The sequence below is a fragment of the Sciurus carolinensis genome, chromosome 9 (genome assembly GCF_902686445.1).
Source record: "Sciurus carolinensis chromosome 9, mSciCar1.2, whole genome shotgun sequence".
Taxonomy (NCBI): domain Eukaryota; kingdom Metazoa; phylum Chordata; class Mammalia; order Rodentia; family Sciuridae; genus Sciurus; species Sciurus carolinensis.
The window spans coordinates 125503502-125575590 of NC_062221.1; positions in this window are offsets into that span (position 1 = coordinate 125503502).

Below are 72089 nucleotides of genomic sequence, written 5' to 3' on the forward strand. Positions count from 1 at the left end.
CAAAAACATTTCTGTGGCGCCATTGTTGTTTTAAAGGACAAATAGTTAGAGTCAAGAAGAGTGAGGTCATTCTTCCAAAAGGACTTGGAAGAAACATTCTCATGTGCAGTTTTATGAAAAAGAAAAATCCAAAAACTAGAATCCACATTTTGTGAGCACGATTGCTGTCCTGAGAAAAAGAACCTAAGAGAAAGTGTACGTTTGTTAATTAGAAATAATAACCCAGATGATTAGGGTTTTACATTGCTGAGCACCTTCCAAGCAGTAGTGTGTCTCATTTGGCGTAGACAAGCAGTGTTTTGGTGGAGTCTACAAATGAGACCACACAGAATGTTCCATGACACCGTTGGAATGAAGAGTTTTGGGATCTTTAATTTCCCATGTACCAATCTTCTATCAGTTACTCTGCATTCCAAAGGTAATTTCAAGGCTGGAAGTGAACACATATCCATGGAAATCTTCACATAGTCTATGTTTAAAAGGATTTTGTGTGTGCTTTTGAGAATTAAGCAAGCGCAAAATAGGAAGGAACATATTGTTTCAAATAACAATAAGAATGGAAATTGATTTGCTTATCATTTCCTGAATATTCTTGAATCCATCTTTATCTTTGTTGTCTGACTCATTTCCTTGCCTAAATTAGAATGAACCTCAAAATTCATTTATAGTCTTATTCAGCTAAAATTAAACATGTAGAAAGGTTAGAATACCTATGTTACCGCTTGCTTGCTTTCTTTTGATTAAGCTGCTATACTTATATTTCCCATCAGGGATGTTAGACAAATTGGCTTATCATGTTTTTCTCTGAGGAAAAATTTGATATGTTTAAAAGAAAAAAAAAAACTTAGGAATATTTAAAAGGAAATAGTAAATTTAAGTCGCAGAGTCAGAAATGTTATTAATAAATACATAAATTTAAAATGTAAAGCCACATCCAAACAGCTTGATTATAAAACTGTCAAATCATACATTCCAAAGCAAAGACTTCTCTTTGAAACTCCTTATGTTAATATTCAAAAGAGACCTGAATGTTTTTCTGTTCAGTAGTGGTAGAGAGAGAACACTTATTGAATTTTTCAGATAAAAAATGTCCTGGGATCTAAAAATCATTATGATCTCATTATTGTCACATTGCAAAAAGTGTAAGGAGTTTTTGCTACTAAAGCCACTTATTCCTGAATTATTAAATTAAAAAACAGCAAAATGATTATGGATTAACTGGGTCAGGTATTGAACTTGGAGTGTTTTTTAGGTTGCCTTGGCAAGTTTCATCTCCTGAATTGAGAAGTTAATCTGTCATGTATGAGATTACTTGGGAATATGTGCTAAGCAGCACCCCCATCCTATTTGCCACACACATTCAAAAATGCCATGATTTTATATATAATGAGAGTTTGAAATGATCCATGAATTTTGGATTGATTCCAACACCTAGTGAGCTTGGCCTGAAATTCAAGGAACACTGGGTCTGAAAAGAACATCAGAATTTCAGCTGAAAGTCATCTTGGCTTCTTTGCAACAGGCACTACTTCTTAGACTATGCCAAATAAATAAAAATGAAACAAGTAACATATTAGTTCTGAATATATAATTTTAGCCATAATGTCCACATTCATTATGGAGTGAAGAGGGTATGGCGTTGACATCTGCAATGTAGGACATTGTTAGAAGGTGGAGAGGGAAAAGGAATAGGTAAGATAAGATACTAGAGTAATAGTGGTGATGTCATCAAAACTGGTAAAATTTGTAGTGGTGAATGGTTTGGAATAGAAATATAATTTTATCCAATTTGAACTTAGTGATGCCAAGGCCATAAAGAGAAATTTTAGTAGAATACTCTATAGGTAACTGGAAATATGAAACTATAGTTCTGTGAGTTTGGAGGCAGAGGTATAATTTCAAATCTTCACCATGTATGTCTTTAGGGGGTGGAAAGTAAATGAATCCAAGACAAGCCAATTCTTTGGAAGCAAAGGACTATGAGATCACAGATGGACCTAACACAAAACTGGAGAAGAGTAGGAGTTGAATAAGCACAGTATGATTTCATAGACTCAAAGCAAATCATGAGTAAGAAATTCTTTAACTACATCTACAGAGTTGGAAGTAGGTTTAAGACTATCGAATTTGAAAATAAATCATACTTTATCCTTTTTTACATTCTTTTACCTGCATATGCCATGATTTCATTCTTCTTTAAGGTTGAGTAATATTTCATTGTATAGTTGGGCACAGTGGTTTAAAAGCAGGGAGGCAGCAGGGCCCATGCCTGTATCCCAGTGGCTCAGAAGGTGGAGGCAGGAGGATTAAGAGTTCAAAGCTAGCCTCAGCAAAAGTGAGGTGCTTCTAAGCAACTCAGTGAGACCCTGTCTCTAAATAAAATACAAAATAGGGCTTGGATGTGGCTAAGTGGTTGTGTGCCCCTGGGTTCAATCCTCAATATCAAAAAAAAAAAAAAAAATCATCATTGTCTATATATACCACCGTTTCTTTATCCATACATCTATTGAAGGGCACCTAGTTTGATTCCATAGTTTAGCTATTGTTGAGCTGCTATAAACATTGATGTGGTTACAGTATGCTGAATTTAAGTCCTTTGAGATAAAACTAGGAGTGAGATGAATGGGTCAAATGGTGGTTCCATTCCAAGTTTTCTGAGGACTCTCCATACAGCTTTCAATAGTGGTTGCACCAATTTGGAGTCCCACCAGCAATGCATAAGTGTACCTATTTCCCAACATCCTCACCAGCACTTATTTTACTTGTATTCTTGGTGATTTTCATTCTGACTGGAGTAAGAGGAAATCTTCATTTTGATTTGCATTTCTCTAATTGCCAGAGAGGTTGAACATTTTTTCATGTATTTGTTGATTGATTGTATTTCTTCTTCTATGAAGTGTCTATTTAATTCCTTTGTCCATTTGTCAGTTTGGCTGGTTGTTTTTTTGGTGTTAAGTTTTTTGAGTTCTTTATGTATCCTGGAGATTAATGCTTAATCAGAGGTGTGTGTAGTAAAGATTTTTTCACATTCTGTAGAATATCTCTTCGTGTTATTAATTGTTTCCTTTGCTGTGAAGAAGTTTTGTAGTTTGATTCCATCTCATTAATTGATTCTTGGTTTTACTTCTTGTACTTTATGAGACTTGTTAAAGAAGTCAGTTCCTAAACTGACATGTTAGTGATTTGGGCCTCCTTTTTTGTCTATTAGACTCAGGGTCTCTGTTCTAGTGCTTAAGTCTTTGATCCATGTTGAGTTGATTTTTGTGCAAGGTGAGAGATAGAGGTTTAATTTCATTTTGTGGCATATGGATTTCCAGTTTTCTCAGTACCATTTGTTGAAAAGGCTATCTTTTCTCCAATGTGTATTTTGGTGGCTTTGTCTAGTATGACATAACTGTATTTATGTGGGTTTGTCTCTGGGTCATCTATTCTATACCATTGGTCTACTTTTCTGTTTTGGTACCATGCAGTGTTTGTTATTGTGGCTCTGTAGTATAAAGTTTGATATTGTGATGCCTCCTGCTTCATTTTCTTGCTAAGGATTGCATTGGGTATTCTGGTCTCTTATTTTTCCAAAAGAATTTTGTGATTGCTTTTTCTGGTTCCATGAATAATGTCATTGGGATTTTCATACGAATTGCATTAAATCTGTATAATTCTTTTGGTATTATGGCCATTTTGACTCTGTTAATTCTGCCTATCCAAGAACATGGGAGATTTTTCTATCTTTTAAAGCCTCGTTCAATTTATTTCTTTAGTTTTCTGTTGTTTTCATTATAGAGGTCTTTCACTTCTTTAGTTATCTTCATTCCCAAATATATATATTTTTGAGGCTATTGTGAGTGGGATAATTTTCTTAATTTCTCTGTCAGTGGATTCATTGTTGATGTATAGGTATGCATTTGATTTATGGGTGTTAACTTTGTATTCTGTTACTTTGCTGAATTTATTTATTAATTCTAGAATGTTTCTGGTGGAAGTTTTTGGATTTTCTAAATGTAGAATCATGTCATCAGCAAACAGTGACAGTTTGAGTTTTTATTTTCCTATTTGTATCCCTTTAAATTCTTTGTTCTATCTAATTGCTCTGGCTAGAGTTTCAAAGATGATGTTAATTAAAAGTGGTGAAAGAGAACATCCTTGTCTTCTTCTAGTTCTTAGAAGGAATGCTTTCAAATTTTCTCCATTTAGAATGATGTTGGCCTTGGACTGAGCATAGACAGCTTTTACAATGTTGAGGTAAGTTCCTTCTATCCCAGTTTTTCTAGTGTTTTGAACATGAAGGGATGCTGCATTTTGTAAAATACTTCCTCCACATCTATTCAGATGATCACTTGATTCTTGTCTTTAAGTCTATTGAAGTGATGAATTATGTTTACTGATTTCCTTATGTTGACCCAACTGTGCATCCCTGGGATGAAAAGTTTATCCTGGTGCACTATCTTTTAATATGTTTTTGTATGCAATTTGCCAGAATTTTATTGAGAATTTTTGCATCTATGTTCATCAGGAATATTGATGTGAAATTTTCTTTCCTTGATGTGTCTTTGTTTGGAAGCCTGTATCAATGTGATACAGTCTTCATAGAATGAATTTGGAAGGGTTCCCTCCTTTTCTATTTCATGGTATAATGTGAGAAGTATTGGGGTTAATTATTCTTTGAAGGTCTTTTAGAACTCCACTGAGAATCCGTCTGGTGCTGGGTTTTTCTTAGTTGATAGACTTTTGATGATGTCTTATTTCATTGCTTGAGATTGATCTGTTCAAATTGTGTATATCCTCCTGGTTCAATTTGTATAGGTATTATGTCTCTAGAAACTTGTTGATGTCTTAAAGTTTTTCTATTTTATTGGACCATACATTTTCAAAATAGTTTCTAATTATCTATCAAATCATTATTTTTCAGTAAAGTCAGTAGTGATATTTCCTTTTTCATCATGCCTAAGAGTTTATCAGTTTTATGTATTGTTTCGGAGAACCAACTTTTTGTTTTGTCAATTATTTGAATTGTTTCTTTTGTTTTAATTTTATTGATTTCAGCTCTGATTTTAATTATTTTCTATTTTCTACTGGTTTTGGTGTAGATTTGTTCTTTGAACTGTAATGTTAGGTCTTTTATTCCTTGACTTTCTATTCTTTTAATGAATGAGCTCAATGCAATGAACTTTCTTCTTAGCACTGTCTTCATCTTGTTCCAGATAATTTGGTATGTGGTATCACTATTCTCATTTACCTCTAAGTGTTTTTTATTTCATCTCTGATTTCTTCTGCTATCCATTTGTCTTTAAAAGCATATTATTTAGTGTCCAAATTTTAGAGTACCTTTGTTTTATCCTATTGTTGGTTTCTAATTTCATTCCATTATGATCAGACAGGATGAGGGTATTATCTCTATTTTTTTGTATTTGCTAAGAGTTGCTTTATGGTGTGTGATATGGTCTGTTTTAAAAAGGATCCATGAGCTGCTGAGAAGAAAGTGTATTTGCTCACTTTCTGGATGGATGAAATATTCTATATATGTCTGTTAAGTCCAAATTATTGATTATATTATTTAGTTCTATATTTTCTTTGTTCAGTTTTTGTTTGGAAGAGCTATCCAATAGTGAGAGTGATGTGTAAGTTACCCATTATTATTGTGTTGCATTCTATTTGATTCTTGAAGTTGAGAAGGGTTGGTTGGTGTACCCAGCTGCTCCATTATTTGCGACATAAATACTTATGATTGTTATGTCTTGTTGATGTATGATATCCTTAAGTAATATGAAGTTTCCTTCCTTGTCCCTGTTGATTGACTTTGGCTTGAAGTCCACTTTATTTGATATGAGAATAGAAATCCCTGCTTGCTTTCATGACCCTTGTGAGTGATATGTATTTTCCCATTCTTTCACCTTCAGTCTATGTCTTTACCTATGAGGTGAGTCTTATGGAGACAGCATATTGAGATATGATTTGTGTTCCCAGTCATTTTAGTTTATTTCTATTTTTTAATTTGAATTAGGTTGTCCTTTGATTGACTATTCCTTTAGTGTAATTCCTCCCTTCACTGGTTTTCAGTGTTCTTGTTTTTTTTTTTTTTTTCTCATTTCTCCTTCATGGAATATTTTGTTGAGGCTATTCTAAAGTTCAGGCTTTCTGGTTGAGAATTCTTTTAATTTTTGTTTGTCATGGAAGATTTTTATTTCATCTTCCAACCTAAAAATTAATTTTGGTAGATAAAAGATTCTTGGTTGGCCTCTATTTTCCTTCAGAGCTTTGTATGTTATTCTAGGACCTCCTAGTTTTGAGGGTCTGGTTTGAGAAATTAGCTGAGACCTGGATTGATTTCCCCCTATATATAATCTGATATTTTTCTCTTGCAGTCTTTCAAATTCTATCCTTTTTCTGTATACTAGGCTTTTTCATTATGATGTGTCTTGATGTTGGTCTGTTGTAATTTTGCACATCTGGGGTCATGTAAGCCTCCTGTATTTGATTTCCCATTTAATTCTTTAGATGTGGAAAAATTTCTGGTATTATTTCATTGAAAATATTGTGTATTCCTTTGGTTTGTAACTCTGTGCCATCATGTGTACTGATAAATCTTAAATTTGATCTTTTCATGTTATTCCATAATTCTTGAAAATTCTATTCATGGTTTCTTAGCATCTTCTCTCTGTGGCAAACTCTATTTTCAAGATTGTGTATATATATGTATATGTGTGTGTGTATTTTTTCTTCGTTACCTGAGGTCTGTCTTCCAAGAGGTCTAGTCTATTAGTGATATTTTCTATTGATTTTTATTTGGTTTATTGTTTCCTTTATTTCAAGGATTTCTCTTTGGCTTCTTTTCAGAATCTCTATCTCATTATTAAAGTGATCTTTTGCGATCTGTATTTGCTCTTTTACATCAGCCTTTACTTACAGATCAATTTAACTATGTACATTCTAAACTCCTTTGACATTTTTATTTTTTCCACTGTAGTGTTGATGGATTCTGTTATTGGAGTATCTTAGTTTCCTTGGGGAGATCTGTTCCTTTGCTTTTTTCATGTTGTTTGTGTGTCTACCCACCTAACCATATAGATGCTAGGCAGTAGAGTTTCTACCCTGTGGACTTATAGTGTCCCTGAAGGTTTCCAGTGCCTCACTGTTTAGGCAGAGACAAACAATAACTACCAAATGCAAATAATTACAGCATTACACCTAACACTTCCCACTATGATGTTTACAATGTTAATTATCAAAATAATCAGAAATGATATGATCAGTTGTGCCTATAATAAAAACAGCAACTTTGCAGGAGGGTTTACATTTTCAAAGGGTAGATAGGGAGAGAACAGAAGTGATACAGGCTGTGATGATTATGAGGGAGGAGGAGAAAATACAGAAGTAAAAGATTATAGGAAGAGTGAAAGAGAGAACAAAAGAGATTGGCTGTTAGCAGAAGAAAAGTAGGAAGCAAGCAAAAGAGATAGGAGAAAAAATATACGTAAAGCAAAAAGTTAAAAAATGCAAAACAAAAATAAACTATACTAATCAAACATTTAATCCACACAAAAATCCACATCAAATAACTGGCTTAAAAATGCTAGAGAGGAGAAGGAAAACAAACAAAACAAAACTATACAAATGTCCATGTACCATTAGGGTCACAATTAAACAATGTAAAAGAATTTAGAAAAGAAAAAAATCTTGAGGAAAAGTTGAAGAATTCTTTCCATTGGAGTTCACAATATTCTCAACTTCTCTGCTCAGCAGTTTTAGGCAGGGCTTCTGGAGTGTGATGCTCTACCCTCTGGGTTGCTGGAGTGAGAGGTAATCAATCCCACAAGCAGAGTTCCTGCATGTAGGGTTTAGGCTTAGGTGGGCTCCAGACCCTTTGCTGAATGCTAATTTGTCTGGAGATTTTAAACCCTTACACCTCCAGTGCCTAGAACTAGCTGGTCCATGCTAGAAGACTTTACCCCAGGGCTCTCCCCTGGGTTCCACTTATGTGGTGGGGAAGCCAATTCTTGGTCCCATATGTCACCTGCAGACCCCACATTTCCCGGTTTCAGGTTTAGTCTCCAAACAATTTCTCCTGCCCCTGTCCTTCCAAGTTCCTGGTCAGATGTGTTTCTCTAAGCTGGTCCTAATAGCAGTCGGATTGGAGGAAGCAGGATAGAGTCGGGTGGGTTTCCAAGACTACTTGTCCCATCTATAAACCTCTCTCCACATTTCATTTTTTTTTGGTCACTTAAGCACACTCTATATTGTATAGTGTGTGTTTACTGGGACTGTATTTTGGGGCGAACTCAGGTTTTCTAGGAGTCAGCTTCCTCAGTTACCAGTCCTTGTGCTGCAGCTGCAAAATGGTCCCTTCTTTTTTCCTCTACATGCTTCCTGGAGAGATGGCAGCTTCTTTCCCCACACATGAATATCTTTCAGGGTTGTTGGGCAATGTCCATGGTCTCTAAATTCTCTGTATCCAGATACTCTTCTGGCCTCCCCAGAATACAGATTCCTTTTTTTTTTTTTTTTTTGTATACAAATGGGATACATGTTGTTTCTCTATTTGTACATAGAGTCAAGGCATACCATTTGTGTAATCATACGTTTACATAGGGCAATGATGTTTGGTTATTTTTTTTTCCCTTCCCCCCCACCCCTCCCACCCCACTTTTCCCTCTATACAGTCCTTCTTTCCTTCATTCTTACCACACTCCTTATCCCTAACCCTAAACCTAACCCTAAACCTAATGCTAACCCCTCCCACTCCCCATTATATGTCCTCATCTGCTTATCAGCGAGATCATTCATCCTTTAGTTTTTTGAGATTGGCTTATCTCACTTAGCATGATATTCTCCAATTTCATCCATTTGCCTGCAAATGCCATAATTTTTTCATTCTTCATTGCGGAGTAATATTCCATTGTATATATATGCCACAGTTTCTTTATCCATTCATCAACTGAAGGGCATCTAGGTTGGTTCCACAATCTGGCTATGGTGAATTGAGCAGCAATGAACATTGATGTGGCTGTATCTCTGTAGTATGCTGATTGTAAGTCCTTTGGGTATAGGCCAAGGAGTGGGATAGCTGGGTCAAATGGTGTTTCCATTCCAAGCTTTCTGAGGAATCTCCACACTGCTTTCCAGAGTAGCTGCACTAATTTGCAACCCCACCAGCAATGTATGAGTGTTCCTTTTTCACCACATCCTCACCAACACCTATTGTTGCTTGTGTTCTTGATAATAGCCATTCTAATTGGTGTGAGATGAAATCTTAGGGTAGTTTTGATTTGCATTTCCCTTATTACTAGGGATGTGGAACATTTTTTCATATGTTTGTTGATTGCTTGTAGATCTTCTTCTGTGAAGTGTTTGTTCATTTCCTTAGCCCATTTGTTGATTGGATTATTTGTATTCTTCGTGTAGAATTTTTTGAGTTCAACTCAAAATGGATCAAGGACCTCGGAATCAGACCAGAGACCCTGCATCTTATAGAAGAAAAAGTAGGTCCAAATCTTCAACTTGTTGGCTTAGGATCAGACTTCCTTAACAGGACTCCCATAGCACAAGAAATAAAAGTAAGAATCAACAACTGGGATAGATTCAAACTAAAAAGCTTTCTCTCAGCAAAGGAAACTATCAGAAATGTGAAGAGAGAGCCTACAGAGTGGGAGAACATCTTTGCCAACCATACTTCAGATAGAGCGCTAATTTCCAGAATCTATAAAGAACTCAAAAAACTCTACATATTCCTTTAATTCCCTCATCCCTCTATTATAGTTATGGAGGGACCTCTCTGACTGGAGCTTCCGGCCTGACTTGGCAGTAGGTGCTATGCTGCTGGGGATTTCTTCCTTATTTTATTACGTCCAAACTCCTGTATCCCCAGTCTACTTTGAATGTCCAGTTTTAGGTTCCAGTAAAGTCCCCCTGACTTTGTTTTGTCATCCACCTTGCAGAGTGGCTGCCTGTCTACTACCTGGAACAGCCAGGAACACGACCTCCTCTTTTCCTCCAATCTCAGGTCCCTCCCATATTTCATTCTTATTAGTGTGATTTCCAAAAGATGTTGTGTGTGGGAACCGGATTTCAAGGGGTTAAAGAGGGAATAAATTTTCCCAAAATAGCTGTAGTAGAAATAAACTACTAATGTGAGATATTTTTTTAAGAAAGAAAGTAGGATAGTACAATGGAAGAGTACTTAGGGCAAAGAATTAGATGTTATATATTCTATATATCATATAAGTAATATAAATATATACATATATATGTATAATCTTTAATTGGAAATAAAATATGTCAACAGCAAGAACATACAATAAGTATTAATATTCAATATTAATAGTTAAATTTCATGAAATATTAGATGAAATATCTGTCATAATTCTGTCATGTTCAAAAGAATAAAGAAAAAATTACTTGTGTTGGGAATATTATTCATACATTAAGTAACTAGACAATTGCATATCTTGCATATTTTTATGAATTGAAACCCTAGGAAATTTGCTGTTAGGGCAAAAAAAATTGGTCATGTTTCATGAAAAATGACTGATTATGTTTTCCACAGTGTGTTGCTTTCTTCATTAATCTCTCTGTAGGGCTGAATTATTTGCTAGTAGTTTATGATGTGTTAACATTTAAACCTAATATTTTGCCCTTTAAGCAAGTTATGACTTATAAATCTTTGCAACCAAGAATTCAGTCAAATGATAGCTATCTTTTAGAAGCATGATAAATTTTAAAAACAATAAATGATGTCTTCTAGTTCTTTTTAAATATTCTATTGGCATTAATATATTATCTATGCTCTTTAAATACAAAAGGTAATTTCTTCAAAACTTATCTTGGGAGTATTTCATAAAGAATTTAATTTACACACAATATAAAGTTTAAAGTTGAATTTACTAATATATAGCAGCATATTTTAAAGATTCCTATTGATGTGTTTATTTATTTATTTTGTGTGTGGTGCTGAGCTCAATCCATATACTAAGCAAGCACTCTACCACTGAGCTATACCCTCAGTTCAGATTTTATTTATTTTTATTTTAGCTAATAATATAAATCAACTCATATCACTACCAGGTATGAAATACCCCATTGGCTTTTCATAAGACTCCAAATATCATCTGAAGTTCTCACCCTGGCCTACAAATCTGCAGTGCATTAGTCCTAGGCTATTGCTGGGAGCTCATGTGGTCCCCACTCAACTCTATCCCCTGCTCTCACTTGAAGCCCTGTTTAGGAAATTTATCCTCTGAATTGGCATCATCTAGCTTCCTCTCTTCCTTCAGGACTCTACCTAAATATGAACACTGAACTGACCTTTGCTGATACTTTTTCAAAAATTGTATCCCGTTCTCTCTATCCTCTGATATTATAATTGCTCATTGGTAACTGGCAGTATTGTTTCTCAGTCTCTCAAATCTCTCAAATGCAACACACACACACACACACACACACACACACACACACACACAATCTTGAAAATCTGACTCATACAAATCAGGGCACTAACTGTCCGGTGACGAAAACCAAACACACCAGTCAGTATGGTCTTCTCAGCATCACTCTACAATGTTGACCACTCTGGGGATCTTTCTTTTGTTGTTTTCTCTGAGACTCTGTCTGCCCTAAACTTCTTTTACAATTCGTACACGTCTTCTTCCAAATATGGCATTTTCTCGGCTCTCTCCATCAGATACTATGGATCTAATTTCCAAATCAGGTCTGAATCTGATGACATCAACCATTTCTCTGCTACCACCTTGGTACAAACCACCATAATCTCCTTAGCGAATTCTACTCTTTTAAGTATTCTCCCTCTCCAATCCTTTTTCTTCTACAATCTTTTCTCAATAAAACAGGCAAAGGCAACTTCTGTCAACTCATCAGCATGTGGCTGGACATGGCTATACTCCCTCTTGGATCACATCTGTTTTTCTCCACCTTCCTCTCCCCACTGTGGACACAACCTCTCCAGGTTTCTTTGGATACTCACATTGTCAGATACCATAGCTAGTTCCAATCTTTTCTCAAATGCTGCCCTTCAGTCAGGGTTTCCCTGACACATATTTTAACATTATTGTTTCTCCCCTACCCTTGAAACTGCCTATACTATTCCCTTTCCCTATTTTCTTCCATAAGCTTACCACCTTATAACACATATAGTATTTTATCTTTTTATAAATTGTAAGCCTCATAAAGGCAAAGAATTTTTGTCTTCTTTATTTACAGCTCTAGTCTCTAGGGCTCAAAACAGTGTCTGGAATATAATAGGGGCTCAATAAATAATTTTTGAATAAATAAATGAACAAATTAATACCAAGAAGCAAGGGAATTACAGACAAGATAGAAAAAGTCTATTCAACACATCATACATTTATGAGGGGACAAGCTGATTGTTTCATGATTGCTAACTCTAATAGCATGTGTATTATAAATACAATTTTGTTTGAAATATAGACTCTAAATCATGCTAAGGTAAGATAGATTATACATGAATTATTTATTAGAACATGAAATTAATTACTAAGGGCATGATTTTAGTCTGGAATCAAGGCTAGAATATTTTAAATTATCATGCTTTAATATTTTTGTATCCAACCTGCAACTCATTATCTTCATTGACTGATTACCAAGGGGATAACGGGAAAGTGTTACTTTTGAGAAAACTGATATAATTTCATATCTTAATTGACTTCAAATATCAACATCAACAGAATTAAGAATGCAATAGGTATGATGGCAGACAATCTCTACTGCAAGGGCTTTTATATCAGCAGTCTCTTTGAAGTATTTATTATCCGATGATTGCACATTTAATGATTATTTAATTAAAAAGACAGAACACATGCCCTTCTGTTTCCCTTTTCCTCATTCTCATCTTTAATGCTGATTGTTCACTTTCCAAAGAGACCAGGCCAGGAGGTAGACCATCCTGGTCAATGACAAGAACAGCAGCAACAACAAACCTAGAAAATCAGGAAAATATATCCTGATATTTACATGACAGAAAGCCACATCTTTCTTTATCAAGGTAGTAGAGTCTCATAGAACAACCTGGGTCTGTTACTATCAAGGTGACTGTAGCCAATGACAATGCCTGGACCCCATTTTATTGTTAATTAATTAGTCAATAAATTATTGTGTGCATAATGTGTACCAATAAATGGGCACATGTTGTGTGTTCTATTAATTGTATATAAGTAAATAAAGGCCATACTGCTTCAATGAGGGAAATTTTTTATTTGAGTTTTATTACCTTTGGCAAAATGAGATACAGAAATCAGGTGTATTGGGGGTGAGCACACAGCACACATGCACCTGGTCTTGAAATCACATGCTTCACATGCCTCATCCCAGCTCACTTGTTTTGAGTTGTAAAGAACTGGGCAAGTTCCTTTGTCGCTTTTGCACAGAAATTTATTTTTTTAATGTTTAAGTGCAGACAATTACATCTATTTTATGATTGTTTCCAAGGATAAATATGTACAGAATACTCACCATAGTGATTGGCAAAATAAATGTTCAAGATATGGTGGCTATAACCCATTATGATAACTTATTGCATGGTACTAATCTTCAGGTCATTAAAATTGGAAAGATATATATATATATATATATATATATATATATATATATATAGTGTTTATGTTTAAAAGGATTCAAACATATCCCTTGAATTCTAAAAAATCAAACTTACAGTCAATAGTATCATTTTTGTGAACATAAGTCTAGGTCAAAACTGAGTTGCTTTTATCCTGCAGTTACTAATTAATGAAAGAAGAAGAAGGAGAAGAAGGAACAGGAGGAGAAGGAGGAGAAGAAAGAATGCACTCTTATATGCACAATTGCTTCCAGGCACCTAGGACATATGATCCGGAGGAATTATCCTGTAAACTGTAGTAAAATATCACACTTAACTCAGCAAGAAAGTCCAGATTCTCCCGGGGATTGTGTGTGTATTACTTGGTCTTTGGAAGTCTCCCTTTCAGGTTAGCACCAAGTCCGTTCTCTAGGACATTATAAGAGTGAACCACGAGTTATATAAGACATCCTTTGACTGTTTGTGGTTAGCGGGGGAAAAATATCTCTCAACACTTCATTGAATCAGGGTCACAAGTCCCAGAGGTCTGGCCAAACTCCAAATTAAATAACAACAGCTTGAACTACATACCAACCCTTCCTTCATAGGAGAGGAAAAGAGTTCAGTTCAATCCAGTCTCACAGATTTTTAGAAAGCAATTATATGTCCACAGACAGAGAGGAATTAGAAAGTAGGTTCACAACCCAAAATATTGCACAAATGGATGAATAAGTATATATGCCAAAGAACAGAGTAGTAGATTACGTTTAGAACCTTAATTAGTGATCTAAGAGCTGGCATGTGGGAGTTTTGAAATGAAAGGGATATATGGTATGAGGAGTTTCCAAAGTAGGGTCTTATGTCATGGAAAGGTGTTAAGACTTTTATTTGAAGGATTTTTCCATTGACTAAAGGGAAAGATTTGCCCTGAGTAATGTGTTCATGACGAGAAATTTAATAAGAAGGATGAAACCAACCGTTTTACCAGGAATGACTCAGGAGAGTCCTAGGTACTGAAGTCATTGTAATTGATAACAATGAGCATGAGCACATTTCCTTACATGTCTCCAGTTACATTTTGCAATACTCAGGAAAGCAGGGGACCAGCTGAGCCCTGGTGGTAACTTTTCTGTGCCATTTACTCAATTTGCTTTTTATTATTTCTAGTCCCGATCAATTATAATAGAATTGAGGAAAAACTCAAATAAAGGATCTGGTAAATAAAATGATTCCATCATTAAATAAAAACAAGCAGTGACAGACCACAAAAAGTGATGCCTTAAACTATTACAGAAGCAAATAAAACCTTCTCCTTAAATAAGGTTTTATTTGCTGATTTGGGGGACAATTACATGAAAAATATCAATAAAAGATTTCTGCATTTATATAAAAGAAACTAGTAACACGTTTGGGAAACACTGGATTTGTGAGAATATTATATTAAAAAGTAATAGATTTATTGTCCCTCTTTGCCCTTTACACATACAGGTGTACTAACCAGCATTGGTGTTAATAATCAAAGTATTTAAAATATTTTATTCAGGAATGAAATCACAACTCCCATAAAGCTAGTGAATTCAATCCCCAGTGATTCTTTAAACTCTGATGACCTTAACAATCTTAAATATAAATGAAATTAGTTTCTAAAATTTTAAATGAAGTTTTAAAAATCCCAAGACCTAGTCCCTACTCTCAGAAAATCGAAAATAAAAATATAGAAATGCAGGCCTGACCATCAGATTCTTCCTTTCTTCTCCTAAGGTGCACATCTTGGACTGAGAACTTCTGCTCTTGAGAATGTTTTATGTTTAAAATATTCAGAAAGAGACCAAGTTCCTATTCTTACTAACTAATTATGAAATGATGAGGGGCTTCATGCTTTTGGACACTAGGGTGTGAGCAAGGGTCTCCCCCTCAGGTTCCTAGTGACAGTTACTAATAAACTCTTTGAAGTTAAGTCTCCATGAAAGGGCAATGCGAAAATCCTTTTTATAACTGGAAATGAATCAGTCAAGCTTCTCAGCTACTCCCTCACCAAATTCCAGTAAATCTCATATTATTTGGCTCATTTTTCCTAACTCCTGTTGCGATTTAATTCTGCTTCAGTCCTATCCAAATTACAGCTTTTGAAAGATTTTGCTTAGCAAATAACTTTTTAAAACTACAAGTTCTAGTCAAACTGCATGTTGGAATTTGTAAAATTATCATTTTAATACTAAAAATCCCTCTAGTAATTCAATTACTTTGGGATTTTGTCATATGTGTGAAAAGAGTATTTGGCTCCAAGAACAGAGAGATTTCTAAGGGAGGGCAATTTCGTTAGTTTTTTTTTTTTTTTTTGGTGTGTGTGTGTGTGTGTGCATGTGTGTGTGTGTGAGAGAGAGTATTCAATTTAAAGTTCAAAACAAGTTCAGCATGTTAGAATCTCAGATTAAAAGAATTTGGATATTATCCCTGTTTTATTATTAAAGGGTAAAATTAAGTCATCAAATTTCTTTTCAGAAGCCTTCCTCCTAGGTAATGCAGCTACAAGCTGTGGACAGTTATTTCACTTGCTTAGCTTATTTCTTTAACAGTAAAAAGTAAACAAATGATTCAGTTGGGACTTCATTCCGGCCTGTGTTTCTGGAACACTTCTAACTCAAGGCCACATTTAAGGTGTGTTATCCCAACATCTGGAAGTAATTGTTAAACATTCATGACATTAACCCACGTCTAATCTTTTGTCCTCGGCTCCTACACTTGTTGACTTAACTTATAATAATTTCTTTTTCTTTGTTTTGTTTTTCCAGCAGGAAGAATGGAACCCCGGCCCTGCACATACTAGGCAAGCGTTCCACCTAGAGTTAAGTTCTCAGTCCTTTTTATTTTCTGTTGCTTTAAATTTTGAGAGAGGCTCTCACTAAGTTCCCCAGGCTGTTCTCAAACTTGCCATCCTCCTGTCGTAGCCTCCTGTAAGCTGGGATTACAGACATGCACCACCACAACTCACTAAATAATAGTAGTTCTCAGTGTTTCTATGGACCTGACATTGAGGTTACAAAGACAACAACAACAAACACACACACACACACACAGGGAAAATAAATATCCCTGACTTCACAGAACCAACCTTCTTATGGGATAGACTGTAAGTTGTAGATACCAAATTATAAGTGCTAAAAGGAAAGTTGAATGAAGGAAGAGTGTTATGAAATTTTAGGTATTTCGGGGATCACACTGTACTATGCAACTTTAAAGCAGTCTCAGTGATGAGCTGAAATTTAAGTAAAGAACAGAAGGAGGAGAGGGAGGGATGCTGTGGCTATCAGTAAACTACATAAAATGGCTTGAGGAAGAGCAATAAGGCTGGCTTTTCAAGAGAAGAAGGTAGAGAACTTCAAGGACAGACCCCAGACAGCTGTTTGATTCATAGCAAGAAATTTGGGTGACATAAGAAGTCACCAAATTCCTTGAACAACGGAAAAATGTTATTTGACTTATTGTTTAATAGGATTACTTCAGTTAATATATTAAAGTCAGAAAGTGAGGATTTGCTCAAGGATTGCAAATGTTTCCACTTTATAACTGTCACCCTGCGCTGAAGTAAGGAAATGGTGGGCTATAGTGTGTGTGTGTGTGTGTGTGTGTGTGTGTGTGTGTTGTAGACAGCTCTATGAAAATATTTTTATCAGAAGCTTAATGTAAACTCATGAAACTGCCCAAGTTTTAAGGGTTCTTCTTAAAATGTTTTTCAAAGTGAATATAAGGGTGCATCATCCACCCACCCAAAACCAAAAACTGTTATATGAGTATTACCAACAATTCTTCTGGTCCCTGTCAGTGTCCCTACCACTCTTGCCCAGATGTGACCACTATCCTGACTTGGGACAATATATCTTAGTTTTCATCATTTTCAAACTTTATTCAAATGAAATGATATGGTATTAAAAGTTTTGTGTCTGAGAGTTTTTTGCAGATTATATTTGAAAATTTATCTATGTTGCTATATAGAGCAAACGTTAAATTGGTTGATGGAATTATTATAGTCCTTCAACAGATTCATGTAATTGGTGCTTGCTAATCTTGCATCTGAAAGATGGGTAAGCTCCTTAACTCATGCTAATTATTAATTTCTAGCTTTTTTAGATTTTCTTGCCATGAAAAATGACAAGTTTTTGGCTACTAATCTTTATGACTTTTATTTTGCATTATTTCTTACCTTGAATATAATATTGAAAACAAATGGTGATAGAAGGCATCCTTGGATTATTTGTAACTTGATAACATTTTCAATATTTAAGTAGTAAGCATAATATGGCCTTGAAGGTGAAATTTTATGCAACCCCAGGAAATAGTATCAACTATGGACACTATCGTGTGGTGGTGGTAGTATGGTACCGTAGTTCCCAATAGACAGGGTAGAGGTAAAAAAAATGTCATACACAGCACACTCACAGGTGTGTTCAGGCAAGGTGGATGCTGAGTCCTCTCCACAGTTGACAGAGTAAGCAGAATGTTTTCCACCAGGGACACCCTCTACCACTTCTCCACTATGAGTGAATGGCTACATTCCAGGGATGTGGACTGGCTGAGGTATTTCAACTGCAGATGTAGAATTTAAATCCTGTCACAGTCTCCCATCTATTGATTGCCAGAGAGACCAACATAAGGGAGCTCTACATGGAAGGCATGAATAAATCTTAAATCACAACAACCATTTGTCATCAATCCTTTACTTATAAATGCCATTGTATCAATCAGTCCTTTGTAAACACCATTGACCTATCCCTAGAGAGAAAGGCATATGACACCTAGAATGTCACATGATTACAAAAGCCAACATTTGAGAACCTATTATTCTTTTTTTTTAACTTCATCCTGTCTATTTTTTTCATTTTTTGTGTACATCACTTCTTTTTTTATCTTTTTACTAACACGTATTAATTTTACATAATAATTTATTTTTACACTAATGTGATATTTCCATACATGTTTACAGCATGCATTGATCAAATCCAATCTTCCTTTATCCACTCTCCCTGACATACATACACTTCCCAACCTCATTAATCATTATTTTACATTCAGGTTTGCACTTTTTTAAGCATTGTACATATCATTTCTTGAAGTTACAAGGTTTCTGTTTCTTTTTGTTTACTGTCATTCCCTTTACTGTCACCACCACTAGAATGAAGCCCCTGGTGGAATGAGGCCCAACATCTAGGACAGTGATTTTGACACCTAGAGGAGAAGTAAGTGCTCATTAAATATTTGCTAAATGAATGGAGATGGAGAAGTGTTGCCAGAGGACTCAGGAGACAAAAATATAAGAATCACACAATTGTCACTTATAAGAGACTTACAATTTACTCTAAAAGAATCTGATGACCACAAAATAAAACTTAGAGAAATAAGCACAGAGAGGGAGAGATCAGCTGATCAATAAGATAGGGAAAAGCTCATCCTGGAAGATATGCTTGGGATCCAGATCCAACCAGTAACTTTCCCATAGCACAACCACCCAAGGCTAACTTACCCCATTCCATTATTGGTAATTCCATAATTACCTATTATTCTTTATTGGACTAAAATTAGAATACTTTCAAATAGCTTATGAAGAAAGTGACTACACAGAAATAGCATGCTAACAATTACCAGAGGTGATAACCTGATAAACGGATTGTAAGAAGGCGTTAGGGAAGAGGGGAAAAGTGTCTTTAAATAGTTTATGCAAAGTATGAGTATATTAAGTCATCATTTTATATGGGAGGGGATTTACAAGCAGTGCTAGTTGCTCAAGGATTGCAAATGTTTCCACTTCATAACTGTCACCCAAAGGGAGGGAATCTCCAATAAGTAATATCTGAGTAGATTTTTGGCTTGACAATTGAGAATCCAGGAAAAGAGATGATTAAGATGATTATTTATTAAATTGGCAGACATATATTGATCATCAACTGTAATAGAGAACACAAACTTCAAAGTGTCTTTCTCCTCTTCAATTCATACACTCTCTCTGACAGCAAATGCATAGCACCAGCTGGTTTGTTTTTACTTCATTATTCATTCTGACCACTTCCAGAAAATCAGCATGGTCCAACTGTAACAGGAAAACTCCACTCTGGGATCTTAAAGACAAATGAAAAGGTGTCTAATGGTAAACTGGTTCTTGGGTACCATTTTCACACTTAAGCACATCCAAAGTTTATTTGCTTGACACTCTAAAAAATAACTAATCAGCAATCTCTGAACCATTAGCATCACCAAAACAGCAGGAATTTAAAAAATTGTCACAGACAAGCGGAGCCTGGGGAGACATAGTAGCCAAATTTAATGTCACATTCTTCATGGACTCCTGAACAGGAGAAGTAAAGAACTCAATCTGAATCAAACATAGACTATAATTAATACTAATATATCAATATTGTTTTATTATTGTGATGAAAGCACGATGATGATGTAAGATATTCAGAAAAAGAAAACTGGGTCTGGGAAGGATTAAAACTTCCAGTGCCATCTCAACTTTTCTGTAAATCTAAACTGATTTCAAAATAACAATTTGTTTAGACATACGAGTTTATAAAGTGTTTTCATGGAAACAAAGCCAAATTAATTTCTTCTTGGCTTCTCCAACATTATAATTCATTTGTTTAGTATACTATTTGGCTATGATAAGATATTTACCACACAGTAAATATTTTTATGATAGTTACAGAACAACTGAAGCTGCAGACTTGAGTATCTAGTTGAACAAATGTTTGTGATTAATTAAGTAATTTTGATTGAATACCTGCTGTTATTATTTAAATATTAGGTGTCCCCCTAAAGCTCATTTGTGAAACAATGGAAGTAAATTTAGAGGTGAAATGATTGGGCTATGAGAACTTTGACCCAATCAGTGAATTAGTCCTCTGATTAACTGAGTGGTAACTGAAGGCAGGTCAGGCTGTGACTGTAGGGGGTGGATCTTTGGGGGCATGCCTTAGGAGTATATATCTTGTATCTGACAAGTGGAGTCTCTCTCTCTCTCTTTGATTCCTGATGTGATCCATCGAGCCTCTCTCCTTCACCACACTCTTCTGTCATGACATTCTGCCTCATCTCTAGTGCAAAAGAATGGAGTCTGCCTTCTTTGGACTGAGATCTCTGAAACTGTGAGCCCCAAAATACACTTTTCCTCTTCTCATTGTGTGGTCAGGTCTTTTAGTCACAGCAATGAAGAAGATGATAAAAACCCCTACCTTGTATAAGAATGTATATTCTAAATATTTTGGTAAATACCCAAGCAAACCAGAAATGAGTCTTTACTATAGTAGAGATTTAGGATATGCACAAGAATCTATAACACAGGTGGGCACAGTGGCACATGCTTGTAATCTAGCAGCTCAGGAGGCTGAAGCAGGAGGATTGCAAGTTCTAAGACAGCCTTAGCAAAAGCAAGGCACTGAGTTACTCAGTGAGACCCTGTCTCTAAATAAAATGCAAAATAGTATTGGGGATGTGACTCTGTGGTTGCGTGGCCCTGAGTTCAATCCCTGGCACTCCCCCGAAAAAAAAAATTCATAATACAATATTAGAAGTAGTAAGAGTATAAAAGAGTTAATAGTGTGTTCATGTGGTTCTGCCTTTAGAACCAAAACTTTTGCTTTTCCAACTTCTCAAATCAGTAATAATTTAAAGTCCAGTAATCTTGGGCATGCCAAGATATATCCTTCTAAAAAGAAAACAAAGTATTGCATCAACCAACACTAAGAAATTCACAAAAAATTTGTAGGTATCTTTGAGTTAAGGAGATACTATAAGACACACGTGAGAAGACTGTTCTAAACACCTTATGGATCACAATGGAAAACTGACAGCTTTAAGTGGAACAGAGTGAGAAAAGTCTCTGAATGGATTTGAGGACAAACAACTCTGTCACATTACCTCACAGTATCTATCGTTCTAGCGATAAGTGCGTTGAAGAAGGATAATTTGTAGAGGTGGAGGTTATGGTTCTCAAGAAGAGACTAAATAGACTACAAGAAGGAAGGCCATATCAGTAGAAAAACTATGCTCCAGGTGAAAGGCAGCTTTGGTCCTGCGACTGGGACATGTAGAGGGTAAATGACTACGGATCTGCCCAACAAGACATGTGTTCCATAAGACTAACCAGGTTGGAAGACCCAGCAGCAAACCATCATAAGGAACAGTAGTTAGGAATCAGGTAGGAGCAGGGACGGGAGAATCCTTATTAAGCTGTCTGACTAGGTAGAAGAAACTGCAGTATCATCAATCACCAGAGCTTTCTTTTCAGATCACAGTGGCAGAACTACACAATTGGAAATGGAAACAGTCTAGAATAGAACAGGCAGAGCACTTTCTGTTAATAACATGCCTAAGTTTGTACATGCAGGTATACTTGAATGTTCATTATGCCTTGTATATCTTTATGCTTAAGCTAATAATGTATCTGCTGCTAAATATATACATTTCTCTTCTTTCCACATAGTGATGCAAATGTCTCAAAAATAATATTTTCTTACTTTTTCCCCAAGTAAAATATCTCTGAGAAGTTAATATGGAAACGTAGTTGCACTTTGGTGAATTTAATGTATTCAGTAGGAATATACCTTTACCATCATTTTCTTAACCCCACAATTGTGCCAGACAACATCTTTTGTGGTGAGTCATGCACTACACTAAGGCACTAAGGGGTCTCGCTGAGTTGCCAAGGCTGTTCTTGAACTTGGCATGTTCCTGTCTCAACCTCCTGGGTTTATAGGTGTATACAACTATGCCCAGCAAGCAACAGACATTTTTAGAGTAAAACAAGAACTAAATCCAAAAAGTTTACATTGAAGAAAGAACAAGTTTGTGCTGATTAAATAAGACAAGTTGCATTAGTTATTTTTAACAAAGTATAAAAATCTGAGTAGATTTTAGTTGCTCTTGCTATAAACACATGCAAAGAAACCATAGAAGGTTATGGGTATATTATACTGTTTGTAGTAATCATTGCACTGTGTATGTGTTTATCAAGCATTAGGTTGTGCATCTTACAAATATGCAATAAAAATAGGCTTAAAGTAAAAACAGAACTGCTTGTTAGATATTTGAAGGACAGTAAAAGTAGAAAGTTAAAAAGTCTTCCATAGAGAACAGCTATAAGAAAAAAACTGTAACTCCTAGGGTTAGAGGGATAAAGAGAAACTTTGAAATTTTTATAATGTAGAAACTCAAAGAAGAGACCCCAGAAAGTTGGAAGTCAGACCTCTGAGTCAGGGACAGCACTGAGCTGGTACATGTGTCTCCCGAAGGAATCAGTTCTAGTCTTGTCACTGTTATAGCAAACTGCCACCGTCAAGGCGAAGAATGTTCCTGGAGTCATTCTAAGAAGGACAGGAAGCAAAAACAGGTGCAGAAAACAAATAGGAAAGAGGGTCTCTGTTTCCTCTCCCACTTTCCCTCTCTCACAGGCCCAAACAGTGAGCTTGCCACAGCTGAAGAAAAGGGTCCATAGAACCCCAGGCTCAGGATCACAAAGACTATAGAAGTGAAGATTCGAATAGGAAAATTTCACCTAAGTTTAAGAAAAAATAGCAATTGAGAAAAAGACGTATTATTTACAACCACTTAAAAGGTGTAAGATGTAAGACTAAACAAATATTGTGGCAGCACTGAAAGCAAAGCTGCAGATGCTCAAATTGGTTTTCAATGTGGCTTCAAGAGAAAGAGGTCAAAATCCATGTAGGAAAGAATGTGAGAAAATTCTAAGTTCCCATTCACAGCATGGAGAAGGACTTGACTTAGCAGTGAGCTTGAAAGTTCAATAAGCAAACATCAAGTCCAGGGTACTGAGGATGGATAGGACCTTTTGCAAATGTTGATGTTACTAGCGGAAGGGTAAATCAGTAAGTTCTGCCTGAGTTATCAGTTAGGATTCATAATTAGGTGATTATGGGATTGTTTCAAAGAATTAATCGTAAATTGTTATTATTTTTAGTGAAAAATTAATACAGCTTTTTGCAGAAAATATATGCACTATTACATGTACCAAGGAAAAAAAAGTCGTGCTTTCCCAATTCGAGTGCAAATCCTCTAAACCTTCTTGTTTTATTTTTAGAGTTACATAAGAGTTCCACTAAGCATAGTGTTCTAAAACTATTTGCTTAATGATAGGTCTTTGGCATGCTACCAAATCCCTGCTTTCAGACATAGTTTCTTCTTTTTAATAGGAATGAGGTATGGATATCTCATGGTTCCCTTAATTGGATTCTGTTCATGGAGATTAAGTTGGTTGCCAGAGTTTTCGTAAATATAAACTATGCTTCGGTGAAATCCTTATTCATATTACCTGAAGAATCCGTGTGGGTACATTAGCAGTATACATATATCAAAATGCCCTTGTTGCCAGAGAATATAGGTTATTCACAACTTAGGATGGTTCAACTTGTGAGTTTTTGAATTTGTGAGAGTGTGAAAGCAATGAGAATTCAATAGAAATTGTGCTTGGATGTTTGGATTTTGATCTGTTCCCAGGTTTGTGGTACACAGCACAATACTCTCACAATGCTGGGCAGTGGGAAGGAGGGCACAGGACTGAAGATCTATCGCACACGGGGTTGTGATGTTACGCTTTTCAGTAGGTGTCACAAGACACCTTCTACTTAACAATATTTTAATTTATCATGCACTTGTCATGTGTTCTGTGTATTTTATTAAATACATACACATTTGAGAAATTTAGTCATTCATAAAATGTCTATCAATAGCTTATTCACAATTGTACCAAAGTCACAGAATATTTTACTACTTTTTTTTTTGCCATAATGAATTGTCTACCTAAAACAGATCTCTATTTTGCTTTATTCAAGTTTTATAAATTTACCATGTTTAATTGGTGTTTATATTCTTTGGCAATTACTGCAAATAAGATGCTATTCCTCCATTTCATGATCTAACCAGTTACTACTGGGATAAAGAATAGTTTGTCATCTAATATTAAATAACATTTAATATTGAATGATCAATTTGATTAAATATTTTACTGATTTAATTAATATTAAATAAGTTTAATAAGAAATCACCTAATATTAAATCTTTTACCTCTGATTTATTTTATAGGATTTGTTATTTATATTATTTATATTTTTAATTAACCTTCATTAGTTATAGAGCAGAAAATCATATAGTATATAAATAGTAACAATTTGGTCTTTCAAAACTTTCTTTTTAAAAATTTCCAAAAATTGTGACAAACACACATAATGGAAATTTTGTCATCTTAACTCTTCGTAAGTGGTTAGTTAAGTAGTGTAAAGTACATTCACTGTTGGGCAGTTCGTCCCCAGATCTCTTTTCATCTTGCAAAACTGAAACTGCCTATTAATCAATAAATTCCCATGACTAGTGTTCCTTAGCCCCTGGCAACCACCTGGCCCTTCAGACTTTGGAATGATGCTTATTTTTGTTTGTTGGTTTGTTTGCTACATTGGGCAGCAGTACTTACTTAATAATGACATAAAATAAGACAAGATACACTGAAAATATTTTTCATTATACCATCATTAAAGGAAAATGAGTCAAACGTTTAGCAATACTAACCTTGGCAGAAAAGGAATTTATTAAAGGGAAATTGAATTCCTGGAAATTCTGGTGGTGCATAGACTGAGACAGGCAGGAACCAGAGAGGTGGGATTGAACAGTGCCGTGGAGCATGTTGGGCAGGACCTGAAGACTGCAGCTGCCAAACCCTGGTGCTGTATGTAGCTCAGGTCCTCCAATTCCTGGTCCTGGTTCTAGACATTGCTCTCACATCTCTGTCTTCAACAACCACAAGCATGACAGTCCCTTTGACCTGGAGGGTTTCTTCCCTATCATCTTTGGCAGCTTGTGGCTTCTGTGTAATTCTAGCTCTCCATTATAAATCTGAGTCAAGTTTATCCAACTAGAAACATTTAATTGCAAGGTGTATGTGTGTGCATGTGTGTGTAAGTAAATGTGTGTGTTTACTAAAAAGAAGTGCATGCATTTGCTTCCACATGGAAATAAATGCTCTTTTGTTGAATATTTTTATTGATTGTGTTATATATTTGGCTTCTACTTTGGGCTCCAATTGAGATACACAAAGTAGGGAATTCCCCCCTCGAAGCAGAGGGGTATTTATGCTAAGATACATACAAAATATCATAGTGCTACTAATTTCTTATTCTTTTTTTTTTTTTTTTTTTTTTTTGTTACTGGGGATTGAACTCAGGGGAACTCAACCACTGAGCCATATCCCCAGTTCTATTTTGTATATTATTTAGAGACAGAGTCTCACTGAGTTGCTTAGCGCCTCGCCGTTCCTGAGGCTGGCTTTGAACCGGCTATGCTCCTACCTTAGCCTACTGAGCTGCTGGGATCAAAGGTGTGCACCACCATGCCTGGTTAATTTCTTATTCTTAAGCTGGATCAGCTCCAGGCAAAGTCTCCAAATACTTGTCACACACTTGATGATAATTACAGTACAATATTAGAAATATTGGAATTTCCCTGCTTTATTGAATTGGATTGCTCCACTAATACATATTAGAATTCCTTTGACTTTAATAAATTACAAAAGGATAACATTGTGTGAAAAAAGTCTTAGGACAGGAAAAAAATTACATTGTTTGAGAGCATTTGTATTAATCAGGTTCCTCCAGGGAAACAAGACAAACAGGGTGCCTATGTGTGGTGTTTTGTGTGCATGAGAGAAAGAGAGATGTTAAGGTATTGGATCACATGATCAGGAGCGAGAGAGAGAGAGAGAGAGAGAGAGAGAGAGAGAGAGAGCGAGGGAGGGAGCTGACTAGTCAAAAATATATTACAGTTTTGAGTCTTAGGCAATATAGAGACAGAAATCCTCCCTTTTGGGAACACTTTTTCTTTCCTTTCCCCACAAGAAGCATTCTTGTTTCTATATTGCCTTCAACTACTGATTGAATGAGGTTCATTCACATTAAGGAACCTAATTTGCTTTGCTAAAAGTCTAGTCTAAACATTATTAGAAATGTGAATGTGTGCATATTATATATACATCTGTGTACTATGTCTAATCTGTCAGGTCTTCTACTTGCAGGCCAGCAACAGAGTCAAGAACCTGAACTAATTTGTAGATCCTTTTGGTCCCTTTTGCTTCTGTTTCCCTATAGAACTCTGGCTTATTCTATTGCTAATACATCAGTTAGCTATTGTAGCTGTTGTCATCATTACTCTATAACAAATAACTGCAAAATCCCAAGACACACAACAATACATTTTTGTTTCTATGTAGCTGCAGACCAGCTTGAATTTGGGTGGTCTGGGCAGTTCTGCTTTGGGCTGTGGTAGTGGGTACCTCTTCTCATCTCTGTGACTCCATCTCTGTGACTCATCTGTCTCTCATCCTTCTTATTCCAGAAGTGGAGCCATGAAGGCAGAGATAGAACAGAACAAGCATATGCACACAGGCCTCTAAAGATCTAGGCTCAAAACTGGGACTTTCTTATATTGACTTGTTGGGTCTAATGACACGTTAACTAACTCAGGCCGACTCCTTACTTCCTGGTGAGTGAGCAGGATCAAGGCCTCAAAGGCGGTTTCAATAGTTAATGACAATAAACCGGACCACCATCAGGGATTGGTTAATAACAGTTCCGTGAACGTGATCAGCTCGTGCTTGCCATATAGTCCAATGGGACTCTCACCTGCATGAACCCCCCTGCCTTGCTGACCTTTAAGCAGATTGGCTCTCGCCTAGCCACCACCCTACATAAAAGCTGTGTGACTTCCTCAATAAACGAGTTCCTGCTGTGACTGGTCTCCCTGACGTGTCTGATTTTCCTCCGCTTGGAGGGCTGGGAGCAGGCGGTCAGTCAGCCCTACCTATCCTGGTCTGATCTTGTTGGGGAGTGTCCCCTTCCCTTGTCGCTGGTCAAGAAGAGCAAGGGGGCTTAAGACCCCGACATCTGGCGCCCAACATCAGGCCCCTCAAGACTGATCCGCAGCCGAAGCGAAGAGGCAGTTTCGAAACCGAAAGTACCAGCAGATCGGGCCAAGCGAGTTCCGAGGTAAGGCATCCCTGAAAAGATGGGGCAAACACACACCACACATGGTGACCCTGCGCTCTCAGCTCTTAGACTCATGCTGAAGAGTAGGGGCCTTGAGTGGTCTGATACACAGGCGGAAAAAGCCTGGGATGCCTTTACTCGGGTGGCTCCTTGGCTTCCTGCCGCTAATCTTTTTGACTGGTCCACATGGGATCGTGTAGAACAACTTGTTAGGAAGAGGGAAATCGGTTTAGGGGAGGGTCCCCTGTTGGGAGTCCATCCTACATTATCCACCCTTAAGGCCTGCTTCTCTCCAGGACCTCCCAAAGTGGGCTCCCAGCCGGCTCCTCCTGTTGCATCTCCTTCTAGAAACTTGCCACATAGTAAACAACGTTGGGAGACCTTTAATGAGGAGCCCAATACATCTCCATCCACTCCTCCCAAGGTTGAGGAACCACGAGGACAGCCAGCCTCTACACCTAGGGAGGGCCCACTACCGACCAGGGGAGGTTCATTGCTGCCATCTTGTATTCTGGGGCCACATCAGACTCCAATGAAAGCCCTCGCCCTCCTCCTTCCGGATGGCGGGAAATCTTCCTGGTGGCCATTTTATGATACTGGGCAAGAACTCACTGACTCTAACCTCCACGTTCCCTGTATGGCCTTCCCGGTAAATGTTAAAATATTAGTTTGGGAAGGAATGACTACCGATCACAAATTGGCCTGTGCAGGGATGAAAGATTGCTCCATGGGAAGGTGGATTGTGGCTACCAAAGATATTGGCACACAGCTTCCGCAAGCAAGCGGGCAGATGGAAAGGGATTCCTTATCTTCAAGTCTCTTCTTTCTTATGCTTCTATGCTCTTCCTGCAAACTCAAATGCCTCCTTCTTCTCCCCCTTTCAATCTTTCCTCCTCTTCCAACTTCAACTCAGCTGTTTCTGCTACCATTCCCCGGTCCAGCCCACCTAGTCCTCCTGCCGCAAGGTCCCACATACGCAGGTGGGGAAGGAGTAACCAGCCCAACCATCAGTGGCATGTCCTAGTAAGGAGTATGATATAGTAGCCCCAGTCCCCACAAGTATTGGGAGATAATTGTTTCATAATTTTCTACGCCCAAACCTGAATTGATTACTAACCAGGAATAAGGGTTAAAATACCCTAGCCATCAAGTTTCTGCTGGAACATTTTAGCCCCTTTCAGATCCAGATCTCAGTCAAGGCTTACATTGAAATGTAAATAGAGAAAGCCTGAAGGCTCAGTAGGAGACCAGTTTCAAACCCAAGAAAAAAAAAAGAGCAAAAAGTATTACCTGAACTCCAGCAAAAGTAAATTTTATGGTGTTTTACTAAAGTAATTAACGGCTGTATCATTTTTCCAGGACTCTTGTTTTTTTGAATTCTACACTTTTTTTGAGCTCATGACTTTTTTGATCAGTTCTATTTTCTTTATTCAACTAGGGTTTTTGAACATCTGTTACATTGCAATGTAGATTCACCTATAAAGTTTCAAGGCCTTTGATTTTGTGTTATGTGTATGTCATGCTGTCTGATGTCATGTTTTGTCTGTATCAAAACTGAGCGCTCCTAAAATTAAAATTTAAAAATGGATCCAAATACTTTTAATTCATGTGATTTCAAAAGGTTCAATTTAAATTGGGTAAACTAATAGAAGTAAAATGTCTTTAAAATTAACTCACAAGTCTCTAGGTGGTCAAACTAATAAAATGTTATGTTAATAAAATGTTTAACATCAATTTTTCTAGGACTTTCCTTCAACAAGAAAAAGATGGCAAATACTGTTCAGGACACTTGTCTGATATCTTGGGTTTTTTTAAAGAAAATAAGTGAATTAGAGTTGACATGCATGGGATTACTCAAATGTGTTTGTAGAGAAAATCGTTTTGTGTCATCACTAAACTAAAAACAAGGTTACAAAGAGTTATGTCCTAACAGGTATAATTCTGTATACAAAGGGTTCTAAAGGTTTCAACTGTGTTTCAATTAGAGTACTATAAATAACAAAATATTTAATCTTATTAAAATAGAGTAATTTATATAAATTAAGAAATTTCATAAGAGTTGTTTCAGAATGTGACCAAAAAGGTCAATAGATAGGAAAGAAAATAATAAAAGGTTCTAGATATGGAATGTATTTAGTGAAAAACAAAATGTTTCTGGGTAAGAAAGTGCTTATGTGATAAAATACATGCGGGTTGGTCTAAATAAGTGCTAAGAAAGTCTGTAAAGGGCAAGTTTCAATAAGTTTGCATGTAACTAAGTTGGTTGTATGTATGTGACACAGTTAAAGCTATTTAAGGTTTTTTCCTAAGTTGAAATACTAATGTTCTGATATAAACCAAAGTTTAATCTATATGGTAAAATGACAAGGATTTCTTAGAAACACTAATTTACTCTTAACTTGGTGTCTATTAAGTTTTATTCTTTAGAACAATTAGTCTGAAAAATTGGGTTTTATACAATTATGGTTAAGCAACTGTTAAGAGTATTATACTATGTTACAGAGTCTAAATTTTTCTTTAAAAATCTAAATTTGGTAAGATAAAAGTGTCAAGGTAATTGTAAAATGGTCACTCTTTGTATATTAAATGTGTTCATATTTTCCAGGTATATAAGTTTTTAAACCAGGGAATTTATTAAGCTGCTATTCTCCAAACTAAACTTGTCTGTAATACTAATTTTAAACTTAAAAAGAGTAAATTTTATTGGGGATTTATTTCTATCATTTAATGTTCTATTATAGGACTTGTCATCAATAGGGTATATGTAAAATTTGTTAAATGTATTTCTGAAGGTTATTGAGAGCCTGATTTGTTTAAAGGTTAAACATAAAAACATTTTGCCACTTTGCCACACAAAAGGAAAGTTAAAAGCTCTCAGCATTTCTTTAATTCATGTTTAGATGATGTTAAATTGTGTTAACTAATGTTCATATAGACTCAGGATTCAATATATGTAAACTGCTTAAAATGACATTTAAGAAAGAGTGTAATGCACAGTAGCAAAAATGGGACAGCAGTGATTTAGAGTCTCTGACCTCATGACTCTGGACAGTGGACTTCTTTGAGAGCTACACAGAGCTCCTAACATTGCACTTTGCAGCTCTACCATCTTAGATCTACAGGTTCAACTTGATTCCTTGGCCGCTATCATCCTGCAAAATCATCGTGGTTTGGATCTTCTAACGGTGAAGGAAGGAGGGCATTGCCTGTTCCTTGATGAGAAGTGCTGTTTCTACGCCAACCACTCTGGAATTGTACAAGATAAAATCAAAAACCTACAAGAAGATCTGGAACGTCGTAGGAGCAAGCTCCATTCGAATTTCCTCTGGACTGGGTTACACGGGTGGCTCCCCTACCTCCTCCTGCTTAGGGGACCGCTAATCACCATTATCCTTGTGTCACCTTTGGGCCTTGCATAATCAATAAGCTTATCCATTTACTGAAAAGCCAGGCTAAGTCTGTGCAGGTCATGGTGGTCTGACAGCATTATACTGCCCTTCATAATGATGTTTGGGAGCCCTATAGGATCATGGATCACTCGTATCAGGACACTGGGGTCTAAGTGTCTCTCCCTTAAGCCCTGCTCCTCCTGAGGGGCCCACCTGAAGTGCTAAGGTGGTAGTCAATGACGGGTAAGATTCATGGGGAGCTCATACCGACCTAAGACAGGAAATGAGGGCTAGAGTCTCATTGTCCAATGACGGTTAAGGATGTTGCTCTGCCGTGGACAACCTAAGACAGGCACACCTTCGAGTAAGGCGGACCCCCAAACTGCTAGGGTGATGTTCCATGATGGGTAAGACCCTCCCAGGGGCAACTTAAGACAGACACACCCTTAATATAAAACAAAAAAAGGGGATGTATTGGGTCTAATGACACATTAACTAACTCAGACCGACTCCTTACTTCCTGGTGAGTGAGCAGGATCAAGGCCTCAAAGGCAGTTTCAATAGTTAATGACAATAAACCGGACCACCGTCAGGGATTGGTTAACAACAGTTCAGCTTGTGCTTGCCATATAGTCCAATGGGACTCTTGCCTGCGTGAATCCCCCTGCCTTGCTGACCTTTAAGCTGATTGGCTCTCGTCTAGCCCCCACCCTACATAAAAGCTGTGTGATTTCCTCAATAAACGAGTTCCTGCTGTGACGGGTCTCCCTGACGTGTCTGATTGTCCTCCGACTGGAGGGCTGGGAACGGGCGGTCAGTCGGCCCTACCTATCCCGGTCTGACCTTGTTGGGGAGTGTCCCCTTCCCTTGTTGCTGGTCGAGAAGAGCAAGGGGGCTTAAGACCCTGACATTGACTCGCACACAGTTATGTTTTAGATGTGAGGTGTCTCCCAAACAATCACGTATGAGACAATGTAAGAAGGTTCAGAGGAGAAATGATTGGGTTTTGAGAGTTTTAACCTAATCATTGAATTAATTCCTGATGGGATTAATTGAAGTGGTAGGGTATGACTGGAGGAGGTAGAAATTGGGGCATAGCTATGGGGTATATATTTGTATCTAGCAAGTGGAGTCTCTCTGCTTCCTGATGATGCCAGCTGCTTTCTTCCACCATGCTCTTCCACCGTGATGTTCTGCCTTACCTGGAGCCCCAAGAAAAAGAGCCAGCCTTCTATGGACTAAGACCTCTGAAACCATGAGCCCTTAAATAAACTCTTCTTCCTCTATAATTGTTCTGGTTGGGTCCTTTTAGTCACAGCAGTGAAATAGCTGATTAAGACATATGCATTGATAAGACAAGCCATGGGGCTAAGTCTAAAGTGATGAGAAAAATAAGCATGTTCTGCCCATATGTTTATCTTTTTTAATATAGAGAAGGGAGGATGAGGACCTAGAACAAACTGTCTAATCTAGGACCAGGATATATAGACTAGCAAAGTACGAACAGCACTGGCTTAAAGGTCCCCGAGACCCGCATTGCAATACTAGCTTTGTTTAGGGTCATCAATTACAAAACAAGATAATCATCTAGCTAATTTTATTCATATGAAGATTCATGAGATAATGTAAGTAATGTTCATAGTAGCTCAATAAGAAGCACCATTCCTGCTAATGAGAAATTTAGGAGTTGTATTAATACACAGCCTGTTGCATATCATAATTTAATAAATCATGGATCCTAGGAAGTAAATTGAGATAAGTCTTCCAAACCCATTACCTTGGTTATGCCTAATACAATATGTTTGCATGATTTTGGTTCTTTTTACAAGGTGTGACTGCACTGCATGAGTACCTTAATATTTTAATTTCTATAAGTTCATTTCACTCACACTGAAGACTCTCAAATTATGCACAGGTTGTCTGTTAGTCTTTTCTCATTCACTCTTTAGGTTTGCTTCTGGCTAGGGTACACTCAAATTAAGATATGACAAAAATACTTTCCTTGACCAAACTTTAGCCATGTTCTTCTGAGTCCTCTTTTTTTCTGATCAGGCCTGCTGGGCAGCATAGCCAATTCACTAAGAATCCTGTGCAGTAATTTCAGAGGGGATCTGATCTCCCTGAGTTCCCTGCAGCAAGAATTCCTGTTAGATCTGGCTAGCAAGAAATCTTCTCTATGCTTATTTTTCTCTCTTAGTATATTTGTATGCATCAATCCCCAAACTGCTCATTGGCTATAAATCTCTACTTGTTCTTGCTGTATTTGGAAAGGAGTCCAGCTTTATATTGAGGTTTCTTTTCCCCTATTGCAATAGTTACATAATAAAATCTATTTTAAACACCTTAACTAATATCCAGCTTGATGTTCTTCTGTAGATGGCTGTTCAATGCAGTAGTATCAGGGATAAAACTGGAAACGATCCATCTGGTAGATCTTCCACAAGCAGGCCCAGAAAGAAGTCCAGAACCACAGACCAGGCCCAATCATGCAGGCTATGTTACAAGATTCAGTAAATGTAAGACACCTCCAGGTTCCTAGTTGCTGTTAGTGGTTTCATCCCTGTTTCCAAGCAGGGATTGACTTTAAATTACAGTCACTGGGACAACAGGGGTTCTTGTGTATTTCTTTGTGGTTGGCAAAAAGAGGAAACTGGAGACAGAGTTTCTCACTCCACAACCAGTCTTTGTGAGAGGAAAGCAGAGAGACAGGAATAGGTGGAACCAGAAAGAAGAGAAGATCATTGCCCCTGTGGCTTGCGGAGAGGAAAATCCCCACCAGTAGGGGAGATTGGCTTGGTGTTCAGAAGAGAGGAAAGAGTGTAAATGAGGAAGTGCTACTATTGCGTGTGTATATCTACACCCTAATTTGACTGGGTGTTTTAGCCAGTGAATCACTTGCACATATGGAACTCTTCTGTTTTTCTCCTAACCTGACAGAAGAGGAATTATCTCCACCATTCTACACGTGAAATTCCTTGAGTCTCGTGAGATTTAGAGGTCTGAGAAAATTGCTCAACAACAGTGAGTAGTTTCAGGGCTTCTCTCCTACACCCTTGCAGCTTCCTTCCTCAGAAAAGAAATAACAGGAGACACTAGAGTCCACAATGCACTGTCCAAGATGTCAGGACAAACTGACTTTTCCCTTCTTTTTAAGAGAGTATCTAAAATTATAAAACAGAACAGCATGGGAATTGCGTGTCTTAATTTCAACCTATAATTTATCCAAATTGGCCTAGAGCAGTTGCTCTTATCTTATACTGTCTGGGAATTCTGAACGTGCCTCCAGCACACCTGAATGGGGGCAAGAGGGGACAATTCACTGGTCTCAAGGATTTCTTTCAAGCACTACCCAGAAGAATACCACAGATCCTGAGTGAGCTTAAGTCAGAGAACATGTGCATTTTAAAGTCACTGGACTAATTCAGCAATAAAAAGAGATGAATGATTGGTTCATATAACACCTTAGATGACTCTCAAGGCAGTTACACTGACTAAAAAGTCACTCTTACAAACCTCCATTCTTGGGTTGGGTTGTGACTCAGTGGTGGAGCGCTTGCCTAGCATGTGTGAGGCACTGGGTTTAATCCTCAGCACCACATATAAATAAATTAATTAAATAAAGGTTCATCAACAACTAATAAAAATATTTTAATTATTATTTATTTTTACAGACTGCATTTTGATTCATTGTATACAAATGGGTTACATTTTTTCATTTCTATGATTGTGCATGATGTAGATTCATACCATTCATGTAATCATACATGTACATTGGGTAATGATGTCTGTCTCATTCCACCATTTTTCAGAACCTCCCTCATTTCCCTCTATGCAATCTAAAGTTCCTCCATTCTTCTCTTATCCCCCACCCTCAACCCCCATTATATATCATCATCCACTTATCAGGGAAAACATTTGACCCTTGGATTTTTGGGATTGACTTATTTCACTTAGCATGATATTCTTCAATTCCATCAATTTATCTGCAAATGCCATAATATTATTATTCTTTATGGCTGAATAATATTCCATTGTGTCCTTTGCTGAGAAAAAGTTTTTTAGTTTAAGTCCATCCCATTTATTGATTCTTGCTTTGATTTCTTGTGCTTTGGGAGTCTTTTTGAGAAAGTCTGATCCTAAGCCAACATGATGAAGATTTGGGCCTACTTTTTCCTTTCTTAGGTACAGGGTCTCTGGTCTAATTCCTAAGTCCTTGATCCATTTTGAGTTGAGTTTTGTGCAGGGTGATAGATACAGGTTTAATTTCATTTTACTGCATATGGATTACCAGTTTTCCCAGCACCATTTGTTCAACAGGCTATCTTTTCCCCATTGTATGTTTTTGACTCCTTTGTCTAGTATGAGTGACTATATTTATGTGTTTTATTTCTGTGCCTTCAATTCTGTACCAATGGTATGCCTGTCTATTTTTGTGCCAATACCACACCATTTTTTACTATTCCTCTATAGTAGTTTAAGGTCTGGTATTGTGTGATACCTCCTGCTTCACTTTTTCTACTCAGGATTGTTTTATCTGTTCAAGGTCTCTTGTTCTTCCAGATGAATTTCATGATTGCTTTCTCTATTTCTATGAGGAATGTCATTGGGATTTTAATTGGAATTCCATTGAATCTGCAATATCTTCCCTGATAAGTGGAGAATGATATATAATGGGGGTGGCGGGTATGGGGAGTGAGAGAAGAATGGATGAACTTTGGATTATGTAGAAGGAAGTGAGAGAGATGGGGATATGAAAAATGGTGGAATGAGACAGATGTCATTACCCTATGTACATGTATGATTACAAAAATGGTATGAATCTACATCATGTACAACAATGGAAATGAAATGATGTACCCTATTTGTGTACGATGAATCAAAATGTAGTCTGTAAAAAATTAAAAAAATAAATAAACAATTAAATTTTTAAAAATCATGAGCCCACTCCAAAAAAATATTCAATTGTGTATATATACCATAGTTCTTTATTCATTGGGTATAAACCAAGGAGTGGGATAACTGGGTCAAAAAGTGGGTTCATTCCAAGTTTTCTGAGGATTTTCCACACTGCTTTCTAGAGTGACTGCACAAATTTGCAACTCTACAAGCAAGGTAAAAGTGTGCCTTTTTCCTCTACAATGAAAATTATAGAACACTAAAGAAATAAATTGAAGAAAACCTTAGAAGATGGAAAGATCTCCCATGTTCTTTGATAGGCATAATCAATATTGTCAAAATGGCCATTCTACAAAAGACACTATAGAGATTCAATGCAATTTCAATTAAATCCCAATGAATTTCCTCATAGAAATAAAGAAATCAATCATGAACTTCCTCTCTAAGAATAAGAGACCTCAAATAGCCAAAACAATCCTGAGTAGAAAAAGTGATGCAGGAGGTATCACAATACCAAACCTTAAACTATACCACAGAGCAATAGTAACAAAAACGGCATGGTATTGGCACCAAAATAGACAGGCAGACCAATGGTACAGAATAGAAGACACAGAAACAAAAACACGTAAATATAGTCAGCTCATACTAGACAAAGGAGCCAAAAACATAACAATGAAGAAAAGATTGCTATTCAACTAATGGTACTGGGAAAACTGGAAATCTATATGCAGTAAAATAAAATTAAAATATTTTTTTAAAAATTACATTTTTTTCAATGTAATTCAGTTAGTAGAGCACCTGCTTGCCATGTCTAAAGCCCTGGGTTCAATCACTAGCACAAAAAACTATAGGACAACAGCAACGAACGCTCTGTGATTCCTTGCATAAAGCATTGTAAAAAATCACAAAATTATAGAAACAGCAGGTATTGGTTGTCAGAAGTTAAAGAGGTGTTGGGAGCAACAGAGAATTAAATGTGACTGCATACACCCAGATGAAAGAGTCCTGCATGGCAACTGTCAAATAGCTACCTGCATCTATAGATATGATAAAAATGCACATTTAAATGGTTGTATGGAAAACCAGTGAGATGTGCATTAAGGTCCTTGGATGTCCATTTTTTGATGAAACACATTGAATGAAACTGGCCACTGGTATAGACATCTATAGTAGTTCTTACAACTTCATGTGAATCCACAATTACATAAAAACAAAAGGTCAAAGATAATCACTTACCCAGAAGAAAGGAAGACTTGATATGTTTATATGCTTTAAGGTTCTTTCTTTGGAACTTTTTGAGAAAAGAATGTTCTTATCAGTGCATTATAATGGAGTTCATTGTGACATATTAGGTGGGCTCATTGTGACTTATTAGGTGGGCTCATTGTAACATATTTTTATATGTATGTAACATAATTTGTTCCATTTCATTCCCCAGTTCTTTTTTCCTTCCCCACTTCCCTCCCCCTGATTCCCTTCCTCTACTCTACTGGTCTTCCTTCTTTTTCCTTTTTCAATGATACATTATAATTATAAATGAAATCAGGACATTTATAACTATATTGATTAAATGTTTAGAAGGGAAACTCATCTAGTTTAGCTTAGAAAGCTAACAGGGTTAGCATTTAAGATTCAATATTATGAGCTTGACCTGGTCATACATGTCTGTAATCCTAGCTCCTCAGGAGCCTGAGGCAGGAGCATCACAAAGTCACTTAGCAAGATCCTGTCTCAAAAGAAAATTCAAATAAAAAAGACTCATGATGTTGCTTAAAGGTAGAATACTCCTGGGTTAAATTCCTAGTACCAAAACAAACAAACAAAAAAAGATTCATTGTTATCATACAGAGTTGTTTCCTGAATATGGTAAGGCAGCTCCTATTTACTGAGGCCTTTTGGGGCCAGAGAGTATGTTCTGTACCTGTTGGCACTGTAGTAACTTCTCATGCAAAATCCTGCCAGGAGGTTGCTATTATCATTCCCTCTATCTAGCTTGGAAAATTGAGCTATTAATTGAGTTATCAGATAGTATTTTCACCGAAAGTCAAAATACAAAGGAATGTAGTTAATATTCCTTTCGGGTTTAGGTTTATGTGATTCCACAGCTTCTATTTAACAACTTTGCATTTATTTAAAAAAAAAGTAATTGTTTATATACAGGATTAAGAAAACTGGCCTAAAAAGAGGTTTATGAATGCATGTATAAACGCTTATACACATATTTACTAATTGAAAATTTTTGCTGATCACATGTTTGGATGAAAGTTAAAGACACAAAACTTATACGTAGGGAAGCTGATGGACTTTAGATTTTGGTGCCTGATCAGTTTGGCCCTGAGATTCTAACCAGGTGGTGCTCAAGCTATTGGTCTGGGGTCGCACTCCAAATTCCAAAGATCTAGTATTATGAAACAAACTTTCTGTTTTTGAGATTTTAAAAATAAATCCAGGTTTGGGAATCTATTTGAAAATTATAAACAGCTTAGAGATTAAAAAAAATTTTTTTAAGGAAGCCTGGTCCTAAGCCAACATGATGAAGATTCAGGCCTACTTTGTCTTCTATTTGGTGCAGGGTCTCTGGTCTAATTCCTAAGTCTTTGATCCATTTTGAATTGAGTTTTGTGTAGGGTGAGAGATACAGGTTTAATTTCATTTTACTGCATAAGGATTATCAGTTTTCCCAGCACCATTTATTGAACAGGCTACCTTTTCTCCATTGTATGTTTTTGGCACCTTTCCTTTGTCTAGTATGAGGTGACTGTATTTAGGTGTTTTTGTCTCTGTGTCTTCTATCCTGTACCATTGGTCTGCCTGTCTATTTTGGTGTCAATACCATGCCACTTTTGTTACTATTGTTCTATAGTAGAGTTTAAGGTTTGGAATTGTGATACCTCCTGCATCACTCTTCCTGCCCAGGATTGCTTTGGCTAGTCTGGGTCTTTTGTTCTTCCAGATGAATTTCATGATTGCTTTCTCTATTTCTATGAGAAATGTCACTGGGATTTTAATTGGAATTCCATTGAATCTGTATAGCATCTTTGGAAGTATGGCCATTTTGGCAATGTTAATTTTGCCTAAGAACACGGGAAATCTTTCCATCTTCTAAGATCTTCCTCAATTTCTTTCTTTAATATCCTGTAATTTTCATTGTAGAGATCTTTCACCTTTTTTGTTAGATTGATTCTAAATATTTTACTTTTTTTGAGGCTATTGCAAATGGAGTTATTTTCCTTATTTCTTTTTCAGATGATTCATCACTTATGAATAGAAATGCATTAGACTTATGTGTGTTCATTTTATATCCTGCCATTTTGCTAAATTTTAGAAATATAGAAATTTTCTGGTGGAATTTTTTGGACCCTCTAAATATAGAATCAAGTCATTGACAAATAGTAACAGCTTGAGTTCCTCTTTTCCTATTCGTATTCCTTTAATTTCTTTGGTCTGTCTAATTGCCCTGGCTAGTATTTCAAGCATGATATTGAATAGAAGTCGTGAAAGAGAGCATCCCTGCCTTGTTCCAGTTTTTAAAGGAAATGTTTTCTGTTTTTCTCCATTAAGAATGATGTTGGCTATGGGCTTAGCATAGATAGCCTTTATAATGTTGGGATATATTCCTACTATTCCTATTTTTTGTAGTGTTTTGAGCATGAAGGGGTATTGTATTTTGTCAAATGCTTTCCCTGCATCAAGACTCCCGGAAATAAAAGCAAGAATCAATAAATGGGGTAGATACAAACTAAAAAGTTTTTCTCAGCAAAGGAAACAATCAATAATGTGAAAAGAGAGCCTACAGAGTGGGAGAAAATCCTTTCACACACACTTTAGACAGAGCACTAATATCCAAAATTTACAAAGAACTTATAAAATTTTACACCAAAAATACAAAGAACCCGATCAATAAGTGGACTAAGGAATTGGACAGGCAATTCACAAAAGAAGATATACAGGTGATCAATAAATATACAAAAAAAAACCTGTTCAGCATCTAGTAATTAGAAAAATGCAAATTAAAACCACCCTAAGATTTCATCTAACTCCTATTAGAATGGCTATTATCAAGAACACAAGTAATAATAAGTGTTGGCATGGATATGTGGAAATAGACACACTCATACATTGCTGGTGGGGTTACAAATTGGAGCAGCCACTCTGGAAAGCAGTATGGAGATTCCTCAAAAAACTTGGAATGGACCCACCATTTGACCCAGCTATCCCACTCCTCGGTCTATACCCAAAGGACTTAAAGTCAGCATACTACAGAGATGCAGACACATCAATGTTCATTGTTGCTCAATTCATAATGGTTAGATTATGGAACCAACCTAGATGCCCTTCAATTGATGAGTGGATAAATAAATTGTGGTATACATATACATGGAATACTGCTCAGCCATAAAGAAGAATAAAATTATCACATTTGCTGGTCAGTGGATGGAGCTGGAGGATATCATGCTAAATGAAATAGGCCAAACCCAAAAACGAAAGGCTGAATGTTTTCTCCGATAAGTGAATGATGATACATTACCAGGAGGAGCGTGGGGTGGGGAAGAGAAGAATGAAGGAACTTTGGATGGTGTAGAGGAAAATGGGGCAGGAGGGAGTAGGGGAAGGACAGATAGTAGACTGAGACATACAGTATTACCCTATGTATAAGTATGATTACATGAATCGTGTGAATCTACATTGTGTACAACTATAGAAATGAAAAGTACCCCATTTGTGTACAACGAATCAAAATGCAGTCTGTAAAAATAAAAACTTAAAAATGTTTAGAAAATTATTTGATAGTTATCTCTCAATTTAATCTGATTTTAAAATATCTTTTATTATTTCAAATATTATCCAAATGTCTTTCATCAATATTTTCCATAGTAAAATTAAGTGCATTTAAATAGTATTTCCCATGTATTAAGTTCCTATTAGAGATATCACAAGATTTTTCTACTTTCCTCATGCATACAAGTATTCCTACAATAACACCAGTAACATAAGTGTGTTGAGTGCCCAGTATAAGCTGGCTTCTCTCCCAGCGAATCCATCTTCTAGGTACCTCCATTCTCCATTTTGCAAATGTAGGAATGGTGGCACAGAAAAACTATCGGGTCCTTAAGTAGGAGAGCCGAGTTTGGTCTCAGAGCCTGACGCTGCTGTGAACACTTTCCTCACTAAATCCTATGACTAATATTAATAATAAATAACACATCAGTAGCAGATAAGAGTCGGTACCGAGCCTAGAAATCTGTGAGCATAAATGTGACATGGCTTTTTGCTACACACATCCCATTTGTGCCAAGAAAGGCACGAGGAAACTATTTTCTCAAATGTTGAATTGACTTTGTTCATAGTCTGATTAAGAGAAGAGGAAAAGAGAGAAGGGAAGAGGGAGGAGGGAGGAAGAGCCTCAAGTCCAGGTGACAGAGCAAACCGCAGGAGCAGAGTGCTGCTCTCAGCCCACAGGGCTCTCAGAGGGAGCAGCAGCTGCTCCTGGCAGCCGCTGCACAAGGCCTCCAGGCCACTGTGAAACAGCAGCACCTTTTTCCACAAGAAGAAAAGACCAGTGTCTCCACCACAGGCTCCTTTGAGTTGAGAAGGCGGCATTGGAAAAAAAAAAAAAAAAAAAAAAAAAGCCAGAATCAGAGATTTTTCCTTACTTTCTTCTAAAGTGAATACTTTACCCACTTTGAATAAACCTTAAGAAATTATGTGTTTGAAGTGACGTATTACTTCATTTGGGAAAAAGAAAAAAAAGATACAACTATATTTTTTAGAATTATGTATGAACCACCAAGTTTATCTCAATCAATAATAATGAAGACAATAATGGAAAACGTTGGTAACATTTTTTATGAGAAATTATCTAGCAGATGACAAAAGAAAACTGATAGAGGGAGTTTCTGACATGAGAATTATGTATATGTGTGTGTGTGTTTATATATGTACATATTATATATATAATATATATACATTTATATATTTGCATGTATATATTACATATAATTACATGTACATTGTTTTTCTTTAGTAATTCAATAGGATTTAAAACCCATATTTCATCCTTATAAAGCTAGATTATTATTGTACATACTATAGAACAATATAATGTAGGTGCTGAAAATCTGGATACAAGGATGTTTATCTTTCAGTTTGGGGGCCACTTCAGGGACATTTTTTTGTGATCTGTGTGTGTGTGTGTGAGAGAGAGAGAGAAAGAGACAGAGAGAGAATGTATACATATACACCTACAGACAAATGCAAATATCTATTATTTGTTTTTGAAAAATCAAATATTATTAAGTTAAAATATAAGAGTTTTTCACAGGCACAAACTGGTTTTCTCTTAGTAAATTTACAAACATCCTTGTACTCTTTCCACTGTGGGCTTATCGCAATATGACTGGAGATATTTCTAGGAGATCAGGTGAGATATCTGAGCAAATAGTGGCTACTATTGCTAGAAGCCTCCTGAAGAAATCTCCTGATAAGCACAAGGCCCAGCTTTCTAAGTAGTTCTTAAAAGCCCACCTCTTGGTGGCTTCCTGCTGTAGGAGAGGAATAGCCATTCCAAACCTGGACCATTCCGTAGTATACCCAGTGAGCCTGTGTGTAACGTGGGGGCTGTCATTTCGGTGCGATGAGGACAGAAGGTGGCTCTTTTGCCTGCTCACCACTGGTCATCTGGCAAATCAGAAGGGGTGTTCCTGGTTTCATGGGGCAACAAGACATTCCTTTATAGCCTACATTATTTGGCTAAACTAAATGAGATTAATCATTTTAACCCCAGAAATTGCCACTAAATATAATTTAATCTAATATACCTATATGTTTTAAAAGTTTTGTAACTTGCAGCTAATTCCATCCATTGATGTTCAATTTAGATTCTTGCTCATTTTGATAATACAAATGTAAGTTTGCTCGTAACCTTTCATAAACTTTCTCATTCAGGGTAAATTCACTTACTGAGTTCCTTCTCCTTTGAGCATGTGGATTACACTTTACTGAGGGAGTGGCTTGCTCTCATGCTTTGTATTTCTGGAGAATGGATACTGGACTGATGGAAACTTCTCTACGAAATAAAATATTAGGGAATTTTGAGGAGGCAGACTTGGAATTGAAATTTTTAGGTCGGAAGACAGAGTGTGAGAGGTAGGGGAGCCACTGTGGAAGGGAATTAGAGGTAGTGAGTTCCACAGAACACACTGAGACTCTTCCCCACACAGGCAGAGGAGGCGACAGACTGTTAGGAATGCAAGTGTGGACTCCGGACTGGACTGATGGGAAGTAAATAACAGTTCTGTCATTTACTAACTAGCTTCCAAATTCTGCTGGGTCTCAGTTCTCTTCTGTGTAAAATGGTGGAGTGAGAAATAAGTGGAGTTGGTGTGTATAAAACTCCTGGAACAGCACTTGACATGGAAGATGTGCCTTACAAACATTCATTGTCCTCATTTCCCAGAACTCCATTCAAGGGTTTCAACATGGTGCCTGTTACGCAGACCACCATAAAAATCTTCCATCTCACTGTGGTGTGATAATACGGGTCTTTTTACTAGTAGAATTAAATGTCAGTTAGCTAAAGATAGGCCCTCAGTAGAGAGAAATGTTAGGCTTATTCAATCAGAGAAGTATGCTACTCCTTTGCAGAGCTGCCAAGATACCTTGAAGAAAACAAAAATTTGAAAATGCCTAGCTAAGTTTCCCTTTGCCTGGGGAAAAAGGAGATTTGCTCCAGTTATGATTTCTGAGTCTTCTTTGCTCAGCATTTTTGAATAGAAATTTGTTCTGTATCTATCGAACAGATTTTTTTTTTTCCTAGTAGTGTATTATCCCCAGGAGGCATGTGCTAAACTTCTAAAGATATTTTATGGCACAGAATTTTAAAATTTACCTTTGACTTTTTTTTTCATTTAAACAAACAAAAAACTGAATTATGGTACCTCCATTCACTTTCTCTTTCTTTTACCCAGTGAACATAAATATTTGGCAAGTGAGACAAAACCAACACACCGACCACCACAGTATTTCCCCATTTCTTGAGTTCTTGTTTGGCCTTATGCTCTTCTGACAGCCCATCAGTCTCTTCTTTGGACATTTTGGCTACTGCACTCGGCTGACCCAGCTTTCCAAATAGTGAAGTTCAGAATACTATCTAGTAGCCGACTGAGTCCTTGAGTCACATTATATTTTTAGAAAGTGTTACCCTTTGCTGCCCGTCCTTGGACAATTAAAGGGACTCAGGTTCTTTTCCCAGATCTTATTTGGAACATCAGTGAAATTCTGTCCTTTTGTAGCTTCATTTCACTTAGCAATGTACAGTCACTGCAACAGCCAAGAAAATCTGGTACTTTATTCCAATCGTTGATGTTTATCAGCCAGGAGTGAAATATAAACCTCACAGGTTATATTTAAAGGGAACAGACCGCTAGGAGCAACAGATCTTTCAGAACCAACTACTATGAATCCTCTGTATGCTGACAGATTATATTTCAGGGGGGGAGAAAGAATATCACATGAGTTTCATCTCTTTGTGGAGCAAAACAAGCCAAGTTCTAGGCCAGAGGAAAACAAAACTAGTCCTTAATCTTTGCTTGATGAATATGTCTTTCTCTCTTTTTTTAAATGAACACGTGGAATAAGTCTAGCTCCATGCGTTGTCTTATAGAACTTTGCAAGCAAATGGACTGAATTAATCACTAGGAGAAAAAGATGACATTAGCCTTTAATAGACGAAACAACTTTTTCTATGGCAGCCTAATACTTTTAGGTGTCAAAGCACTGTTGTTTGTGTTTTTATGAGTTTGGTTTCTAAGCTTTTTGAAAGTACACATTCTAGGACTTTGTAAACAGTCACATTTTCAGAAAGTATAGTCTTTTTGACTTTTTGCTATATATCCAAACACATAAAATTATTATTTATTTCTGTGGTAAGAACACCTTAATGTTTAACCAAGGGACTCTTAAAAAAGTGTAACCAATGGGAAAAAAAAAAAGATTTGTTTTAATAAATTGATTTCACTAAAGCTCCTTTTCCTTGAGTCTTTGGCATGGCAGCATTCCTTTAGAATGACTTAGCCCAGCTGTGTGGTGGGTGAAGCAAAGGGCAGCGTTACCTAATAGGAAAATCCATTGTACATATGCTAAGGTGTCAGCCCTCTTGGAATGCCCAGTTCAGGAAAATAAAGCAAATGAAAAGAACTTATCCAAAGGAAGAAAACTTGACTTGCCCTTGAGTCACAAAACTGTCTTTCAAAGGCCTAAATGGGAAGCCTCAGGGTGTGTTAGAAGAGTTCTAGATGAATCATCACGAGGCCTGGGTTCTAATCATGGCTGTTTGACTTTAGCCAACTCATTTGACCTGACTGGACCTCAGATTCCCATCTATAAAATGAAAAGTGTAATATTTGTCTTTCCTGCTTCACAGAGTTATTGTGAGGCCAGAATAGAAAAACAGATGCGAAGCTTCCCCAGAGAAGTGTGTAAAATAGTGCAGATATTAATACTGATTCTCTTCAGCTCTTTTAAGGGTCAAATATCCATCACTCCCCATCATATTCTCCTTAAAAGGAAGAGGATCTTTCTTGGAGGACTAGAACGTCCCCATGTTAATGACTCATGCTAGGCATGATACATAACACATAACCAATGCCTGAGATAATAGAAAAACCAAAATGCCACTTTATATTTTACCAAAATTCAAGGTAGAAACTCTCACTTTCTTTCTACTCTCATTTTCAAGTTTACACATTGTTTTAACTCTTTGTACAAATAGAAATTTTTTGAATATTTTTTCATGTACTTTTAGCCTCACATCAATATGCATATTCTCCTAACCCTATTCTTCTTCCTCTCAAAATGTCCAAATTGATCATCATTCTTTGCTCCACCTTAATTTTTTCTTTTTACCAATTTCTCCAGGCTTGACTATATATCATAATTGTTTACCAGAAATTTTTGGACACGATAGGACTCATATGTTTAAATAGCTGCTTTTTTTGAGGGAGGGCAGTTACCACAAAAATGACAGATTCACAAAATTTGCTCCCATCAATTGGTGTGTAGGTTATGCGTCATGAAGAGAGGCTAACAGTTTTAAAATTGAAAATATCAAGAAATCAAAACAAGACCCTTTAGGGGCTGAAATAAGTCTGATTGTGTCAACATCATAGTTTAATTAAAAACATTACTTGTTGAACATTACTTGGTTAATTTGTCTTCGACATTCTGACCTGATATTTGCACCAACTGTCAGGGAGCATTAAATCAATCAACTAGTTGGTGATAAAGAGTCTGGTTTGTATCCAAAAGTCAGCAAGGAAGAAACTTATGGAGAATTACATGACTAAAATTGGGTGGAGAGGTGCCATTTCCTGCTCTGTGACTTTTCTCTAGGCCACATGAAGACGATAGTTCAACGCACCTTCATGTATACAAAAAGCATTCTCTCTCTATAATTAGAAATTCCATCATGGTCTTTGCATTAAATGTGATGTCAGCTTCTCCCTAGAATCATATTGACAATTTACAATCACTTCTAAAGTAAACACTCCAGAAAAATTTTCCTGCAACGTTGTTCATGTCTTCACACAGTGCTGCACATGTGCGCGTACACACACACACACACACACTCACACACTCATAAACCTTTTGTATAATTTCAATGCACACATTTAATAAAATGTATTGGAATATAGACTGGGATTGTTATATTGACTATACGACTGGAACGCATACAACTAAGCAAAGAAATTGTTTCTAAGTGAGAAGTTCCTCAATCCACTCTATTTAAATCTTATGAAACATAAAAGCTTTTAGTTTATATTAAAATGTTTTATACATTTTACATGTTCCTTAAAATTCTATAAAATTCTTATTACCCTAACAACTGTACCACTTATGAAATGTGATGCTGGAAAAGTTGCTTGAACTGCCTTCATTACCTCCTTTGTAGCTGTTAACTCTTTGTTTGTACCTGGGGCATAAGTATAGTGAGAACATCTACTCATAGGTTACCTGCAAGTTTGTCATTACATGCTAAATATAAACCGCTTAGAATAGATCCAAGTACAAAATCAGTTGTCCATAAATGATTAATGATTTATTTGCCATAAGATTTAATACCATGAAGAAGCTATACATAATTCATTTCCAAATCACTCAGTGAGTTTTCAAACCTAACCTCTGCCTCAGATAAATAAGGTACTTTTTAGAAATTTTCTTAAAAAAAGAAAAATTCTATTGCTTCACAAATCTAAACAGATGATAGACAGATAGATAGATAGATAGATAGATAGATAGATAGATAGATAGATAGATAGATAGACAGACATGATAGACAGGATGATAACTAGGTAGATGAACAAACAGACAGAGGTATGTATGTATGTGCACACGTGTGAGCGTACCTGTGTATTTGGTGCCTATCTGGTCATGAGAAAAGTTCTGTATTGGGCCCTGGAACTGAAAAAAGGCAGAAAGAGTCATCTGCTTCTATTAGCTCAGTTGGCATGTAGCCAGTCTCTTATAACATTGTTATGGCTTAGATATTGGGTGACCCCAAATACTCATGCTTGAGGCAATGCAAGAAGGCTTAGAGGTGAAATGATTGGGTTTTGAGAAGCTTAACCCAATCAGTGAATTAATCCCCTCATGGAGATTAACTGAGTGATAACTGAAGGCAGGTACAGTGTGACTGGAGGAGGTGCGTCCTATTTTGTATCTGATGAGTTGAGTCTCCCTCTGCTTTATGATCATCATATGAGCAGCTCCCCTCCACCATAGTTGTCCACCATGATGTTCTGCCTCACCTTGAGCTCCAAGGAATGGAGCTGGTCTTCTGTGGACTGAGACCTCTGAAACCATGAGTATCCAAATAAACTCTTCCTTCTCTAATTGCTCTTGTCAGGTCTTTTAGTCACAGCAGCACAAAAGCTGACTAAAATAACAATATTCTCCAAGTAGTTCTTGTACTATTCACATTCTCTTTATATGCATCCATCTTTCTTCTTTCAGGAGGATTAGGTGAGTGTGTCAGATATTATCTGTTGGCATCAAATCTGGTTCTGACCTTTCTGTGCCAGTGAGCTCACTAGGTTGCTCCTGATATTGCTGGTAGCACTGTCCTTATTGTGGAGTAGGAGTTGCCCCTGATGATACTGGCACCAAGTCCCAATCTGCTACCACCAGAATTAAAATTGGAATAGTTCTAGTCCACTCCTCTCACTTTAACTTTCTTCCAAGTGCCAAACCCACTTCACTAACTATTATTTTGCAGGAGAGTTGAGAGTGGAATCTTGAAGTCTCCAGAATGGTGTCAGCTCACCTCAGTAGACAGAAATTACAGAATTGTAAAGCCATCTTTAGAAAAATAATAGCTTTGCTTTTATTTGTATTTACTTATTTACAAAATCAGATCAAGAAGTCTTTGAGTATGAATGAGACTTTTTTTAACTCTATTGGAAAACTATTCAGATTAAGTTTGAAAAGGCAGCCATCTTCCATCATTAACCTGCTTGATCAGGATTGCTGATGGTGGAGTCTCAAATTTCATAGAGTTCATATGCCTTTCAGGTTATTCTCATGGTAACTACATTTTGAGAGACTTTCAATGTAGATTCTGCCCCAACCTCCTAACTGACGTCACCCATCCCAGGTTACTCATCCACGAATCCTTTATCAGCTTCTGATTTCTCTTTGTCTGATTTTTCAACCCAGCATCTCTTTCCCCATTCTCAAGCACTGCCCCCATCAACTACATTTTTTAAAAATAATTTTATTGGTGCATTATGATTATACATAATAGTATATTGCAGCCATTTTCCTTCTCAAATGCCTTTGCTCATAAATTGCCCAAAATTCTTCCCCTTATGTTCGTATTTATAACTTCACCCAAATTCTCTTCACGGCCTGCTTTCTTGCTACTACTTGGATTACCACCCCATAGAGTTGATTCCATAGTGTGCATATATGTAGTTATGCGCATCACTCTAATTCAGTGTTGATTTCCAGGCTTCCGTTATATTTGCTTATCAGGGATACAGAAGGGGATCATTCAGCATATTATTAATGGAACACAGAACCAAATACCATGCACAATGCTACCAGTGGGAGCCTAAAATTTAACAGACCCTCAAACAAACTTATGTTTCCCTTATCTCCTGTAGAAAGTCATATGTATCATCTGCCATTTGTCATTCACAATTCAAATTTTCGTTTTCTTCACATATCTTTGTCAAGTGATATAGAACTACCATCTTTCAAGATGGTTAATTTTTAGATATTCTGAATCATCCAGTGGTGTGTAAATGTTTAGCAATAGGTTTCCCAGGGGGAAAAAATGTCTAATTTGTAGTATTTGCCTAATTTCCCAGGGGAAAAAAAAAGTCTAATTTAAGGGTTGACATTATTCACACCATGAAAAACTGAAGAAAAAAAAATGATTTCATTAAACAGGAATTGGGGAGAGAGATATACAAATCATACTCTTGAGAGTCAATGCATACTGCTCCAGCACACTTCTGAAATCACCTTTTCCTTCCACGTTTATAACTCTTGTTCAATCATTTACTCGAAGCTCCATGCGTTCTCCTTTAAATTATGTTCGTATCTACTATATCCTTAATAAACTCACCATCATGACTCTCATACAAACCTCCTGAACTTTCTCTCATTATGTAGTATCCCTTTAACATAAATACCTACTGCTGCTTTATGTACCTACCTTCCACAGGTAAGAACATGTTCTCCAAGAACAGAGTTGAACACATGAGTCCATGTTTCCAAATTTTTAATGACTTGCATTAGCAAACAAAATCACCTCTGCCTGAGGAAGTTCTAAGAATACAAATATCAGATATAATAATGGCATCAAAGAAGATATTGGACGCAGGACTGAAGACGATGTTTTAGTGGTGTGTGTGTGTGTGTGTGTGTGTGTGTGTGTGTGTGCGTGCATGTGGGTATTTGTTTAAGTAATTGAACTATTGAATATCTCATGATGTTTTATTTTTAATTCTTATGTTTTATATTGATAGGAAAGTGTATCTGGTTCTTTGTATCTTTCTAGCTTCTCGTTTCTTATTGCATGTTCTTCGTAGTTATTGTAAATTTTTATAACAGGCAATAAGATGTAAGAACCTAGAAATTCCAATTTATTCTTCTCATTGTGGCCATAGAGGCTATAGATAAAAACAATCAGTTTCCTTCTGTATTCATCAACCAGAACATTTGTCATTGCACGAGCAACCTTGGGGAAGGTCTTTCCTTACCCACTTAATAGATGAGATGGATGGGGCAGAGGGAAGTCATCTGTGTAAGGTCACAAAACTGGTGAGTAAAAAATTATCTCAATTTTCTCTACTTCAAAAACTTTCCATGATAAAAGCCCATTTTATATATAATAGTTAAAAATTCTCTAAATTTACCTGACCCCAAATTAATTTCAACCTGAATCTCCACAGTTCACCCCTCATACTCTATTTTCAACCCACGTCGACAGATCCCTAGTCAGCCTGTAACTTCCAATATACTCTAACTCAGGAAAGTCGCTAGCTCCCATGACTTTCTGTGTTTACCAAGACCAATTCCATCGCTTTTATATGGAGACAGCACTGTCTTCTTCAGGAAGCATTCAATTTCTTCAGAAAGAACTTCTCATTTATTTTTGTGAACTGCTGTCAATTCACATTTACCCTACTCAAGAAGCATATGTAATTTCACTTTATATTGTAATTATATAATGTATTTTTAGGTTGAGGTTGTGAGTTCCCAGAGAACCAGGGTCCTTATGTAGAGTAGATTAGTTTGCTATGATGCATGACAGTTTACCACAATTTTAGAAACATAAAACAATTTCCACTGATTATCTCTCAGTATCTAAACCCCCAACCAGTGCCAAAGACTTCTAAACCACATGATCCTGTTTATCAAAACAATAGCCCTTTGCTCAGTACCAATTTCTGTTTTAGTTATTTTTGCCTCACTGTGACTAAAAGACTTGACAGGAACAAACTTGGAGTCAACCGTGTGGTGCTTCATCTGCAGGATTGCAGGATGCTGGAGGTAGGAGATCATGGAGGTCTCCACTGAGATTTCAAAGGAAGGCCTTGGAAGCTAAGCAAAGTACAGCAGGATCAGAGTTCCTGCAGGGAGCCCCTGAGAAGGCAACATGTGATGTGTGAAAGTAGGAGAAGCTGGAGTTGAAAGTCCTGAGATTAAGAGACGCCAGTAATGCAGGACATCTGGTGAAGAAAGCTACAGGAATAAAGCAGAGACAAGCCAAGAGAGAGGTCACATGGGCTGCAATCAGCACGGTCATAGGAATGGAGTTTCACAAGTCCTTTGGAGAGGACATCAGAATGCTATGTGCCTCAGATGCTGGAAGTGGATCACAGGAATTGTTTGTCCAGATGAATTTCAGTCTTTCTTTGGTCCCATCCCTTCCATCTATGCTCCTATTTATCCCTTTTGTTATGGAAATGTTTACTCTGTGCATTATTTTTTGAATATATGTACTTGCTTTTGATCTTGGCTCTTAGCTGAGTTTCCTTGAGTCTCACATGAGATTTGGGACTTGGACTTTGGGTATTGCTATAAATGTGAAGGCTCTGGGGACCCTTGAAAATGAACTAAGTATATTTTGTGTTGTTGATGGGCATGAGCTTTTGGGGACCAAGGGTGGAAAATTACGGTTTAGATATGAGGTGTCTCCCAAAAGCCTATGTGTAAGTCATTGCAAAAATGTTCATAGGTGAAATCATTAGATTCTGAGAGTTTTAACCTAATCAGTGGACTATTCACTGATATGAATTAACTGGATGCTAACTCTAGGCAGACAAAGTGTGGCTAGAGGCAGTAGTCACTGGGGACTTGCCTTTGGGGTTTATATTTTGTCCCTGGAGAAGAGTGTTCACTATCTCTACTTCCTGGTTGCCATATCCTGAGCTGCTTTCCTCTACCATCCACTTCTGCCATGTTGTCCTGCATCACGTAGGACTCAGAGCAACAGTCACCTAATCTCTGAAATTGTTTTGAAGAAGAGAAGCCTTCCTGAAGATTGAGCCAAAAAAAAAAAAAAAAAATGAATGCAAAGTGCCACCACGGCTCTATAGATGCTGGTAGACCAGAAAGCCTAGCCCCAGGCCACAGCTGTAATTGAGTTTAGAAATAACATTTTTTTTTTTTTTTGAGAAAAGAGTGTCTCTCAACATGTTAGAACGGGTGCATAAATATGGATTCCTACAAATTCTGATATCAAATCAATAATTTAAGTATAAATTGAATGCTTGACCACGAACTCTAGTAAAAATAATTATTCCTAAGACATGAAAATTTATGACAAAAGTAACAATAATAAACAAACAAAGCAAGTCATTCTCCCTATACTACCCCCACTCAAAAATATTTAAAAAGCATATTGGAAAGTCTACATAATACTTTGAATCTAGGGAAAGTTTAACCTGTTTGGTCATTAATAAAGAGATAAAATTTTGAAACATTTTTTAGTTTCAAACAATGAAAGGCATTGAGGATTACAACTAAATTCCCATCTCACCAAACCAATCATTTTATGAAAAGGATTTGGAGTAGTAATAACTTGACATTGGCTCTAACTCAAATCTTGAGCCAACTGGCCTTGGTTTTAAGGCAAGAGATATATGAATTCTTTGGTATTTTTTCATCTGGAAATACATCACCAGTTCTCTTTCTTCATTCAAGTCCTTTAATATAGTTGACATAAATCACTTAAAATTCTTTTTTTGAATAAAATAATTTAGTTTTGTGGACTTTCATTTATTCCTAGAATATCATATACATTAAAGTGTTTCTCATTTAAGAGAGTAGCTTATGGTAAAGGTTCTTCTTATCTCCATTTCGTCTACAGTAAACATTGAATCACATATTTATGAACAAAATAAACATTGCACCCACATCAGTGTAGCTATGACCCCCAGGGTTTTTTTCAAATAGAGAATTGGATCCACATTTACATTTTTCATGATGACCAAAACACAAATTTTCTGTCCATACATGTGGAAAAGTTACCTTCAAATAATCTTCTCTTTAATGAACTTCAAACACCAGTGTATTTAATATACTTGGGGGTCCATTTCTCTGCATATTTTATAAATTACATTTTTAAATAGTGTATGTATCATGAATTATTATCCAAAAAGCTATAAATTCTATTTAACAATTATGAATATATTAATTTTACCACCTTTTAAAATCTCAAGGCTATGTTTATGTTTAAACAATCTAACACTAGAAGTATTGTCTTTTGTTTTTACCTCAAGGTATTTTTAGAAATAAATATTCTAATTTTAATGGTTTATTGAAGCCATGTTGTACACAACAAATCCCTTCCTTCACAGAGAACAACATTCACCAAATAATCTTTCATTTATTTTCCTTGTGGATTTTTTGTTCATGGATTTATTTACTATATTGACTTTTGTTATCAAAAATTAACATCATGAAGAAACACTTATTAGGTTCTGTTTTCTTTTATTTTTCATTCCAAGTGCTTATGCAGTAACACTGTTGTTCAAAAAGCCTCTATATGATGTGAGAAAAAAATTCTAGTATGAAAAATGTGGACATCTGCAAGTTCATAGAGATTGTGTTAGTCAGTTCTCCATTGTTGTATCACAGAAGCTTGAAATAATCAGCTTTAAAGAGAAAAGTTTTCAGTTTGGTTCAGTGTTGGAAGTTTCAGTTCATGTTGGGTTGGCCCTGCTGCTTTTGAGTCTGTGATAAGGCAGAACATCATAGAGACAGCATGTGGCAGAGTAAATTCTCACTTCATGGTGGAAAAAGCAGAAAGGAAAGAAAAGTCCAGGTCCGCAATTCTTTTCTAGAATAATTACCCAAAGACCTCATGCTAGATCCCACCTATTAAAATTTTATACCACATCCCAATAGCATCACACCATGGACTGAGCCTCTAATGCATAGGCTTCGGGTGGATACTTAAGGTCCAAACTACTGCAAAGATGGAAGAAAGGATGGTGTAAGCCAGGGATTAGGGCAAGGGAACTTGCAAGACGAAGGGACATTTGGAGACTGGTTGCACAGCTGTGCAAATGCACTTTGCCCAACAGAACCACACACTGGAAATGGTTAAGATCATCAATTTTACCTTGTGCAGATTTACCCAAATTTTTAAAAATTCAAATAAATGTTGACGACTAAACAGGACATTGCTCACACACATAGCTTAGTGACAGATAAGCAAAGGGAGGGGATTTTAAAACCAATAGATATTAGAAATATAGATTGATTAGCTTTTGAATCACTAAAGAAAAATATGTTTCAGTCATTTATTTATAGAAGAGAGTAAAGCGCTGCAAACTTCCTTCATTTTGGTGTGTAGAAAATGTTAGTATCATATAAGATGGTGGAAGAGGAAATGGTCACAAAAACTATAATCTTGTGATATTTACTGCATGGATAGCAGAAGACATCAGGGAGGAGATAAAAAAAATTTTAGAGGTTATCCGATACAACATATGGAAGTCTCTGGACACCGTGAAAGCAGTACTATGAGGAAAGTTCATTGCATTGGTTTCATTCATTAAAAGCATAAAAAGTCAACAATTAATGAATTAATGACCTAACATTACATCTCAAAGGCCCAGAAGAGGGCTGAGGATATAGCTCAGTTTGTAGAGCGCTTGCTTGCCAAGCACAAGGCCCTGGGTTCAATCCCCAGCACTGGAAAAAAAAAAAAAAAAAAGCCTTAGAAGAAAAAGAACAAAGTAATAGAAGACAGGAAATAATTAAAATCAGAACTGAAATCAATGAAATTGAAACAACAACAACGGAAAAAAAAATTCAAAAAATTGGCAAAATGATTGTGGGTTTTTTGAAAACAGAAACAAAATTGATAGCCCCTTAGCTATGCTAATGAAAAGAAAGAGAGAGAAAACTCAAATTACTAAAATTCATGCTGAAAAAGGAAAGACCCAATGGACACTAAAGTAATACAAAAGATAATTAGAAACTATTTTGAAAATCTACACTCCAAAAAAATAGAGAATTTGAAGACAGTGACAAATTTCTAGAGACATATGATCTACCCAAACTGAATCAGGAGGATATACACAATTTAAACAGATTAATTTCAAGAAATGAAATAGAAGATGCCATCAAAAGCCTTCCAATCAATAAAAGCCTACGACCAGATGGATTCACAGATGAATTCTCCAAGATCTTCAAAGAATAACTAATACCAATACAACTCAAATTATTTCATGAAATAAAGAAAGAGGGAACCTTCCTGAAATCATTCTATGAAGCTTGTATCACACTGATACCAAAACCCAACAAAGACACATCAAGGAAAGAAAACTTCAGACCAATATCCTTGATGAACATAGATGCAAAAATTTTTAATAAAATTCTGACAACTCACATACAAAAACATATTAAAAAGATAGTGCACCATGATCAAGTGGGGTTCATCCCAGGTATGGAAGATTGGTTCAACATCCAGAAATCAATAAATGTAATTCATCATATCAATAGTCTTTGAGAATCATATGATCACTTCAATAGATGCAGAAAAGGCATTTGATAAAATACAGCACCCCTTCATGCTCAAAACACTAGAAAATAGGAAGAGTAGGAGCATACCTCAACATTATAAAGGCTATCTAAGCTAAGCCTAAGGCCAACATCATTCTAAATGGAAAATAATTGAAGGCATTCCTTCTAAAAACTGGAACAAGACATGAATGTCCTCTTTCACCACTTCTATTCAACATAGTCCTCAAAACCTGAGCCAGAGAAATTATAGAGACAAAAGAAATTAAAGGGATGTGAATAGGAAAAGAAGAACTCAAGCTATCACTATTTGTCGATGACATGATTCTGTATTTAGAGGATCAAAAAATTTCACTATAAAACTCCTAGAACTCATAAATGAACTCAGTAAAGTAGCAGGATATAAAATAATTACCCATAAATAAAATGATTTCTGTACATCAGTGATGAATCCTGTGAAAGAAAAATTAGGAAAACTACCCTATTCACAGTAGCCTCAAAACAAAAACCAAAAAACAAAAACAAAAAAAAAAAAAGAAAAAGAAAGAAAGAAAGAAAAAGAAAACCTTGCAAATTAATCTAACTAATGAGGTAAAAGACCTCTACAACAAAAACTACAGAACACTAAAGAAGGAAATTAAAGAAAAACTTAGAAGATGGAAAGATCGCCCATGTTCTTAGAAAGACAGAATCAATATTGTCAAAAAGGTCATATTACTAAAAGCACTACACAAATTCAATGCAATTCCAATTAAACTCCCAATGACATATCTCATAAAAATAGAGAAAGAAATCATGAAATTTATTTGGAAAAATAAAAGACCCAGAATAGCCAAAGCGATCCTTAGCAGAAAGAGTGAGGCAGGAGCTATCATAATACCAGAACTTAAACTATATTATAGAGCAATACTAACAGAAACAGCATGGTACTGGCACTAAAATAGGCAGGTAGACCAGTGGTACAGAAGAGAAGACACAGAGACAAACTCACATAAATACAGTATTCTCATACTAGTCACAGGTACCAAAAACACAATGGAGAAAAGATAACCTGTTCAACAAATGGTGAAGGGAAAACTGGAAATTCATATGTTGCAAAATGAAATTAAATCCTTATCTCATGAAATATAAAAATCGACTCAAAATGGATCAAGGACTTAGGAAATAGACCAGAGACCCTGCAGAAAATAGAAGAAAAGTAGGCCCAAATCTTCATCACATTGGCCAAGGACATTTCCTTAACAAGACTCCCAAAGCACAAGAAATAAAACCAAAAATCAATAAATGGGATGGATTCAAACTAAAAATGAAACAATCAATAAAGTGAAGAGAGAGCCTACAGAGTGGGAGAAAATCTTGACCACACACACTTCAGATAAAGCACTAATCTCTAGAATTTATAAAGAACTCAAAAACTTAACACCAAAAATACAAATAACTCAATCAACAAATAGGCTATGGAACTGAGTAGATGCTTCACAGAAGAAGATCTACAATGGATCAACAAATATGTGAGAAAATATTCAACATATCTAGTAATTAGAGATGTATAAATCAAGACCACTCTAATCTTTCATCTCACTCCAGTTACAAAGGCAATTTTCAGAATATAAAAGACAAAAAGTATTGGCAAGCATGTGGGGGAAAGGCACACTTATACATTGCTATTGGGATTGCAAATTGGTGCAACCATTCTGGAAAGCAGTATGGAGATTTCTTAGAAAACATAGAATGGAGCCACTATTTGATCCAGCTAACCCACTCCTCAGTCTATACCCAAAGTACTTAAAATAAGCATACTACAGAGATGCAGCCACATCAATATTTATAGCAGCTCAATTCACAATAACTAAATTGTGGAACAAGCTTAGATGTCCTTCAATAGATGAAAGGATAAGAAAACTGTGGTGTATATATAGTGTGGAATATTACTCAGCCTTAAAGAAGAATAAAATTATGGCATTGGACAGGTAAATGAATAGAATTGGAGAATATACTAAGCAAGATAAGCCAATTCCAAAATACCAAGCCAAATGTTTTCTCTGATAAGTGGATGCTGATACATAATGGGGGAGGGGTGTAAAGGAAGAATTGGGCAGAGGGTAAAGAGGGGAGAGGTGGGAGCAGGGGGCAGGAAATATGGTGGAATAAGACAGACATCATTGCCCTAGTTACATGAATGATTGAAGGAATGGTTTGACCATACATCATGTACAACCAGAGAAATGAGAAGTTGTGCTCCGTTCGTGTGCAATGAATGAAAACACATTCTGCTGTCATGTACAACTAAATAGAACAAACTAAAAAAAAAAAAAAAAAAAACAAAAAAAAACAGAAAATTGTACATATTATTGACTTAGGAATCCTACTCCTGAACATCAATGGTTTGGAAATAATTGAGTACATATATGTTAGTGTGTATTTAGTGTTTTTCATAGTACAAAAGAGAAACTTGAAATAAACTATTATTCGTCAGGATAGAAAAAGAATAAATCATCCTAGGTCATTTTATGACATATTTTATAGTCAACAAAAGGAATTAAAATTATGCAATTGTCTTGATTTCCATTTTTTGTGAATTGAGGAAAAAACTATAAAGAAGTGTAAAGGAGGAGGACAGAAACAACAGATAAATAGCATGTGCATGTGTGTGTTTGATAAACTAATACAATCCTGAAGAAAAAAGTATTTGAAAAACTTATTAATTAGAAATATGCCTATCTAAGAACAGGGGAGATCTTTCCATCTTCTAAGGTTTTCTTTAATTTCTTTCTTTAGTGTTCTGTAGTTCTCATTGTAGAGGTCTTTCACCTCTTTTGTGAGATTGATTCCCAAGTATTTTATTTTATTATTTTTTTTGAGGCTATTGTGAATGGAGTGGTTTTCCTAATTTCTCTTTCAGAGGATTCATCACTTATGAATAGAAATGCATTAGATTTATGCATATTGATGTTATATTCTGCTACTTTGCTGAATTCATTTATAGTTCTAGAAGTTTTCCAGTGGAGTTTTTTGGATCCTCTAAATATAGAATCATGTCATTGGCAAATAGTGACAGTCTGAGTTCTTCTTTTCCTATTTGTATTTAATTTCTTTGGTCTGTCTAATTGCTCTGGCTAGTGTTTCAAGCACGATGTTGAATAGAAGTTGTGAAAGAGGGCATCCCTGCCTTGTTCCAGTTTTTCGAGGGAATGCTTTCAGTTTTTCTCCACTTAGAATGATGTTGGCTGTGGGAACTGGACAGACACTTTACAGAAGAAGACATACAGGCAATTAATAAATATATGAAAAAGTGTTCAACATCTCTAGTAATTAGAGAAATGCAAATTAAAACAACTCTAAGATTTCATCTTACTCCAATTAGAATGGCTATTATCAAGAACACAGACAATAATAGATGTTGACATGGATGTGGGGGAAAAGGCACACTTTTACATTGCTGGTGGAGTTGCAAATTGGTACAGCCACTCTGGAAAGCAGGGTGGAGAATCCTCAGAAAACTTGGAATTGGACCCATCTTTTGACCCAGTTATCGCACTTCTTGGTTTATACCCAAAAGACTTAAAATTAGCATACTACAGTAATGCAGCCACATCAATGCAGTTCAATTCACAATAGCTAGAGTGTGGAACCAACACAGATGCCCTTCAACAGATGAATGGATAAAGAAACTGTGGTATATATACACAATAGAATATTATTCAGCCATAAAGTAGAAGAATATTATGGTATTTGCAGATAAATAGATGGAATTGGAGAATATCATGCTAAGTGAAATAAGCCAATCCCAAAAAACCAAAGACTGAATGTTTTCCCTGATAAGTGGATGATGATATATAATGGGGTGGGTGGAGTGTGAGAGAAGAATGGAGGAACTTTAGGTTATGCAGAGGGAAATGAGAGTGTGGCATGGTATGAAAAATGGTGGAATGAGACAAACATTATTACCCTATGTACATGTATGATTACACGAATGGTATGAATCTACATGGTGCACAACCATAGAAACAAAAAGATGTAATCCATTTGTGTACAATGAATCAAAATGCAGTCTGTAAAAATAAAAAAAAATTTTAAAAAGAAATATAGAAGTGTTTGCGGGGAATGTTCTGGAATAGAGGTAAATGATAGTAGGTTGAAAAACAAAAGATTAAGTTAAAAATATGTGGCATATGACCTGAATTCACTTAAGTTAAATGCCATGTGTCTCAACATAGCTTTTAAAAGAGAAAATTAGATATGTTTCTATGGATGTGTGAAAGAAGCACATAGTAAGTATTAGAAAATACATGGAATTTGATATTTTTTGGCAAAAACACCTATAAGCCACCTCTCCCAGCCTTTTGTATTGTCTTGCTTTCGAACAAAAATAATGTTGTACAAAGCAAACCACACTTGGCATTTGGGTTCAGTTAACCCAACACCTTAGCTATGATGCTATTTTGGAGGGAAGCAATGAGCTCTAGCTTTCTACCTATTTCAATGGTTAGTTTACTTGTTATGAAAATAATTAAACATTGCTTTATGAAATAAATACAATTTTTAAAGTTTGTAGTTTTGAAAATCAAATTTTTTTTCAACATTATTCCAAATTTTGTTTCCAACTTATGCTATTTACCTTGTAAAGTAAAAGCACAACTGTTAAAGGGAGTAACATTCAAAAAATAAATACCATTCTCAAACTAATTTAAAGCATGTCTAATTTAGTGTCCTAGTAATACATTTCAGAGGATCAGATAAAGGGGAAAGAAGAGAATGTAATGTTTTTGAAAAGCCTATGTTTAAGCATGCATTAAACATTTTAAGAGCAGTGGCTGTAGCTTAGTGATAGGGTACTTGCCTGCCATGGACAAAGTCCTATGTTTTAGTCAGCTTTTCGGTCGCTGAGACTAAAGGCTTGCAAGAACAGTGTAGAGGAAGACACGTTTATTTGGCAATCATAGTTTCAGAGAACTCAGTTCCTAGATAGCCAATTTCATAGCTCTGAGTCCAAAGTGAAGTAGTACATAATGGCAGAAGGATGTGGAGGAGGAAAGTAGCTCAAGATAAGGAAATAGGAAGCAAAGAGAAGCTCCACTCACCAGGGACAAAATACACACTCCAAAGACATGCCCATAGTGGCCATATGTCCTCCAGCGACACCCAATTTGCCTATAGATACCACCCAGTTAATTCATGTCCGTGGATGTATCCACTGATAAGGTTAGAGCTCTCATAACCCAATAATCAGTTAATCAGTTATCAGATAATCAGTTATCTATACCTACCTTTCCCAGATGTGAAGGAACACAAATAATCCTAAGATTATATCAAAAGGAAAAATTCAGATTTCATGTTCAAAGACAAATAGAATCTTGTGTATGTTTACTCAAGGTTACTCTACAGTCATCAATGATTCGAACCAACAACTTCATTTTGAAAAGAGTAGAGGAGACATATGGCAGAAAAATGGTTACAAAGACCCTCCACCTAACATAGCTCAGTTGAAAATCAGATCTCAATATCTATTTATCTCAACATTCTGCTTTCCATTCAACTGGGAATAATAGAAGTTTTTCCAAGTCTCTTCTAACGCAGGTCTTTTCTATCCTTTTAACCTCAAAGTGTTATAAAGTTTTATGGCAATTTTTACTTTTCCTTGTCCTCTTCACCCCAAACACATTATTTAAAAAAAAAAAAAAAGACTATTTTTCCATGTCTTTGAAACTCATAAGAAGTTATTTATAATGTCAGCACCTGTGTATTTATATTAGAGGTTAAAGTAGAAGTAGTTTTAACTTGGGGCACTTCTTGTCACTTGTGAGGGGGGCCTTCTTGAAGATAAAATAAGACAACTTCTCATTCCAACTGTGTATACTGTGCACCAACGAAAGGTTTATTTCTGGGTACTAAGTCCCAAAAAGAGGTTGGAGAACAGTGGAGCTGCTGTTCATGACATCTGTGGTTTGGGAAATTATAGCGTAAGAGAGAAATGACCCTAAGTTGAAAACATAAGCTAGTTTACTCTTTTAAATATTGTCACAATCAAATAATTAAACTATTAATAGCAAAGTAGGCCTGAAGTTCAAATTATTCTGTAATTTTTTTTATAGTTTTTCAGAAGAAATTTTTTCCCATGTAATTTAATATGCTACTCAAAGTCCTAATTAATGTATATTTTGTCCCAAGGAAATTGGGACAGTCTTGATCAAAACTGGAGATGGGCAAATACTTTGTATTGGTAAATATGTGGTTTCAGGGTTTGAAATAGATTTTCAAAGATGACCTGGGAAAATAAGATTGAAATTTGACATTGAAAATAGGTAGATAAAATTATTTCAAATTTGTTTTCTAGTTCATTTTCAGATTAAAACTAAAATGTGACTTCTATTTTACCATATAAGTTTATTTTGGCCTCGGAGATTGGTAAATGCTGTTGAAATCTAAAAGTCATGTTTTGTTCTGTTACGTTAGTCTTGGCTCACACCGATAGTTTGCATAAGCAGTTGGAAGTGTTCAAGCTTTTTTTTCCCTCCTGAATCTGAGGTCACTCTTCATTCCAAGTGACTAAATTTAATGTAAAAACCTGTATTTACTGTTAATACCTAAATACACAGGAGAGTTTTGGTGAACTAACACTAAATATTAACTGTCCAAACAATTAACCTTAACATCATAATTTGGAGCTAAGAAAAACCAAAAGAAGCATTTTACTTAAGATCTTTTAATCAATATCTAGTGATACCCTTTCTTGAGAGAACCTGAATTTTGACAGTTCCTTAATATTCTATGTGTCATATTTAACTGAAAAACTGTATATTAAATGACAGAAAGATGTAAGACCCAGATAGACCTAATGAAGAAATTATAATAACTTAATGCCTTCATTGATACTTGAAAATAATTTTATTCAACTGAAATACTAGATTCATAAAAGTCAGCTCTAGAACCAAAGAAAACTACAAGTTGTTTTCTGATTTTTTTCTAGGCCTGAAATGACCTGGCGAGTCCTCTGTTCAGCACTGGAACTCTGGAGGGTACATAGAGCTCCTGTCAATAAGATTGACATATATTAATTATACTCTCACGATTTGGAAATTTTGAACGGATATTAGACCCAAGAGCAAGCTGTGTACTTTATGAACTACCTCCTCAAAGTCAATCCTGGGCTGCAGAACTTGCCTGCTGTATGACTACAATGAGATTCTCAATGGTCTGAGATGGTCAGAAGTTCCTGGATGATTGTTGCCTTGTATCATTTTGGGGGTTGGCTGCTGCACCTCATCATAGTTTATGAAGTGTATTGCTTCATGTTCAAGTTATGAATTATGTGGTAAATGAACCATTTCAATTGATATATCTGTCATTTGGTGAGTCAAATTAAATGATAAATCAAATATTTTTTAGTTATTTTAATTAATGTTTTATTCATTCTGATTTAGTTGTACATGACAGTAGAATGTATTTATACATTTTGAAAGATCTTACATAAATGGAGTATAATTTCTCATTTCTCTGTGCGTATTTTAAGATCACATTAGTCACACAGTATTATATGTACATGAGGTAATAATGTGTGTTTCACTCTACTGTACATACCGCTTCCCCTCCCTTCACTCCCCTCTACCTAGTATAAAGTATCTCTATTCTTCCTTATCTTCCCCCATTGTGAATTAGCATCCACATATCAAAGAAAACATTTACCTTTCATTTTTGGAGTTTGGCTTATTTTGCTTAGAATGATATTCTCTAACTCCATCCATTTACCAGTAAATGCCATAATCTCATTCTTCTTTAAAGCTAAGTAGTATTCCATCATATGTATAATATATATATATGTATAACATATATGACATATATAATGTATTATATATATTAATATTTTCTTTATCCATTTATCTGTTGAAGGGCAGTTTGTTTGGTTCCAGAGTTCAGCTATTTGAGTTGAGCTGCTATAAACATTGATGTGGCTGATTCACTGTAGTATGCTGATTTTAAGTCCTTTGGGTATATAAACCAAGGAATGAAATAGATAGGTCAAATGGTGGTTCCAAATGATGGTTCCATTCTAAGTTTTCTAAGGAATCTCCATGCTGTTTTCCATAATGGTTGCACCATTTTGCACTCCCACCAGCAGTATGTGAGTGTACATTTTTCCCCACCTGCTCACCAACATTTATCATTTATCTTGATAATTACCATTCTGATTGGAGTAAGAAGAAATCTTACTTTTAGTTATACATGACAGTAGAATGTATTTTGGCATATTATACATGCATTTAGTACAACTTCTCATTTTTATGGTTGAACGTGATGTGACGTTACACTGGTTGTGTATACATTTATGAACATAGGAAAATGAAGTCCAATTCATTCCACTGTCTTTCCTATTCCCATCCATCCTTCATTCCCCTTTGTCTAATATAATGAACTTCTATTCTCTGCCCACTCCTTATTGTGCCTTAGCATCTGCTTATGCATATCAGAGAGAACATTCGACCTTTGTTTTTTTTGTGTGTGATTGGCTTATTTCACTTAGCATGATAGTCAATTATTAAAGAAAACAAATCATATGAATTCCTTGAACCCTGGGATTCTTCTTACCCCTTGGGGTATCTCTATATAGCTGCCTAAATGCTAAATTTGTTATTTCTAATATGTCTCTTTGTCTTTCTATTTCAATTCTTTGTTTTATTAACTGGATCTTTGATTTTCAGAAACTATCGTTAACCTGTTTGTCATCATTTCTAATCTCATGAAATGCCTGGAGTTATAGCTAATAGTCATTGAAAAACTCTAAGAATCTATAATATTTCAATAAGGAATTGGATTTTCTTTTTGTGCTCTCTTCTTTTTTATCTATACTCTACAATTGTACTAATGGCCAAGAATACCACAGACTGAAACTTGACTTCATAAAAAATAGCATTTGAAGAGAAAATTTAACACAGCATTTAGTAAAACTAAGTGGGTGAGCACAACCTGAATAGTTCCACTTAGAAATTAATAGACAGATATGCTTCTGTGTCTTGGCAACAGATGTCTCCTGTTAAATTGACGTGACATGAGTTGTATTTTCAGTTACTTGAATGATGGAGTATCCATCTTTTAAAGATTACTCCACATTGGCACCTCTGTACTACCTTGGCATAGCTCCTCTAAATGTCCTTGGCTCAAAATGTTTTACAATAAACTTCCAAGCCAATGCAGGCAGAATCTTGGCTTTTATGGAACCTGCCTCTGCCCACTTCAGGATATGTGTTATAATAAGCAGGCACACTGTTTTTTCTTTATTAATAATTTGACATATTTTTTCCTGCCAATCAAATTTCAACTTTCTAATGCAACTTTTGTTTTTGGTAAGCACCAGTGTATGCAGACAATTTTTATACCTGAGAATTTACTTTAAAAGTATAGAAAAAAAATAAGAGAGAGAGAGAGACATAGAGAGAATAAGAGAGACAGAGAAAGGGAGAAGTAACATAAATTAGTTAAACTTAAAAATATTGAAATTAAATAACCTTGCTCATTTTGTAATTATTTGCTTGTAAATTTCTTTGGGGGGAGGGGAAATGTCTCTCTTCCAGTAATGAGTAACACTACAAGAAGATTGCATTTAGTGCATTTCTTCAGATTTTTCCTTAGTCATCCTAGCAGTAAAATGGTAAATGCTAAGTATCATTTGGATTTCACTTTTTAACATTTCACATTTTATAAATTATTTTTCTATACCTACTTTCTCACTTTTTATACCCATCAGAACTTCACAATACTTTACAGAACTTCTGAGTGTTTAGTTCATTTTTATATCAATTTATTTTATACATAAGTCAGTAAAATGTATACCACAATTAATTACCATGTACATCATATCTGAGCTATCAGACTACATTTTCTGTCTCATTAAATAAGTGTGGACAGATGATACCTGGCTATACGGAAATGGTATCTTGCTGTCACAAATATACAGAATGCTCACAGGTCTGTGCTGTGCTGCTGGAAAAAGCTGAGGCTGTCCCAAATTAATCATTCTTTCCACCCTTGCAGGGTGTGCAATAAAGGTTACTTCTGCAGGCCTAGGTTGCCCACACTCTACAGGTCTTTAGGACTGGGTCTTCATTAGCACCTGGAGGTGTTGACCTATGAACCCTAGGGATATTCTTCCTGATAAGAGTCTTCATATACCTGAGGCTGTGGTCTACACCAGATAGTTGATGTGCACTTTATGAACACCTGTTTCTGTATGCCTGAAGCCTACTTCTCACCAGACATAATCTCATTTTATCTTCAGGGAAAATGAACCGTCAGTTCAAACTCAACATCTTATAACTTTAAGCTTACCACTGTAAACACACACACACACACACACACACACACACACACACACACACACACATTATTGTTCTATTTTCTTAGCCTTGAAAAAGTAATATCTCTATTGACTTCTACCTCTCCTTCTCTTCTACTTCTTCCTTAGAATATTCTGTTTTGGTTAGATCAAATTGACCAATTACGTTTTTTAATATACTCCCTACTCTACTGAGTTTTGTTTACTAATTTTATCAATTATCAAGAGAAGACTGGAATTCCCCATGCATAATTGTGGATTTTCTATTTTACCTTTCCATTTTTGTAGTTTTGTTATGTTTTGATCTACATTATTGTGCGCAGAAGTTATTCATAATTTTTGTGTCTTCTCTATGAATTTTTCCCTTCATCATCATGAAAAGTCAGTCTTTATCCTTAGTGATATTCCTTGTTTTAAAGTTATTGCTTTTATTCTAGAACTTTTTATTAAATTAAATTTCTTGTAAACAATATGTAGTTGGGTTTTGCTTTTTAAATGCTATCTTATAATGTCTGCATTTTAATAAAAGTATTTTGTTCATCTATATTTAGTGCAAGTATTGTTATAGTCAACTTCAGAAATACCATCTTACCCTTTTTCTGCTTTCCTTTTTATTAATTAAGAATTTTACTTTTAGCACTTATTTTACCTCTGCTTGTTAGCACTTAGCTAAACCTCTTTGTTCTAATGTTAAGTCTTGCCATAAACTTTATAAAGTGGATAGCCCTTATTCTGCTTAGTTCTAGTAAGCACAGATATCAGTTATCACAATTTAGTTAAATAATTCTAGTCCTCCAACAGAACAGTTTAAAATAATATACTAAAATACATTTTTGTGATTAATTTCTTGAAGTACCAAATTTACTGTTAGTTTTTCAGTTGGAACCAGAATATAAATAGCAGAAATGCTTGATGATCAATGACCATTCATGTCAATTCCTGCAATGTCTGTACGTGGTAAGTTGCTTTGTATCTGTATTTTCATTCATCCCAGTGGTTGTGTTTTCTCTTTGTCTGACCCATGCATTATTTTACAAGAACTCATTGAAAGAGAGCATCAGTAAACAAAATGAAAGTTTAATGTAAAAAAAAAAAAGTGAAAAGTGATAACCCTGAAACAGTATTTAAATTGAATCTTGGCCCAGTTAAGAAGAATTGACCATGAGAATATTGACAGTCACTATTCAGGAGCTCAACATATGCAGTCAAAGGAATTTGCTGAAGCCAAACATGAGAAAAATGATTTTCGTGAGAAGATTAAAGCTGCACCAGAGGATGAGACACTGATAAGATACTTCACATTAAATCAGAGATATTTGATGACATTAAAAATGCAGTAAAGGTTGGGCATGGATCTGAAGGTATATAGGAGTGTGATAATTCACCAAAGTACCAAAGTCATGAGTCCCATGATGAGAAGAATGTAAACAATATTTAAACTACTCTTCATAAATTTTATACAGAGATGACATTTATTCTGATTCTCAATATTTTAAGTAGTTAACTAAATATTAGCTTTATTAGTTTGAACCCACTGTACATTTATAATCACCACAAAAAGTTTTTAATATTTGACAAATAGTGAACAGTTGTACAAAAGCTTTGTATCTATCATTGATTATTAAGATTAATGCACATTTCAGCTGACCTAACCATTATGTTCCAAGTTGGTGGGTGAAGAGTGTACCATCTTACTGCGTGTTTAATGTATTTTAATGTTAATTGTGTAAAAGTACCTTTTGTATTTGTCCTTTTTAACATTCATCATTTCTTCCTGAAGCTCTGTATTTTCAGAACTGTCAGTATTGTCAAATTTTTTTTTTTTTTTTTTTTTGCCATGCTGGGGATTGAACCCAGGGCCTTGTGTTCATGAGGTAAGCACTCTACCAACTGAGCTATATCCCCAGCCCTGTATTGTCATTTTCTTTTGCCTCTTTTCTTCCAGTGCACATGTGCTGCTAATAAATCTGTCTGCTTTTCTTTGTTGAAAGTGACCACATGTGCCTTCATTTTTGAAAAAATTTTTTATTTCTTTTAAAATTTTTATTTGAAAAATATTTGAAATTGACCTTTTTCCCTTGAGCCCTGAAGTGTTGCTCCCTTGTGTTTTGTTCTGTGTGCTTATGAGGAGGAGTATTTGTCATATTGGTTCTGTTGCCACTATGCTTTTATTTCCTCAGGCTGGTTTTGTTTTCTCTTTATAGCTAGGTGTCTTCAAGTGATCCTTCCATTTATTCTGCTGGAAATTCACTCTACTTCTTATGTCTATAGTTTATAATTTTTATCAAATTTCAAAAATATCTCAACCTCTACTTTTCTTTACTTTTCTGTGCTTCCCCCCATTTTCTGGGATTCCGACTAATATACATTGTTAGACGGTTTGATATTTCCTAATTGTAGCATCTCCTTTTATTTTCTGAATCTCTTTCTATTATTTTCATTTTTTTCTGGTAGTGGGTCAAGATTTCTTTTTGCATTTCTGGTTATTTTACACTGTAATGTTTAATTTTATGCACCTGGGTACTGGATATTATTCTCTTTTTATAAGGAAAGATGGACTTTTTTCCATTGAGGTATGTACTTAGGATTGCTTGCTTGCAAGTTTGCTTATGGTGGGTTCAGGGCAGCCTTCTCTTAAGATCTGATGTGACACCATAAGGTGTCACATTCTTCTCAAAATTCTTCTCAAAACTCAATCTGATTCCAATTATATTCTAAGTCTCCCACTCTGATTGGATCTGAGGTATTCCTGGGCCTGTCTGAGCTCCAAAAATTTGTCACTTGCAGTGGTTCTCTTTCCAGTCTTCTGTGATTTCACCTCATGTAGACACAGATCAGTAGTCACCACAGGACTCCAGGGGACCTCTCTGTAATCTTCAGAGCTGACTCTGTGAAGTCCTCTTCCCTCTGTTAGTCTGCTCTGAAGATTCTACCCACTTTAGCCTCCCTAGACTTTGATACAAGGCTCTTAAATTCAGCAAATCATGCTGTTTTAGTTTGGGATTCCCTCCACTGTGCTGCAGACTGGAGATGGCTTTCCCGAGTGAGCTGTTACCATCCAGGGCATGGCTTCTTTCTGCTCTCCTGCCTTCAGAGATCACAGTCATGCTTAAAACGGTTGGTTCATAAACTTTTCCTGCATGTCTCAATGCTTATAAAGAGGACAATTGTGGTAGTCAAAATTCTTCACAAGCAACAATGGAAGTCTCAGAAACTTATATTTTCTGCATAGGTGCCAATTACATTACTCCTTTAATGTTCATATCTCGTAAGTATATCAAAGTCTTGTTGATTATCAATATTTCTATATTTTTGTACTAAAGTCATTGTTATTATTTTCTACTGATTCAAGTGTCTGTTTATTAAAAGTCTTCAGTAAGCACTGTTTTCTTTTTTGCTTTTTATGTTTTATTATTGCATTACAGTTATATATATACTTTTGGGGTTCATTTTGACATAATCATCTAGCATGGAAGATAATTTGCTCTCACTTCAGTTTGCAGTACTTCCACTTTCTCTCCCCTGCTTCCTCTCCCTGTTTACCTTCCTCTACTCTACTACTTGTCTTCCTTCTATTTATTTGTAGTTTTTAAAATTAGTGCTTTATAAATATTCGTAAAGTTGGAATTCACTGTGGCATGGTCCTGTATGTACATAGCGTAGTTTAGTCAATTTCTTTCCACTATTCCCCTCTCTTCCTGTCCTTCCACCCTCTGCCTCCATCCCCTTCCTATGTTCCACTGATCTCCCTTCTATTTTGATAGATTCCTTTGCAGGTTTAGTCCCTGGGCTGCTTTCTTTATAAATGACTCTTCCTATTCTCCAAAACACCAGTAGGCAGAAGTGAATTCTCCACCATCATGTCTCAATATTTACCAACAACTTCCTGAGGATTGCTACACTTTAGCTATTTTGGTTTTGCGCAGTTTCTTCTAGTTAGTCTTCATTTTTCTGAATGTAGTAGCTGCTAGTGCTTTGGTTTATATGACTTTCTCTCTTATATATCCTAATTATTCACTTCAATTTTCATCCTGATATATACGTATATATTTAATTTATTTACTGGGGACCAAACCCGGGCTCTTGCACATGCTAAGCAAGTGTGCTACCACTGAACTACATCCTCAGCTCTTTGGTAATTATGAAATAGATTCACTGTCTGCATTTGATTTTTCTTTTTTATTACCCTTTTACTGGGGAATAGAGAAGCATCATAGATCATGTGTTGATTTTTTTCTCAGCATTCCTTTTGAAACAGATCCAGGTCTTAGCTAAGGGACACGCTGGGAAGAAGCCACTTTGTATTGCATTTCATTTGTATTTCTTCTCCAGGTTTCTCTTCTGAGATGTGGTCACACTGATCCTCCCAGTCCTTGAGTACTCACCATTAGCTTTCCTCCTATGGGCATTTATTTTCTAGGGTAATGTGACTCAGGTTTAGGTTCCTGGGGCTATAGGATCTCAGTATGATCACCCTCAGGTTAATACCTGCCTCTTCACCTCCGTGAGATTCCTGCTGCTTGAAATGCAGAGCATATGAAATAAATAGGGTACCTCAGCCTGAATTTTCCCTCAACTTCAAATTCCTTCCATTTTATGTTTGGAAAACATTGAGTTACTCTATGGTAACTTTCCGACTTTACTATGGTTACACTATTTCCATAAAATCTGAGAGTTTTCGGAAAAAGATGTTCGAGGTACATCTCTGAGGACAGTGGCAACGATATTTCACAAAATGGTCGTTCTGGACTTGGGCAGAATAGACACGTGAGAACACTCTGATCCCTTCTCGTTTTATTTATGGCACTACAATATATAGCAGGTTTGCTTCACAGTTAATGGTTTAGGGTTATAGTTACTTTCTGAAGATGTTTATTTTCTTTATTTTGCTTACTTTCTTTGTGTGCTCAAAGAGTTTTGAAAGAGGAACTAGAAGTGAGATGCTTTCACTATGTATCTCATAGACATTAAATGAAAGTCCATTTTCAGTTCATATGGCTCATGCTTTACCCTCCATTCCCCTATTCTTTGAAGGTGTGACAACTTAGTATAGATACTGCAAATAATAGTAAGTTTAAAAATCATTTGATGATGTTACTATTACTGTAATTCTATCCTCCAACCAACCTCTACTTCCTGTTCTAACTGCATGAACGCAAAATAAATCAGTGACTATGTAATTTTTAAAATAAGTGGTTTGAAAAGGTTTGCTAGAATAAGTAACTGAAGATTTTGCAATCATTGAGGTTTTCAATTTGTTTTAAAAAAATAGCCTTTGCCAAAGCAAACATGAATTTTGCTCAGTAACATTTTCCCTAAATTTTAAGATTAATATATCTTGGTTCTGTAAATTTCCTGCTTACATGAAGAATATTAAAGTGAAAGTTATTTTAGGGATGTCATGTTGAAGCCTTTAACATTTGTGTGTGCATGTTTGTAAGTGGCATTTTTTCTAGAAACATATTTGTCTTTGATTGGGCTGTCATAATAAAGTAGCATGAACTGGTTTATAAATAACAGGAATTTATTTTTTATGGTTCTGAAGACTGGGCATCAGGGTTCAGGGTGACAGCATGGCCAGGTTCCAGTGAGGAACCACTTCTGCTTGTCCACTGTCATGTTCTCTTATCTCCTCTCATGGCATTAAAAGAGAACAAGAGCATTCTCTGGGACTAAAAGCCTCTCCTATCTTGTTAAAAGATAAGGGCACTCTCTCACTGATGTAAGCCCCATTGTCATGACCTAATTATCTCCCAAAAACCCCACTTCCTAAAGCCATCACATTAAGTTAGGATTTCAACATGTGAATTTGCTGGCGAGGAGGGAGGAGTGGGACGCAAGCATTCAGTCCACTGCAGTACTTAAGAAAGAAGAGATTAAAAAAAAAAAAAAAGAAATGAGGAAATATGCCATAAATTTTAAGTAAGCATCCTGAGATCATGTGTGTTTCAAACTGGGCAGCATAAAGGAAAGCACGGGCTGATCTGTGCAGGTGGGGAGTGTTTGACGAGTGCATCAGAAATGGTTCTGCAAGGTTCACATCATGTGGATTGAGGAAGACGGATGGCACTTTCATGAGAATCACAAGAAAAGGCACAGAACCATTGAACTGGACAGATGGAAAAGAAAAGAAAGAAAAATGGGAGAGGCAGAATAGATATCAAACACCTATCTCCAAGGGTCAGGTGCAAAATTAGTTTTTGTCACAGATGGGAAACTCCTCCAGGGACATTTCCAAAGTATTGAGATCATGTACATCTCTGTTAATTGAAGGTATACCTTGAGTTCATTTAAAATGTAGACAGGTAATATGCCTTACGTATTGAATCAGTGTCTGGGTG